Source organism: Phoxinus phoxinus, assembly GCF_949152265.1.
Source record: "Phoxinus phoxinus genome assembly, chromosome: 10".
Lineage (NCBI taxonomy): Eukaryota > Metazoa > Chordata > Actinopteri > Cypriniformes > Leuciscidae > Phoxinus > Phoxinus phoxinus.
Window position 1 is genome coordinate 10238993 of NC_136885.1, and position 72089 is coordinate 10311081.

At 41.0% G+C, this 72089-nt stretch overlaps 2 protein-coding genes across 2 annotated transcripts in view; both read right to left on the bottom strand.

Moving 5' to 3' along the window:
• The window catches only part of LOC307005802 (tumor necrosis factor receptor superfamily member 11B-like), a 13109-nt gene extending 11236 nt beyond the window's left edge, over positions 1-1873 (bottom strand). The window contains exon 1 of the mRNA XM_079626271.1: positions 1803-1873. Within this exon, the coding sequence (XP_079482397.1) occupies positions 1803-1838 (36 nt within the window). The 5' untranslated portion in view covers positions 1839-1873. The remainder of the gene's footprint in view (positions 1-1802) is intronic.
• Positions 1874-15466: 13593 nt separating this feature from the next.
• Positions 15467-58681, bottom strand: LOC307005992 (tumor necrosis factor receptor superfamily member 11B-like). Its single transcript, XM_079626578.1, has 5 exons — positions 58623-58681; positions 38221-38584; positions 33960-34175; positions 25380-25604; positions 15467-17553 (listed from the first exon to the last, which is right to left on the bottom strand). The coding sequence occupies exons 1-5, from the start codon at positions 58668-58670 to the stop codon at positions 17162-17164; spliced, it is 1245 nt and encodes a 414-aa protein (XP_079482704.1). The 5' UTR covers positions 58671-58681; the 3' UTR covers positions 15467-17161.
• Positions 58682-72089: the final 13408 nt, after the last annotated feature.

Here is a 72089-nt window from a genome sequence, read left to right on the forward strand (position 1 = left end):
AAAATCAGACACTTTAGGGAAACCATCAACCACAGGGTTTAAAACAGTCGATGGTGGAAAATAAAATTATTGGTCTATGATGATTTTTTTGAGACAATTTCTGTAAGATATTTTGATTTGGCAGATTTAACAGCTTTCTGGAAAACGTGAAGAGATTTGAGTTTAAAATTTTAGTTTTTAAATCATTACACGGCCTAGCACCAGGGTACTTATCTGACTTAAAGGGATAGTTCACTTTAAAATTAAAATTCTGTCATCATTTACTCACCCTCAAGTTGTTTCAAACCTGTATTAATTTATTTCTTCTGCTGAACACAAATAAAGATATTTTGAAGAATGTCAGTAACCAAACAGTAGTCTGTACCCATTGACTTCCATAGTAGGAAAAAAAAATACTATGGAAGTCAATGTGTACAGACTACTGTTTGGTTACTGACATTCTTCAAAATATCTTTCTTTGTGTTCAGCAGAAGAAATAAATTAATACAGGTTTGAAACAACTTGAGGGTGAGTAAATGATGACAGAATTTACATTTTAAAGTGAACTATTCCTTTAATACAGTACCACGACCCATCCAGGTTGCTTAGGTCTAGTAACCTTGGATTGCTCTCTGTGCGCAGATCGAGACTGAAACATCGAGGTGACCGAGCTTTTGCAGTAGCAGGCCCCAAACTATGGAATAGCCTACCGCTATCAATCAGAACAGTTTCGTGATTTGCCACTTTCAAATTAAAGCTTAAAAAACACTTTCTTAATGTGGATCCTTAAAGCACTCTCTTAACCTTTAATTGTATTCTATTTAATGTATTATTTATTCTATTGCTTGTAATCGGATCGATTGCTCTAGCATTTTTATATCATATTATCCTTGTACTGATTACTCTGTCCTGTTCAGCACTTTGGTCAACCATGGGTTGTTTTTAAATGTGCTTTACAAATAAATGAAATGAAATGAAATATTGTTATTTTGTGGTTGATGCAACAGTATCGTTTTGTAGATTAACTGTAAACTGTATGTTAACATACCAAGAAAATATATTTTTGTTATACTGTAAAATTAACCAATTGTAAAAATGGTGTTACAATAGAATGCCACAGAATGACTAACAAATTAATCAAAATCAATATTTGCAGCAAATTTGGTCATTGACTTAAAGATACACTGCACAGTGTTACCCACACAAATAACCATAAGGTTAACAAACACACAGCACTAAAATTATGCTTTAAACTTATACTAAACAAAATGCTACATAAAACCAACTTTACAATTTTAATTTTAACAATATTATTTGTAAATGTATGTTCAATATTACTTAAATACTATTTGTCCGTTATAAATTACAAGGTAATTCATAAACCGTTATTTTAGTATATTTTACAGTATAATTACATGAATAATTATATAACAAGGTAATTAATATTTAACCAAGTTTTTACTGTATCATTTTGTTATTTTTCTATCATAATGTATCATTTTTGAAAGCACTTTATTTTACAGTCTGTTCTAAATATATGTACTGCGTTGTAGAGTTATAAATAACTCTAACTAGATACTAACGTAACCCTAAACTTAACCCCATCCCATATTAAGTCCAAATAGTTACCATATTACTCAGTACTTTCTTTGTACGTAAAGTGTAAGTACACTGTAAAATGCACATACTGTAAAAAGTGCAATCAAATATTTTATAAACGTTCACTACTATAATTAATAACAATAGTTAATGTGGAATTACATTTATAACACAAAATAATTACAAATTAAATTTCTTCATTAGAATTGCCGTACTGTACTTACATAATTATGACCCATTTTATTGTCTCGTCCTGGCATGATAGGAAGAACAGAGGGCTTTAATCACTTTAAATGTATCTTTACCCACCCACACAGAGGCAGGACTGCTGACAAGTTTGGGTTAGTTCATTACACCCCCACCCCCTAATACGTTATGAAAATGTAGACAACCATATAACAATTTTACATTAATCAATGCAATTAAAATTAAAATGACAATGTTGGCATCAGTAACACATTAGCTTATCCATTAATTAATATTTCTTTATGAATCATTGAATGTTTGGCAGGTTTATTAAAGTGAAAAAGATGCCTATTTTTTGCCTCCTTGACAGAGCTATTACAGGAAAAAAGAATAGGTTACTTCATTGCCTACAGTCGTGATATATGATCAGGTTTCACATGTTCTATTTTACACGGTCTATTCTATTATCTGATGTACTGTAGATGCAAATACGTGCAGAGCTCTTTGAAAAGTTAAAGGTCATTTCCCTTCTCAATGGTGAAGGGAAACTATCAGTGAAACTGGAAGTAATGTCAGTCATAACATGTGATTACCATATGAGAATAATAAAAAAACGTCTGAATCTCTAATCTTCTGTGACATCCACAGTAAACATTAACGTTCATGAATTGACTAAACCTTTGTTCAACTTCAACTTCTGAAATGTACAAAAAGTCTTACAAAAAGAGAAACAGCAGTTAACCTAAAAACATAAAAGTGGCTCATACAGGTAATCTGTGCCCGTTTCTGTTTCATTGATTTGATAATGATTTGCACCTGATGTTAATTTTGTTAATTAGTTCAGGGTTCCCACTCGTCATGGAAACATTGAAAACCTGGAACATTGATGATGAAAAACTTTCCAGTCATAGAAAACACATAGAAAATGAGAATATGTAAAATGTCCTGGAAAATCTTGTTGTTGTGCTGAATTTTTTTTTTTTTTTTAAAGTTCTTTGGTTTTTCTTTAGCCGAGAACATAGAGTTTATCACTGGCCAAAAACAATTACCGTTAGTTGCAGAAAGCACAATGTTCTGGAATGCTGAGTTGACATGTGAGAGTAGTATTTGAAATGATAAAGTTTTGTTCCCTTTCAGTCGCTCACGTTCGACGTAGTCAACGTGTCGACTGATTGGGATCATGCCAGGGAGCCAGTTATCTTCGAGTACTATTGAAAACGAGGGTTCCCTTTCAGTCGTTCACGTTCGACGTTGTCGACGTGTCGACTGATTGGGATCATGCCAGGGAGCCAGTCATCTTCGAGTACTATTGAAAACGAGCCAATGGAATTGGCATGCGTGATTTGCATCACACACTCCGCCCCTGCGGCGTGGGTGTAAATACGAAACTGGATGCACGCACTAGTAGCCTTTCGCTTCGGAGCCGATCGTTTGATGTCTCTGAAGAGTACTGTTGTTTACAATGAGTGAGTGTGTCGGTGTTCTTCTGGAAGACTCTCCCAGTGCTGGTGGTTTCTACAGCGTGAGTGCAGCGGTGATTGCGAGCTTTGAGTTCTTAACTGCTGTTTTAACAGCAACAATTTTCTAAATCTTTGTGCTTGTTGACAGCTGGTTAGAGGGCGGAAAGGTGTGTGTTTAACTGTTTCAGTTAACTGTTCAGTGTTGCTACGGTCATTCCCCTGTTTGCTCCGGCACTGGTGATGGGTCCTATTTCCTGAAAGAGCAACACGGGTGCGTTTGTGTCTTTTTCAAGATGTCATTCCACCCGTTCGTTTCTGGATGCGGTCGTTCTCTGTTCCTCTCTGACGGTAACAATTGTTGCACCTTTGTCCGTGAAGCTGGAGTCCCCCTTACCATGCCCCACCCCTGGGTGCCATGTGGGATGGGTGATCAGAGGATAGTGATGGATGTCTCACCCGGTAACCAATCCCTGTGGGCTTCTCCATCACACTGCAGCCGATGGAATTTCCTGTTGAACGTGCTGGTCCCTCTGTAATGGACCGATCAGTCATTTCAATTTGGGTTCCCCCAGAGAATAGGATGTAGATAGCAGCATCGGAGGGTGAGCTGGCCTCTGGAGATGACGACTTGGCTGCGTTATCTCCCTCTGGGAGTGTAACGTTGCCTGAGCTGGATCCAGAATTGTCAGCTATGCTGAAACGGGCCGCCAAGGCTGCGGGGCTTGAGTGGAATCATCCACCGTGTCCCGCTCAGTCTCGGTTGGAGGATTGGTATCTCGAGACGGGCCGCACTGGTTCTCAGCTCGCCGCCCCAGTGCCTTTCTTTCCCAAAGTGCATTGAGAAGCTTACCAGGTTGTGGATGGCACCTTTCTCTGACAGAAACTGCCTGAATAGCTTTTCCCCCCTCACTACTCTTGACGGAGGAACGGTGAAGGATTGCGAGGCCCCTCCAGTGGAGCGGTCTGTCGTGACACGGGGGCAACTGTGTCCCGCGGCCACTGCCTTTTGGACCTAAGGTCTGTGAGTTCTTGTCCGCTCCGACGGGCAGAGCTTACAAAGCCTGTGGGCAAGCCGCCTCCTCTTTCCGTGCCATGGTGCTGCTACAGGTCTATCAGGCCAGGGCACTCATGGACATGCACGAGGGTAGCCCAGACCATGCGCTCATAGGTGTGCACTGCACTGCATCCAACCTCGCCCTCCGGGTGTCCACCTTACTGGTTCAGGAGCGCCATCATTGGCTCAGCCTGGTTAATATGGCGGGTGCGGACAAGGTTCGGTTCCTGGTCTCCCCAATTTCCCAGTTCTCTGCCGCCCAAGCGCATCCTGCCCCGGCGGCCCGCTGCTGCCTCCACCCCGCCGCCAGTGGCAGTTCCTCCGCCTGCTCGTCGCAGCATCCAGCCAGGCCTCAGTAGGGACACCCAGTAGGGGCACTGCCAGGCGGCAAGCGACAGAGAAAGCATTCCTGAGCGGGCCGCTCAGGGATGGAGGAGGATGCTCTTGGAGTTGGTCACCGATTCACTCCCTCCCCCGGTTGAGGGCCGGGTGGAGTGTTCATTTGTGTGTGTCTGTTCCACCGCTGGCCCCAAAAAAGCGGAGCAAGTGGTACCCACACTTCAAAGAAAGAGCAAATTACTCTGTTCCTAAATGAGGCACGCTCCCCCTTAGAAGTGGAACCTATTTGTTAAATTGAGTCTTCTCTCCGTGAGGAGATCCCGAAGGTGTATCACTTCAGTGCTTCTTTCCTGCTAATGGGTTGGAGTGAGGGCTGTCTCCTCCACCTCAAAATGTTGTTGCCTCTGTATTGACGCACATCATGATGCAGTGGATACAAATCCGTGGGAAGCACGACTTGATCATCAGGTTCCTGAGGGGAGCATGGAGACCGAATCCGCTCTTTACCCTCTTGGGACTTATCTCTGGTGCTACTGCACTGCAGAGACCTCCCTTGAGGCCTGCAGGCAGTGAGTTAAAAATTCAGTTTTTAAAGAAACAGTTCTCCTGCTTGCTTAGTCTCTATCTAGAGGGTAGGGACTTGCACGCATTTTCGGTCAACGAATCGTGCCTGGAATTCGGGCCGGCTAACTCTCATGAAATCTGAGACCCCGGCCTGGATATGTGCCCAAGGTTCCTACCACTCTTACGGGACCAGCCCTGGCTTTTCTCTGTCCGTCCGCTCTATTGCGGTTATACATGCTCAGTTTGCAAAGCCTGGACATCAGACCAGCTCTTGTCTGTTATGGAGACCAGCAGAAGGGAAGGCTGTTTACAAGCAGAGGTTGGCCCACTATTGATTGGCTTCATCTTGGTGAGAAAGTTTTCCCAAGATGCACGTGCCCACCTTGGTGGTGAGCTCCTCCTAAGTGAGAGTATTGCTCCCTACTAGGCGTTGGCACAGAGTGCCTCGCTGATCAGATGTTAAATAGAGTTGGGGGCTGGGCGACACCTATCATGTTCGCTAGAGAACTAGCCTATGTGTCAAACCGCTGCTTCCCAGCAGCCATATCACCCTGTAGCACCAATGCCAGATTGTGATAGATAAAGCATACATTTTCTATTTGTTGACTCGTTACATGGCTAAAAGCATTCTTGACATGTTTCTAAACTAAGACAAAACACAGACTTTGTGATTTAATGCATTCCAAATTGTCTTCTTCCCTTTTGGCCAGAGACATTAACGCGTGCTGAAAGCTTTTAGTTGATTCTCTGCCTAAGATAAGGTGAGGTATCCTGGGGTTTTAATTTAATTTATCGTCCCGTAACGATGCCCACAGCGTCTGGGTTCTGTCAAAGCACGGACGCCCCGCCGTGAAAGTTCCATTTATGTATTGTTCTAAAGCCAACGCACACACACACAGACGTATGTTTACACCCCTTTAGGTCAACAAGTCAACTGCGCGCCCCCTTTTGCTCACACACACACACACACACACAGGGGGGTGAGAAACAGAAACACACGCACAAGAATTCTAAAAGTAAGAAAGACGCTTTTTGTGAGAATGCAACATTCTGTTTGAAACGGCGATTAACAAGCATGCAGAATCTGACGTAGAATGCGCGTTTTCCGGATTAAAACAACCAAGTGCATAATGCCCAAAAATCAATATAGCTCTCTTTAACCTAATCTAAACTCTATCAAATTTGGTATGATTGTAAACCAGAAAATTAGACGAATCCGAATCTGTTTTGAGAAACAACCTATTATGCATTATTCAACATTTACTGATGTGCAGAATAATGTTAGAATAAAACTCTGACCTCTCCCCACGCGCTGAATAGGCGTGCCGTCAGACAAAGGAATCTTGGCGCCACAAAAATTCCCACTCGTGATTGGCTCCCAGGCTCAGAATGGGCGTGCTCCGGTTTCATTCATATTTTGGAGACGAGCCAAGAAGTTCAGTTCGTGTTTACTCGCTTTCTTCACTTCTGCGCTACAATTCTAGCATTCCCACTCTAATCTCTAGTCTCTAGTTCTAGTCTAAACGGCTAGTCTCTCTAACTCATAGCTTTAACTTCGCTTCAGAGAGCCTTGCTCTCCGTTTACTTTCCGTTTCTAAGACTAAGTCTTTATTTTTATACAAGTTTTAAAGCTACTTCCTTGATCCAGCGTTTTAACGAGCGAAAGCTTAGCGTCTCCACTCTGCGTAAAACCAACCACGTGACGCAACCCGGAAACCCTCGTGGCTCCAAAAGAAACAGCGCTAACACCAGACGACTTTCCAACGACAAACACAGTAGGCTAATTCCAAATCTGATCTTTGAAACAAAGCTAGTTAAGGTTGTCTGAGAAATCCTCCGGTCTCTTGATTATTGAAAGTATTCCTTAAACTGTGTAATCTCTCTCTCTCATCTCTCTCATATCTCACTCTCTCTCTCTCTCTCTCTCTCTCTCTCTCCATCCCTTGGTTGATATCATGTTACTATATATACGCTACGTAATCGTTTTATAATCATTTGTTTTGTTTATGCATATTGTTATACTCTTGATCGTGTAACCTACGTACTTTTAAAGTGTCTTTTATTAAATTTCATTTAATCCTTGTCTGAATTTGTGTCTTATGAATCCATAAATCTGAAATCCCTGAAAATCAGATCTTCTATGCTACCTTTTAAAAACGCTCTACCACACTTTTAAACATTGCATAGTTTATATATTCCCGATCTGATCTCTTGGAGGGTAAGTTATCTCCATTAATGGCCATATGGATGTAATTTTGCTTGCCAAGAACTAGACGGATCGAAGTGTTGAGGTAAATATTATATGTTATACGCATTGATGGTTAAAAGTTGTATTTCCAAGTACGACTGATTAAGATCATTCCTTTTCTCTGTATGTATATTGTCCGGAGTGATCCTGATACATATTCATATGGTCAAAACGGTATAAGCCCATATTTGGAACCATTTTAGAGCGTATGCAAATAATATTCATCAAAACCATGAATATTTAATTTCCCATTTGAGTGCTAATTTCCCCAATTTATACTCAAAGTCAGTATTGCTACAACCCTGTAGCCCAAGACTGGTTGCACACTGAAGCTAAGCAGGGCCGAGCCTGGTTAGTACCTGGATGGGAGACCTCCTGGGAAAACCAGGTCGCTGCTGGAAGAGGTGTTAGTGAGGCCAGCAGGGGGCGCTCACCCTGTGGTCTGTGTGGGTCCAAATGCCCCAGTATAGTGATAGAGACACTATACTGCTAAAAGAGCACCGTCTTTCGGATGAGACGTTAAACCGAGGTCCTGACTCTCTGTGGTCATTAAAAATCCCAGGATGTCCTTCGAAAAAGAGTAGGGGTATAACCCCGGCATCCTGGCCAAATTTTCCCCTTGGCTAGGGGTGCACGATATATCGAATCAATATCGTTATCGCGATATCACGTTGTCTGATATCATATCGAAAGTCTCGCGATAATTTTGAGATATTTTGTTCATTATGCGTCCAACATGCACCTCTCGAAAAATACATGTCGCTTGGTAGCGTTGTATTTCCCCAGACTCATTTCCTGGTTCTCCTTCTCCATAAACAACATGCAATCAAGGAGAGGGTTAACTTTTCATGCTACAGATTTCCCACAGTGGTCAGAAAAAAGACAGAAGACTTTGTTTCTCTCAATATGACTCTAGTCGCCGTCATGCATTTGCGCCCTTTTGTGCACCCATGAGCTGCTGGTCTGAGAACGAGTGTGTTCAGGCGCATTATTGGCGTGTTGCTATTTTGAGAAACTGAGTCATTTTGAGTCATTGACCAACATCGTCATGAATAAATAAAAGTCAGAATAGCGAAATAAGTCGTAATTCTTTTTTATTTTTTATTCAGTGGCATGAACAAGCTTCCATAGTCATAATGTATGATTGATTAAGAGCTCATATTAAAAACTGATTTAATAGGCAAGTAAGGGCAATAAACTGTATGCCTTTTTAAGACTTGGGGCCCTATTTTAACGATCTGAAACGCTAGTGTCAAAGCGCAAAGCGCAAGTAACTTTGTGGGCGGATCCCGGCGCTGTTGCTATTTTCCCGGCGGGAAATTTTTTTTTTGCCTGGCGCAAATCTAAAAGGGGTTGGTCTGAAGTAGCTTAATTATTCATAGGTGTGGTTTGGGCGTAACGTGAAATAAACCAATCAGAGCGTCCTCTCACATTCCCTTTAAGAGCAGGCGCGCTTGTTCCATGGCGGATCGCTATTATAACGGCGGATTTGCCAGCGCACGCCAGGAGCAGTTCACAGCCGAGGAGACCAACGTTCTCGTCAGGGCCGTAAAACACAGAGAAGTGACATTGGGGATGATGGGAGAAACCCATCCAAATTAGCTTCCGTTAAACAGGCGTATAATTTGGGTAAATGTGTAGCCTAATCTAGATTAAAAAAAAAATTATCTAGATAGATCTTTTTCACATCTTCACGGACACAACAATCATTTCCCTCGTGTGTTAAAGCAGCACTAGGTTACTTTTCTTTTTTTTGCTCTCGGGGTCCCCCTACAGTTGGGAAACAGTATTGTCCTCTACTACTGTCGTAAACTCTGTCATACATGCACGTGCATTTGTTGACAACCATGATAGCCCTGAACACTGTAGGAGTTCACATGCAGGTGTTCTGCTTGCATCGCGTGTGAAATGTCTTCATCCAGGTTCAGTGGCATATATTTCAGCATGTCATGATATGAATATAATTTCATGGGTTTTATTTTTTTTTTCAAACGACAAATGATCGCGATGCTCACGTTTACAAGCCAGCGTCATTATAGTAGCCTAGTCTATTCGTTACCGTTTTACTGAATCTATATGATACTTCAATGCAATGTTTGAGTGGTAGATAATAACCATATAGCCTATCGTCAATATTATAATATCAAGCTACCATAGATGAATCTGCAAATTTTACAAATCGATTTGCATTATAGCTTGTTTATTTGTTTACAAATAAACATATCACTGACATGTTAGGTATCCTAAAATATTATTTTGTACATCTTATATATTTACTTGCAAGAATGTAGCCCCTATCAAACTTGTACACGCCGTTTAGACATAGCCTAGGCTTTCATTTGATATTTGAAAGTCCGCATCGGTTGAGCATAGGGTTGCCACCTTTGATTTGTGAAAAACCGGGACATTCAGATTATTATTATTTTTTGGGGTCTGAGTCTGAGTTGTAGGTTGTAAATAGTATTTTCTTTGACACTGGTGGCTCATCCGACTTTGTTGTGTTATTCTCATAGACAGTGGTTATCCTCCTCGTCCGTCTCTCTCCCCATTTCACACAATAGATGTAAATAGACAGTTTTTAAAAAGCTAGCTAGCAACTAAACTCACACTGTATCATCTTGGATGTGTGTTAATGCGCGCGCGCGACCGACCGACAGCACAGGCAGTTGCTAGGCAGGCGATAAGTTGAGCTTCTAATCAAATAAAAGTAAATGCCTGGCATTGGCCAATCCACTGTTTTACCCGTTTTTACCATGGTTTTTACCCGTTTACGGACACAGGATTGGATGTACTGTACACAACTATGAAGAAAACACAGTAGCGGTAGACGGAAACGGTTTAATTTGAAACCAGAAAATTCTACTTTAGAAGTATATTTTCACAAAAAAACGGGACAATTCGTGTCCCGGGAAAGAATATGAATTTTCTGGGACTGTCGCTAAAAAAAAAAAAAATCCCTGGAAAACATCGGGCACCCCTCCTCCTCCTTCAGCTCACGCCAGCGAGGAAACGCTGGCCCAATGTTGATCCTCGTTCTGCCTTTAATACGATCACTTTCTCGTTTCCTCTTGTTGCTTTCCTCCGACAAAACCTTTGCTTTCTTGCTTTTCTGTCTGCTTCGGCTATGACTATAAAATTTGGCAAACAAACGCTAGTTTGGCTCGCACGTCCGATTTTAAGGAAGTGGGGGTGGTGGTGGAAGTGACGTATATGCCGTAAAGCAGTCGAATTTTGTAGTTCTCTTTGTTCGCCGGTTACTACCCGAAACCCGAAGTTTAAAAGTACGATTAAAAACGCTACAGACCCCGTCAGGCTATGGCAGACGTGTCATTCAACCTATTGTAAGTCGATGTACCGTCACAAGAGACTTGGAAATATATTATTAAGGTTGAAAAGTAACCTAGTGCTGCTTTAATATTTTTCCTTGTAATAATGTATGATTTGCAAAAATGAAAACTGCTGCGTCTGTTTATAATTATTAGAGAATCAAAGTGGATGCGCGTTAACACGCTACATTATGGCCAAGCACGCGCACTTAAAATACCATATCACTAACGCGCAACGCGCCACTGTCTTTAGACTGTTTTTTTCCTGGTCAGTGGCGCAATTGCTTTCTAAAACTGGAAAATAGCACCAAGGAAGATTTGCGCCGGAACACGCCTCCTCTTTGCGCTGACCGCAAAGTTCCGCGAGCGCAAGTTCATTCCCTAATTTACCAACGTGCGTCTGTGGAGGGAAAAGTCTGCTGTGCGTGGGTGCAAAAAAGGAATGATACATGCATCGGTGTTCAAAGTTGTAGTGGCAATTTTAATCTTTTATTCTTATTTTGTTTTCTCAAAGATAAAATTGAGAATGTCACTGTGTGTGTGACACTGAGACAGAGGTGAGGAGACCCCAGGCTAGGGAGGGGTTGAGGCAACCATGGAGGTTCCTCAGTTCCTGCCCTCTGGGGTGGGTGTTTAGAGAATGCTTTGATGAGAACAATAATAAAACTACCAGTAAAGCACCTATCTGTGTCTCACTCTGCCCTGCAAACTGGTCTGTAAAGGCTGGGGGTTTCACTCCAGCCTGCAGCTAGCATGTGTGGCTAGAATGGGAACTATTCTTGCAAGAATAAATATATATTTTTCTTTTAAATACAATTTGGATCTTGACGTCTCTTTTGCCTGGGAATGCTGTGTTTGTTAAATATTGTTTTTGCCACAACAATGTCAATTGCGCTGGGTGCAAGATAGGGCCCATAGAGAGCAATATTTTACTTTAGGGCGTAATCCTTGTGTTTTATTCCCGCTGTATGTCCTAGAAAATTATCGCTGAAAAAGAGTGGGAACCCTGTAGTTTCTTTGTGTATTTAAGCCCTGTTTTGTTCAGTTCATTGTCCTTTCTCATGATGTTGGTTGTGTTTATTTTAAGTTGTTACGGTTTAGAGTTTTGGAAAATAAATGAACTTTGTTTGACAGGGCTGACAGGAGGCAGAGGAGATGAGGAAGACAGACGAGAGGAAGCGGGAGAGGGAGGCTGGGTGGGACTTCAAAGACAGACTGGGGAACAGAATTTTCAGGCTCGACGGACCAGGCAGGAGGCGCTGGCTCAGGGCTGGACAGGACCAGCGGGTATCGCTCAGGGCTGGACCAGCGGTGCAGGTTCGGGGCTGGACGAGACCAGCGGGTATCACTCGTGGCTGGACGGGACCAGCAGTGCAGGTTCGGGGCTGGACGGGACCAGCGGTGCAGGTTCGGGGCTGGACGAGACCAGCGGGTATCGTTCGTGGCTGGACGGGACCAGCGGTGCAGGTTCGGGGCTGGACGAGACCAGCGGGTATCGCTCGTGGCTGGACGGGACCAGCGGTGCAGGTTCGATGCAGGACGGGAGGCATGACGTGAATCGTCTCAGGCTGGGCAGGCATGACGTGAATCGTCTCAGGCTGGGCAGGCATGACGTGAATCCTCTCAGGCTGGGCAGGCATGACGTGAATCCTCTCAGGCTGGGCAGGCATGACGTGAATCGTCTCAGGCTGGGCAGGCATGATGTAAATCGTCTAAGGCTGGGCAGGCATGATGTGAATCGTCTCAGGCTGGGCAGGCATGACGTGAATTGTCTCAGGCTGGGCAGGCATGACGTGAATTGTCTCAGGCTGGGCAGGCATGACGTGAATCGTCTCAGGCTGGGCAGGCATGACGTGAATCGTCTCAGGCTGGGCAGGCATGACGTGAATCGTCTCAGGCTGGGCAGGCATGACGTGAATCGTCTCAGGCTGGGCAGGCATGACGTGAATCGTCTCAGGCTGGGCAGGCATGACGTGAATCGTCTCAGGCTGGGCAGGCATGACGTGAATCGTCTCAGGCTGGGCGATCTCGACGGGACGAGATCCTGGAAGGTTGTGAAGATCAGGCTGTGAGATGGCATATGGATGTATAAAGGACTTTATACATCCATATAAGCATCGATAGATCGCATCTTTCCAGTCCAGACCGGTCAGATCTGGAATCTCCCTCGGATCGACGCGTCTAGCCCCCATCCGGTAACACGCCTTGAATACTTCACTGTCTAGGGTGCTGGTGGCGACAAGAAGAACAAACTTTTCTATGTATTCAAACAGATTTAAGCTCTGCTGAGCCGCCGCCGTGATCTGACCAGCTAGTTCCCAACTAATTTCCAGGTCTCCATGGGGGTCTGTGAATGGTATGATCTTCTGTCACGCAAGGGACTGATCTACAGAGAGGTAGAGGTTCAGGGCTACTGAGTAGTAGAGAGAGGCAAACAGGTAAGTAGTGAACAAAGGGGTTTATTATACAGAGGTACGGGGATAACCAATAGATGAGTCTGGAGGGTGATGAAGAAGGTCCAGGACAGGATATGGAACTTAGCTGGTGGTTCAGATGGATCAGGTTATGGCAGGTAGAAGATGGCTGAATCACTGGATATGGCAGGTTGAAGACTGATGAAGGTAGACTCGGGTTCAGGTTTGGGTTCAGGAGTCTGTACATCTGGTAAGGACGAGATCAGACCCTGAAGTGAGGGGAAAGAGACACTTTATGGGCCTGATGATGGGAGACAGGTGAAGGTGATCAGTGATTGAAGAGTGCCTGCAGGTGAGGGCCAGGGAGGATGATGGGACTTGGAGTGGAGCTTAGGTGGTGACTGTGACAAAACTAGGGCTGTAAACGATTAATCGTGATTAATCGAATTCAAAATAAAAGTTTGTGTTTACACAATATATGTGTGTGAATTGTGTATAATTATTTTGTATATATAAATACACACACATGCATGTATATATTTGAGAAATATTAGCATTTATATACTGCATATATATTTTTATATAATATATATTATATATAAATAGAACAATTTTATATATATATTAAAAAATATATATACATGCATGTGTGTGTATTTATATATACAAAATAATTATACACAATACACACACATATATTGTGTAAACACAAACTTTTATTTTGAATTCGATTAATCACGATTAATCGTTTACAGCCCTAGGTGAAACTATATATTATATAGACTCAGTATGTGCAAATTGAGATATTTCAAGCATTGATATTTCATCATTTTGATGATTATGGCTTACAGCTTATGAAAACCTTTTCACAATATTTTGAATTTGGGAATCGGGAACAAAGAGAATTGCACTGGTGACAAAACTTTTTTTAAAATAAAAGTTGCTGATAACTTCTGAATTTGAAATACAAATAGTGAGTAAATGTGTTTGTGGTACAGCCGCGGATCAGTTGTGCACTGCAAACGCACACATCATATATGAAAGCACTATAGCGCGTGCTGCTCCTGTACCGCATTCGCACCGCAACATGCATACGCACTGCACACGGAGTATGTGATAGTATTTTTTCGAGATGAATCCTCCAGTTACTTGCAGTGCTCCGGTCTGCAACGCTCTGAAAGCTGCCACAGTTCACACCAATGCAACGAGAGCTGGATATGTATAATTTGTTGCGTCTAAATATGAATGAGGGTACGGTTATTGATAAATCGAATTGTTATTGTTGTTCTTATTATCATTTACTGGGGCTTAGGAACGTTTTGGGGTAGCTTCAGCCAGGCCTCACTACGTCCCTGCAGCACACAGCTTGTGTTTTACATTAGCGGTGTGCTTTCATGTTGTCATGTTTTGTGTGAACACGTGGCTTATAAGTTTTCATTAGCTGCGTTATGTCTCGTTTTGTGTAAGCACATGGCTTGTCATGTATGTTTCCTTGTGCCATGTGCTCTCCTGTCAATTGTCTAGCCCCTTGCACCTTGTTACATGATTATTGATTCATTTGCCTCACCTGTCCTCCCTCGTTACCTGCTTTGTTTGCTCTCCCCATTTATTTTCCCTGTGTTTTCAGGCCACATTTACACATAGCCGGGTATTTAGAGAAACAAATATTTCCCCCCCTCCGTTTTCAATAATAACATCGTGCACACAACCCGCATAAATACGCCGTCAAGCGCCATCATAACTATGCCAAACCTATTGGCGGCAGTGTAGGGAGAAGGATAAAGCCATGCAAGCCAATCAGAATCATCAGAATCGACAAGAGAGAACCTAAAACCCCGTTTCTCCCAGTTGACACGACAACATATAACCGGCATTTTCAGAAATCTCCACTTTGGCCGGAGTTTTTAGAAATAATCGTTTTCTGGGATAAAAACGGCGTTTTCGTGTAAATGACAGGCCAAAACGCAGAGAAATAGCTGCGTTTTCCCATCGTGTAAACGGGGCCTCAGTCCTGTTCTGGTTCGTTTGCACGTCATTTGTACACCGTGTGTTTCCCTGCTGTCAATAGTGGTGGGCAGATCGAGGCTTCGTGAAACAATGAAACAGATGAAGCAAATGTGTCGCTCCTTTCACCACCCCCACACCTGACAATATGTCTGTTGGATTCCTCTTGTTCCAGTGGTCACTCTAACTTCCACCATATTTAGATATTTTCTGTATATTTGCATAAATGAATACCATATGAGTAGAACCAACGTGAGTGAATACTTAGTCAAACAACATACAATACAAATAGTGATTAATACAAAAAATTAATTTAATAGAAAAAACAATAAAACAATAAACAATTACACTGATAGTAAAACAGACGTTATGTATTATCATGTTTTAGTGAGAAATGGCCATCAAACAGTACATCCTAGGGTGTTGGAGAGTTTAAATTATAACTAAGAATACATTAATAGCTTCCTTGACTACTGGATTCAGCACAAATAGTAGCAAAAAAATAAATAAAAATAGCACAAAATTGTCATGATTACAAGATTTCAGTGTCAGGACATGGTCTTGCAAGGCCCCTGGTCACTTGTCTCTGGAGACCCCCACGTCCCCAAGTGATAAAGTCTTATACTACATTAAATGACAGGCAATTTACAAGTTTCGGTAGGCTAACAATAGATGACTAAATAGTAATTAGGGGACTTAGGCCCTAGTGGTCTCTGTGAGGGCTAAGGGTCTTCGGCATCCACAAGGCCTCTGACAATCTGAGGCCTGGGTCATTGGCCCTACTTGCCTGTTCCATAACCCAGCCATGTAAGATCTACAACAGCCACTGAAAAACAGGACTAGTCAACGCTATCTCATGACCAATTCATATGAATTCGTACGAGTGAGTACGAGGTGGATAATTCGTACAAATTCTTTCAGCCTCACTCGTACAAATTCATACAATTTGTCTAAAGCCCAATGAAGGGTAGGTTTAGGGGCGGGTCAGGGTAGGTCATTCGTAAGAATACATACGAATTGGGCAACTTATACATTTTTTTATGATTTAGCAAAAATCTTACGAATTCGTACGAGTGAGATCGTATAAATTCGTACAAATAAGCCACCTCGTAAGATACGTATGAAATTGCCATGAGATTGGGTTGAGTCAGTAAATAGAAGTATTTTATTTAATCCTGGCAGACCTGATACTTCTGTTAACACTTGTATTACAATTGGGGCCATTTAAACAATTTTAGTGTGAGCTGACTTATCTTATTAGAAGAAAAAAAAAATCTGATAATTAAAAAACCTTGAGATTTTTAAAGGGAAATAAATAATAGGCTAATTTCCTATTGTTCTAAATTCAATTTACCCTTATTATCTTTACATGTAGATCACAATCAGTAAAGACAGGGTTTAAGGAGGCCATATACATATATAATATTTAGGAGCCTAAAAACTTATTTTTTATCAGATCACTGTGATTATGAGAATATGGTGTGGTAAACATCAATATCAAAACAGTCACACTTATCCATAAATTAAAAACAAATTATGTATATAATTCTTAGAGTCCCGTTTTCTGACATTGATAAATATGTTTTTTTATTTTTTAAATGTTATAAACAAATTAAAACCTGACAATACGCAATCGCAGTTAAATAAAACATAACTGCTCTCTATTTTATTATACATTCATAACCAATTTCCATAATTTACAACTTTAATAAAAGCATTCCGTTTCAGAGGCCTAGCAGGTCAAGCAATGACCTTGGGGATTTTCCTCCAGCACTTGGCTTATATTTCCATTTTGCATTAAAACTCAAAGTTTCAGTCCAATATAAAAAAAGAATAACAGGCCACAAGAAAAATAAAAGCAGCAAACATCTTAACAGCAAATCAGTACCCCAACTCTGTCCCCTTTTAGCCCACACCTGTCCAAATTTATGTACAATTTATTTTCATTTAAATAACTCTATTTCTATTGTCCTTCGATACAGTATTAATTAGTCATTGTACAGTTTAGTTTTGAAACATGTGTTGTCCTGGATCATGTTGACAATCATCTTTTCATACATACGGTGTATGGATGACACGCTAATAATCCGACTGATCCTCTTTAGAATTTTTAGAAGGGGGCGGCGGGCACCTTTCGAACGTAGTTTGCGAAGACTGTGAGATAAAGCCTTGGCCAGGTCCTGACCTCCATTCTGAATCTTCCACAAGTGGAGGAGTTGTATAATGTAACGTTGTGAGGGACAGGCGTTGACCAGAGCCTGTATATCCTCGTCGCTCACTTTCTCACCAGGTAAACTTTCCATCAAGAGCAAAAGGTCTTCCAGAGTGAGGTTTTTTACACTGGCACAGCGAGATACCTTCCTCTCGCAGTGGTTTACATCTAGAAGAAAGTGAGTGGATTATGTTAGTACTATGAACCTAAAGTACCTTGCACTGAAGTTCAAAAAATACATTAGAGAGGTATGTAACTGATATAATGCTGGTAGATAAAGTCAAAACTTGAACACATTGTTCACCTTGAAAATGTATGTGATACCACATTTCAACAAAGTTTAAATGTTGTATCAGCGATTTCAGGCCCAAAAATAAATGATCATCTTTCCTAACGATCCGCTAGCTGCCCGCCCCATAAGCAGGCCGCCAAAAAAAAAAACGCATCTCTGTAGGCAGCCTAGGCTCTGAGATCTGCACACAAAAACAATTGGTTTCACCAACCACTCAAAACCAAAATAGTGTTTATTTTGCTCCGACTTCGCGTGCAGCCGTGCACGAGTGCAAAACTTCACAACACCCAGCCCCCGTCAGTGATTGTTTGGGAACACTATTTATTTAGGTTTTGAGTGGTTGGTGAAACCAATTGTTTTTGTGTGCAGATCTCAGAGCCTAGGCTGCCTACAGTGACGCGTTTTTTTGACGATCTGCTTATGGGGCGGGCAGCTAGCGGATCGTTAGGAAAGATTAGATGAATGTGGTCATTTATTTTTGGGCCTGAAATCGCTGATACAACCTTTACGGCATAGCAACTAGACAAACTACATGAAGTTCTCATCTACTGTACATACATCAAAAGACTCTAGTAGAAATGTATCAAGCCTTTTTTGCAGAAGAACTTGAATAATACTTATCTTTCTTTCTATTAAACTAGGCCTATATTTTATTTCCCATACGTCTGTATATACAATCCCATTAAAAAAAATTCCAAATGCAAATGTGTGTCGAAAAAAGTTGTTGGAGGTGCAATAAAAGCTCTTCATCTAGACAAAAATCGTCTCAGGTTACAACTGTAACCTATGTTCCCTGAGAACAGGGAACGAGACAATACGTCATCGACGCTTTGGGGAACGCCTCAGGCGTGACAGGTGTCTGAAATCACAATCAAATCACGGCAATCACATTGACCGGCGACAGCCCGTGAATCATTAATGTGAATGATTAACGTGCGACCTGGAAGTATATAAGGGCGCCTTGCAAACATGACAAATCATCCTTCGTCTGAAGGGACTGTTTGGTAGGCAGGCCCCGAGGCATGGCAGGGAGACGTATTGTCTCGTTCCCTGTTCTCAGGGAACATAGGTTACAGTTGTAACCTGAGACGTTCCCTTTCGAAGGGAACTCGACAATACGTCATCGACGCTTTGGGGAACGAAATACCCACTCCGCCATGCTGAGGGGAGTGCATGCCAGGAGGCAGTGACAACTGTCAGAACCAGCAAATTCAAATGAAATGCAAGAACCACTCACCCTCAGGTCACACTGGGCTGTCAGTGACAGCATTCCCTACGGTCATAGCCCAAGCTATAAGCCTAACAGGAGGCCCTCCAAAACGATGTTTTACCAGAGGCCTAGGACCACAACTTCAATTTTAGAAGGGGTCCCTTCTAGGGAATGTGGCTAGGGAACCCGAGGGAACCCCAGCCAGTCACTATTCGGGGAAACTACCACCCGAAATGCCACCAGGACGGCCCGACCTGGTGTCACTAAGTCGGACACTTCAGTCTGGCCAACTTCCTGTCTGTCCGGAGACAGAGCCTCTGGACATTTGCCTTAGGTAAGGCATCCAAACCGAGGGACTGCGAAGCTGGCAGTGAACCACTCGGCCCGGATCTCAGAGACGGGATATCCCGGAGAGTATGACTCAGCATAGTGCTTTACAACCCTTGCCAGCGAGGGGAGTTTCTCTTACTCGATCCACGGATCCACCCAGTGTTTGTGTTTCATAACACTGAGGAGGCCTGTGAAGGCCTAGGTGCTGATCTAACTGGGAGGCCTAACGAGTGGCCTACGACCGTCTGACCAGACTCAGGGGTCCAAACACTCATAGCGACCCTCAGTGAGGGGAGCAATGGTCCGCCTGGTAGGCAAACCAGGCTGTAGGCAGAGTAAGAAGTTCCGGGAGGGAACCAGTAGCAGAGGGCGAACACTTTAGTTGAGCCAGGGCACAAGCTTGCTTTCAGCAGCTGCCAAATAAGGCCAGCTGAACTGATAGCAAGCGGCCACTAGCTTCCAGAACCCAGCATCGTTGGGGAACCACTCACAGGGAGGCCTGGCGGGGCCTACTACCTGATAACCACAGTTTGTGGGAGCTCACCTTCAGGGAGGCCTGGTGAGACCTACTACCTGATAACCACAGAATGTGGGAGCTCACCTTCAGGGAGGCCTGGTGAGGCCTACTACCTGATAACCACAGAGTGTGGGAACTCACCTTCAGGGAGGCCTGGTGAGGCCTATCACCTGATAACCACAGTATGTGGAAACTCACCTTCAGGGAGGCCTGGTGAGGCCTACTACCTGATAACTGGCCCCAAAATGCCACCAGGAAGGCCTGACCTGGTGTCATTTACGTCGGACAGTTCAGTCTGGCAAACTTCCTGTCTGTCTGGAGACAGAGCCTCTGGACATTTGCCTTGGGTAAGGCATCCAAACCGAGGGACTGCGAATCTGGCAGTAAACCACTCGGCCCGGATCTCAGAGACGGGATATCCCAGAGAGTAGGACTCAGCATAGTGCTTTACAACCCTTGCCAGCGAGGGGAGTTTCTCTACTCGATCCACGGATCTACCCAGTGTTTGTGTTTCAAAACAATGAGGAGGCCTGTGAAGGCCTAGGTTGACGATTCCAAGGCGGCCTTCAAGGCCAGCCAGCTAGGGACTCGCCTATCAGGGAGGCCTGGTCGGGCCTACTAGCTGATAGCGAGTCAATTCTGCTACAAAAGTACACTGTTGGGAATCATACTATACCAACATAACTATTGGGTCCACCCACAGGAGGCCTAATATGGCTAGCTACCTGGTCGCGGCTTTAAAGTATGTCCCACAATGTTGGGACTCACCTCCGAGGAGGCCTGTTTAGGGCCTACTACCCATCAGTAAGTCAACTGCCCGAACCACCAAGGCCAGCCACATGAGGTGAGCTGGCCTACAGCGCCCTCTTGGGGGCTGCCCATTCAGGAGGCCTGCTGAGGCCTACTACCTAACGGCGCAGCCTACGTTGGCAGATAAGGTGTTTACACAGCGCCTACAGCATTCTGGTACCTAATCACATTGCCCATGGCAGTATACTCAGCAAGAGCGCTAGCACCCTTTAAGCAAGGGGAGTACAACATACGCCACTCTGCCTTAACGGAGGCCCCAGAGTCAGGGGCCTACCATCTGTACGCATGGGCGTCAGCACATGGCAATGCTCTGGCTTCAAGGGAGCGTACTTCGTTACCAAAAAAGAAGTGAAGGCTAGAACTTTCCACTCAACCCGAGCCATAGTGGTGCGAGGTAGGATAATCAGGCATGTGATTGGCTAAGGACAAAAAAGCAGGAAAATATACTGAGACCATTTAAAATGTAGGCAATGGCTTATAAAGAACCTTTCTTCCATATCCACTTAGGTTTCTCAGCTTGCACTCTAGCATTTGTGTGGGCCAGGTAACGTTAGCTTTGCATAAAAAAATGGTTATTCGCATGGCTACTTTTACTTTTATACTTTAAGTACATTTCCAAGCCTGTACTTTGGTACTTTAACTTGAGTAAAGAAGTTAAATCAGTACTTCTACTTTTACCAGAGCATTTTTTAACACAAGTATCTGTACTTCTACTTAAGTACGAAAAGTGAGACAGACTATTTTCTTTAAAGGAAGCAATTTAATTTTTTATATATATATATATATATATATATTTTTTTTTTATAAAAATGTTTTTAAATAAATAAACTCCTTTTAAAATCAATATTTTGTGTCAAATTATTGATTTATTTGGTAGGTAGCCATGTACTAGGCGGGATAATGTAGAGTTTGTCTTACATGTGCTTCATGACAATCATGAGGCACATGCGCGCAGTCTTTTGCTCTCTCTCTCTCTCCCTCAGTCAAGCACGCGCTAAGCGGTTTGGAGCAAAAGCTCTGCGCGCTCACTCGCACTAGATTCCGGGAGAAACTATTTGCGGCCATCAGTGAGCTATATATTTAAAATAATTATTAAAATATAATTATTGATTTTTCATTAGGCTATTTTTTGATGCCCCCTCAGCACTCGGTACCCTATGCACAGTGCGTGATGCGCATGGTGGGAGTGGCAGTGCTGAATGAACCTTATTGAAAAGTGTTACCATCTTAAACGGTTAATGTGAGGTAGCCATGTAATAAGCGGGATAATGTAGAGTTTGTCTTACATGTACTTCATGAGGCATACGCGCACAGTCTCTTGCTCTCTCTCTCCCTCTGTCATGCACGCGCTACGCGGTTTGGACTTTGGAGCACAGTCTCTGTCTCGCGGGCGCTCCCCCCCCCCCCCCCTTTTTTTGTGTGTGGTTTTTCACATCGGAAAAATCACATCGCTGGATAATGCAGAACTGAAAGTGAAGGACTCAGACCTACCCTGTATCACAGGGGAATACTCTCCACCTCACCCTGAGGTTTACCAAGGTGCGGGGTGACAGAAAATGTATCTGTGCCCAACCTAGGGGAGTGGGGCTTGTTTGTGAGCCAACCACCTACAACCCGACGCTCGAGCAGTAGCGAGGTGAGTGAAGCCTATACTGGCGGCCCAGATCCGATTGCTAGTTCTGCACGGCAGGGTCGGGCAGACAGATCCAGTCTCTTCATGAGGTGAAAGACGGCCTAACCCTGCTCAATAAAGACACATTGTACCGGAGAGGCCTATTTGAGGCCTAACTCAGGATCTTTATAAACCATGCCTCTGCACCACGCTGCATTACTCTTGTCACCCCAGAATGCAGAGAAGGGGGCGGGCCTTGGCCTAACGACTCCCATTGGAGGAGGCTGTCATACAGGGATGCTAGGAACCTATATTCACAAAGTGAAGGTTCAGAGGCAGAAATGCTTAAGCAGAGCACCTCCACTATCCCTGGAACAGCCTAGGCCAGCCAAAGAGGGCCCTGGTGAGGGCCAGCCTGCAAGCATAGATCTACCTGAGGGCTCGGAGGAGCCACAGCCTTACTAGAAAAATAGTTATTATTTCATTCAACTGGCTGCAGAATCGCTCAGCCCACTGAAAACCCAAACAGAGCTCAAGGGGGCGATGTACTCAGGAAGTCAGTCAGACGGTCCCATGGACCGGACATAAGATCTATCTGAAGCACTAGCGTCAGTCTATACTCCAAGATAAAAATCCTGTGGGAGAGAGACCAACTACCCTACCCTGAGGTGGCTAACAGCCCGAGGGCTAAAATAGTCGTTCTAGCCACCTAAAGGGGGACTTCAGGGCCCTAATAATCCAAAAATGTACCTTACATGACCCCATAGCTCTATACAGGGAACGAGGTCTGTAGAGAGATACATTTTAGTGTTAGTTGCACACAAAATTACTCTTAAAGAAGACCACTCAGCTCACCTGCGGCTTGCGAAGTGAAGACTTACCAGACAGTTCTTTATGAACATGGGGTCTACCACCTTTACATGCCTGAAAGAGGCACTCTCACTAACCAAGCAGAGGCGGGCCATCAGAACGTTGTTCTAACCATGAGCCCAGCCTCAGGCCTAATGTAGGAAGCGTCTGGAGAGTCGGGAGAGAGGAGAGGGCTAAGATATAATCACACCCTCAGGGGGAGGTGATCCATGCCGATGCTGTGTGCAATCGTGCTGGATCACCTCCCTCAGATCCCTCTTCTTGCGGGAGTTGCACCTCTTCTGTGATCTACTCCTCCACGGAGGAGGCGCACGAGAGGCAACACTGGCTCTCTGGCCCTGTCTAAGGTCCCCGGATGGGCCAGGCCCTCCCGTCTGTCTGGGTGTGGATACGGATCTCAGCGGTATGTAGGTCCTAATACAGCTGGGCGCGCCCTCGCCTCTCTGAACTTTCCAGCCACCGCCTACACGGAGGTGCCGAAAAGCTCAGAGGGCGAAACCAGTGAATCGAGGAGAAAGCCTTTCTCTCTTCTCCCCAATGTCGGCCAGGTTCACTCCGTGGCGCAGCTCAGTAACCGCCTCAGGGGCCCCACCCCCTGGTCGAGATCCCCCAGCAGATTGGCCTGGTGTACCTGCAATACCGCCATGGTGTGCAGGGTAGCACCGGCCTGACCCGCTGGCGTGTATGCTCTGCCATTAAACTGGCAGGGTTGGAGCTCTCAGTGTCGACGTCTGCCAGACACGAGATAGTTTTCTTTTTGCAAACATCTCGTCAATGGGCGGCATCGACACATACCCATGCTCTCCTATCACCCCAACATCAGTGAGACTAGTCCGCTGATGTCGGTGGACATGGGCAGAGTATGGGTTCTTCCATGTCCTCTCGATCTCAGTATGAGATCGGGAAGAAATGAAAGGCTCACCTGAGCTGGTGGTTTTATGACCGGGGAAAAACCACTCTCATAGTGAGCGATTTTTCCCCCAACGTGCAGCCACGGCAGCTGTTATTTTTATTTTATTTTTATTTTTTTGAGCCTGCTCGCGGAGCATTTCCATAACACCAACCAGTTCAGCATACACGGGGCAGGGTGGCTGAGAAGATTCAGGATCTATTTTTCCGATTACCTCATCAGCCATCTCCTGTTTGTCCGGAAAAGCACTCACTGCTTACTCTCGTCAGCCGCCATATTGTCTGAGAGGATTATACCCCTCTCAAGGCGATCGGCGGGCTTCATCTGGGATCTTTCACCCAGACGCTGAGCCCTCTTCTCTCAAGGAGAGGGCCAGACGAGATCGGAGCGTTCTCAAAGAAAAAACGCTCGCAATTGTACAGGCAGTTCCCTCAGGAACTGCCTGTGCGCGCTCTTCCTTCCCAGACAGAAAACGCACAGCTGAAAACACTCAGCCTTCTCAGTGCATTTCATAATTACCTTTTGATTTTCAAAAGCGGTTACAGACAAAACAGTCCCTGAAGACGAAAATATGGTTTGTCATTGTCACGTTAATCATTCACATTAATGATTCACGGGCTGTCGCCGGTCAATGTGATTGCCGTGATTTGATTGTGATTTCAGACACCTGTCACACCTGAGGCGTTCCCCAAAGCGTCGATGACGTATTGTCGAGTTCCCTTCGAAAGGGAACCAATGTTTTAATGTAGAATCTTTTTTGTTTAGGTAACAAAACAATTATTATTGTAACATTACATTAGACAACATTTTAAATAAACCTATATATAACTAACCTACACCTTCCCCTAAACATGTAATTAAATTTTTGTAGTTTTCCCTAAATATGTTAAAGTGTGAAATAATTAATTGTACTCAATAACTGGGCAATCTCCCTTTGTAATTACACTGCTAGACTGAAATATCAAAGCATTTACAGATTCAAAGATCTAATATTTATAGTAAAAATCTGGTGTTTTTTTCCTTTTTATTAAGAATCCAAAACTTTTCGAAAGACATTCTATTTTATATTCAAGCTGATACCTCAATGCTAGGATTTGAACTCAAAACTTGTTGATTACGGTAGTAGTTTGAAGGAGATTTACATTTACAGTAATTGTTTGACCTTTTATCGACGGGTTTTATCGAGTGTCATGGGTTTCAATTACTTCAATTAGTTTCAATCTCTTGAACTAGGATTACCTGTAAACCACATTACCACAACACAAGACAAAAAAAAAAAAGCCTTTAGGATTGCCAATGCTTGTACTTTCCCACTTGTATCCATGCTAGTGATGGTGGTGACCACTTATGGTCTAACATGGAAAGGCTCTAAAATTGCTAAATTCAGTTCTGTTTTTTTCTCTCTCTCCAAGTGTCTGTTGAATCTATATAAGACAAACTGACCTTGGATGATGCTGAGGAGTTTATCTTGGTCCTTATTTTGGTCTCTCCAGAGACGGAGCAGATGTAATGCCTGCTGCTGAGGACTGCAGCTTTTCTTCAGCCTTTCAACACTCTTCCAGTCCACTTTGCGTCCTGGAAGGCTCTCAGAAAGACGCTCCACGGGTAAAGAGGCCAAAGGAGGTGATGCAAGGAACTGAAATATTGCTTCCTCACATAGAGTAATTTCTGGAAGACCATGAAAGAGAGGTGTGGGAATGTTATGGACATGGAAGCCTGATCCGAGCACAAAAGAAATCACAAGGTTTTCCAGAAACAAAATAAAAACAGATACCAGAGTCAATAAACCATATCAGTATTGCAGTTACTCTATACTCTTTTAGCCCATAGATTCTCATGTTTTAATAAATAACATGTTCCCACATGTTGTAGGCAGCTTTGACTTTTCACATCTTTAAACTGTACTCCACCCATGTCTTATGCTTTAGCTAACATGTGTAGGTTAGTAATATTCAGGGGAATACCTTATTTAAAAGGTAAAGTTAATATTACATACAAGTACAAGTTACAATAATAATTGTTTTGTTACCTAAACAAAAAAGTTTGGAATTATGTATGTACCATTACGTTTATGTTTAAAGAGTCTATAAATAAAAGACATTCACTAACTATTTACAAGATTTAAATACTGCCTAGACTGCATAAAAGAAACAACAGCAAATGTTGTTTTTTTCAATGTATCTCCAAGCATTTTCTTGAAAAACACGGGGGATATTCTTTTAACTTAATATCCTTTTTTGAAAAAATATCCTTAAGAATTCAGAATAGTCCTAATTTTGACTGAGCTTCTCCAATGTATATGACAACACCATCAGTCCCAATTCTGAGTCAAATCAGTCCCAATTCTGAGATACAAATTAACCATAATAATAAGCATAATAAGCAGACCACGCAACATGCACAGAGATATGGAGGGAAAGAGTAGTTACTTATCTTAGATGTTGATTTCAGATGCTTTCTGAGGCCCCGTTTACACGTACATGTTTATTTTGAAAAACGGAGACATTTCCCTTCGGTTGTGCCCCTCGTTTACACGCAAACGGAGAATTCTCCTCTGAAAACGATTATTTCTAAAAACTCCGGCCAGAGTGGAGATTTTGGAAAACTCCGTTTGCACGTTTGCATGTAAACTGAGAAAAACTGAGTTTTAGGCAGTCGACGTCACAGTATGCGACATAACTTGCACTGTGTCAAAAGTGCGACCTATATTTTCGGGATTCTGATTGGCTAACGTGGGCTTGAGCTTCTCGTTACACTGCCACCTATAGGTTTGGCATGCTCTTGACGGCATATACACGGGTTCGTGCAAACGAACACTTTTCTGAAAACGGAGAGGGTGAAATGTCCGTTTGTGAAAATAACCGGCCTCGTGTAAACGTAGCCTGAAAGCGTTCTGCAGACTGCTAACAGCAAATACTGCCAAGCATTTTAATGTTGAGCAGCAAGCTCATTGGCTGCTGATGCAAAAGCAACCAATCAGATGCGCTATGTAGACAACGATGTGATTGCTAGCAGACTGAGTTATCAGAACCTGATCAGCCTGCGCCATCTAGAGTTTCATAACAGAACTTTGTATTAAAAAAAAAGAGGTTGTCTTATATTCAGGGTCTAGACTTTTACATTAAAATAATACACCTGCAACAAAAGGGGGAGCCAAATACATGTAAAACGAGTGTGCCCCCCAGGACTGATAAACCCATCATCAAACAACTCTCATTAAGCAGCCAAGAAATTTGGTGTGTCAGAGTGTAATGTTAGAAGATGGCGAGCCCCATAATAAAACAGTCCTAAAAATGCTAACAGTCTAAGAAAAATGGCCGCTTCGAAGAAATTGACAGGCAAGTTTGTCAGTACATAGCCCAAAAAAGAAATGAGGGGCTGCCCATAACCAGAGCCGTCATCCGGCTGAAGGCACTGGATATATCGCCAAAGAGCTTGAACATATCTACCTGCGATGCCCCTTAACGGACACACTTGCCTGTCAATTTCTTTGAAGCAGTTTTCTGACATGCTGCCAACACTGTACATAAAAAAGGTGAGAAATCGGTCATTGTGAAATCTTCTGGAAATGAGAAATACCAATGCTATCTCACGACCAATTCGTATGAATTCGTAGTGATTAAAAGGTGGCTAATTCGTACAAATTTGTACTATCTCGCACGTACGAATTCGTACGATTTGTCTAAACCCACGTGACGGGTAGGTTTAGGGGTTTTGTCAGGCAGTACGAATTTATATGAATTTGGCAACTATGGCAACTAAAATATGTACGATTTAGCAAAAATCTTACAAATTATTACGAGTGAGGTCGTATGAATTGGTACGAATTAGTTGCCATGAGATCGGGTTAGAAGGGTTAGTGTTAGGCTACATTTTGGCTGCATTTACACTGCAAGTCTTAATACACAGATCCGACCTTTTGACCATATCCAATTTTTTGGCCCGTCGGTATACATTCACTTTAGACAGGACTGGTATCCGATATCTGTGTTTACTTCAATTCCCGCCCAAAATGATTTTCGGTGAATTCTGAGGTGAAATAAAGTAGCTCTGTATATTTTTAGAATGAATTAACGAGAGAGAGAGAGAGAGAGAGAGAGAGAGACAGACAGAGAGACAGAGAGAGAGAGATTAATAGTGAAGCTTGTTGGTTTACAGCGAGGTTATCACCTCATTGCTGAGATATATAATGTAGCTTTCAATAGTGAAGCTGTTTTGTTTATAAAAGTCACGGGCAGAGGTTGAAAACCAGCTTCTGAATGTTTCTGTGTTCGCACAAATTCTTTTCTTTACCAAGATAAATATAAAGTTCCCACCTCAATAAAAAGCTGTGAGCGAGCGCATACAGGCACGTCTGCCTCATAATACAACATTAAAAATCTATCTTTGTGAATAAACGTGTCGTCCTCGCCTTGTGGTGGCTTGGAATTCAAAGGGGAATTGGATATGCATGTTTAGCATAGGGAATTGGATATGCATGAACATGTGGCTTAGATAGGTTCGCGTTTAAAGTCTGTGTAGAGAAAACGGTGTCGTTTTAGCGGCCCCTAATTTAATAACAAATTATCCTTTCGACGGAAGTGAATCAATCAAAACTAACTTTCGCTGGAAAGTAACATTATTTAAGAACCGCTATAAAGCCAAAACAATCTGTTACCTTAAATTATACGTTTATCTCTGTAAAGCAGCTTTGAAACAATCTACATTGTTAAAAGCGCTATATAAATGAAGATGACTTGACTTGACTTTAGACGTAGGTCGGATGTCCAGATATCGGATATGTATCTGATTTAAAACCACATTTGGAAGTGGCTTAGATCGGATGCGGAAAATCGGATCTCGTGCGGATTTTTGTGTTTACATGTTATAACATATTCCGATCTGTGTCAGATGTGAGTAAAAGATAGGATTTTCTGTGCCAGTGTAAACGCAGGCTTTTTTGGTGTGCCATGAAAGTTTTATTTTTAAACATGATTGTTGGTACATTTAACCAGTATTAACTAGCCTGGGTTTCCCCATGCTGCCTTGTTTTATTTTATTCACGCTGCTAGGCAGCCTGGATTCCATGGACCAGATTTTCGCCTCAGCGAGGGGACCAATCACAGAACGGGGAGGGAGCAGCAAGATGATGACGACGTCTATGCGACACACCGAATCAGTTTATTTATATCTATGGATCCAACATTCTAGCAGACGCGAAGTTACCTTTCGATGCAGCCTTAGATAGTGTTCTAAGTAGTTTAGAACGCAATTTTATTTTGAAAAAAGAGCAACTTTTGGCGGTAAACCATTTCATAACCAAGAAGGATGTTTTCGCCCTGCTACCAACCTACTGTTGGCTCGCGTTGCCTTTTGGCTATGTTGCTGTCTGTGTTTCGGAACTCTTCTTCCCCATTGCCTGAATGTAGGAAAGTATCTTTCCAGCCTGGTAATTTGGGAGAAGCAACGCTGGCAGGATCTTCTTGATTGCCTTGACTCCTGTGCGACTGTCACCCCTAATAACACTAACCTCTCGGAATAGTCGCTGAACGCCATCGTGTCTTCCTTGTCGAATTTCTGTCGCTCTACATATGTCATCTGGTATATTTGAAATGATTGTCTATGAGCTACGTACAGGTGCATTTGATAGACATTCGTAGCGCCCAATAAACGGCTCGGGCATTCGTAAACCACGCCTCAAATACGAGAAAATGAACATGTGGTTCCCAGACCACGTCTCAATGAGACGAGGTCTGACGTTAGCCAGCTAAGTATTTACAGTACTTTTAATATAAAAATTAAAATATGAAAAATATGCAATATGAAAATTATTTTAAAATAAAATATATTTTTAAATTATTATTAAAGACAAGATTTGGTCCTCGAAAAGCCCTTTTCAAAAAGGTACATCTTGGGAAAAAGGGGGGGGGGGGGGTCTTATATTCGGAACAATACGGTATATAAAAATCTATAATTTCATTATCAATATTACATTTTTAATTTGCCCTGAACACAATCTACTGCTCTCTAGAGTATGGTACCACCATAACCAACAGGGTGGGAAATTAGCACCGTGCAAACTTCTAGCGATCGTCACTTCAGTCAATAAAAACCTGAATCCATGGCAATTCGAGTCTTTTATAGGCGGATTCCCCGGGGATTCCCCTCAGTTCAGGGCTTCGCATTGGTTCGCGCAGTTACGCCGCTCTGTCATTGGTTCGTGCAGTTCCCACTAACCTGCCAATAGTGTGCGAGTAACGTAACATTCTAATTTTCCACTACCGGTACATCTCATCGCCAATTTCGATTTTGGCACGCTCTGCAGCAGCTGCCCACTAAGGAGCGAATATACAGTGACATGACATAACTGCCAGATTCAAACTGAGCTTCTGCGCTATGGCTGGCGCTGAGCCAAAGACGGACACGCTCAGTGCTTGTCATATACCACATAATGTTTATTTTAGGTTTCAGATATTTAAATACATATAATTTATAGCAAAACAAAAGATTTATAGTTTGTAAAATACACAATGGTGTTTATGGAAGCAGCAATAACAATCCATTCAAATATATTTGCCGATGTGTTTTATTCATATCAGATACACAGTCGGCGCTATTGGCCCAACCCTATTACTGAGACATGAGTCAATATTTTTTTTTCATTAAACATGTATGCCTACAATTACTGTAGAATATGCCTATTAATTATTTGCCTATATTAATAAAATATGTATTAATAATAATAATAAAAATGTGTATTGAAGCAATTCAAAATATGCTAGCGCACTTTCTTTTATAAATTTGAATTCCAGAAAAAGTGGCTGGTAAAAAATATAAGTGGCTGGTAAAATTGGGCAAGTTAATTTCCCACCCTGATAACCAATTACACAATTTTAAATGAAGCCCCTTTTTGACAATTTGGTTATAGTTGTTACTGATTTTAATCATTTTGAAATGTTGGTAAGTTGGTAACACTTTACCATATACTTTACCATATTTCATAATAATAATATTAATTAATTTATTATTCATTGGGTATCATGAAGTAACAAAATGAACAACTTGTTTACAGTATTTATTAATTTAGGGTATTTTATAAATATATTTTTGGCCATTGAAAATTCATATTAATTAATACATGAACGTCTTGGGTTACGACTGTAACCCTTGTTCCCTGAGAACAGGGAACTCGCACAGCGTCCTGAGACACTACTGGGTAACAAAATACCCACGCTGCCATGCTGAGGGGAGTGCATGCCAAGACTGGGGAACGATGTCCGCCAAGTTCACCCACAGGTGTCTCTCCGCTGCCACCACGCTCTACCAACTGCGGCGGTGGTCTGCTCAGTGGCGAGGAGAGCCAGGTGAGAAGTACCTCGTGAGAGATAGCCAGATGAAAGGGACTGCAAAAAAGGCAGTAACCATCTCACACCGGACAAAGAGACGGGCATCCTGCGAGCAGGACTCCTAACTAAGGAGAGTTACTCTGCTCGACCCTGGACCTACAGAGCACATTATTTTTCAAAGCACTGTGGAGGCTGTGTACTCTAAATAGGGTCAGAAATCCATTCACACTGAAAACAGACACCAGAAAATAGACACTCAAGCTCATCAGTAATAATACTTGTTCCAAACTGCCCACCCCTTCGAATAGAATGTCACAGGCATACCATTCTGCTGAACGATTGATGCATTAACAATAAAAGAGCTCAGCATTGTGGGAACAATACATGGACAGCCGCTCTGCATCTTTCTAAGGGAATATCATGCAACACCACATCCCCATATACCGGTACACTGATTTGTCTTCATCCTTCTGTCTCCTCTCCAACAAATAACATGGAACACCTCTCCACCACATGTGTGGTGGGCATTTTGTCTCTTCTAATCAGAATGATGTACCATGTGAGCATGGTAACAATCTCTCACATGTAGTGACATTAACAAGAAGCCTGATTTGGAGAAACTGACACCCTTTGTCATATCTTTCTGACTACCATCAGGAGTGATATTTTCTCCAAGCATGTGTTTCGGATGTTTTCAAAAGCCTGGACTCAATAGTTGAAGCTGAATATCGAGTTATTCACCCAACATTATATATCAGTCTCTAAAAAACAATTAAATCATGTTGCTGTTTATTTTGTATTTGCTGGTTTTTTTCCTCTTTTTTTTAAAGTTAGGGTAAGCAATGTTATCATTACCTTGATAAAAGATTTTCATAAATTGTTTTTTTAATTTATTATAGAGGTTTAAAGTCTCTTTACATCCAAATAGCAATCAATAATTAAAAAGTGTAATTGTATGTATATATATATATATATATGTATATATATATATATATATATATATATATATATATATATATATATATATATATATATATATATATATATATATATATATATATATCTTCTATGGAAGTCTCAGGACCAAAACATGTTTGTCCAATCATTGCATTTGGTCCAAAATGCTATGATAGGATGTCCTACCTGCCTGACAGCCTATGAGTTTCTTCTTCTTAACCTTTATTTAACTAGGAAAGTCACATTGAGGTTACAAACCTCTTTTACAAGTGAGACCTAGTCAAGACAGGGTCAGATAGCCGAACTAGACAAAAAATAAAAATAAAAACACTGCTAACAACCAATAACAGCATCATTAATAAATACAACTAAAACACCACAAAGCAAGTCTCAGTAGCGAGATATTAAGCAGCATGTAAAGTTCAGCACAGCAGCACAAACATATAAGTATTACCCAACACCCTACATGGTATTATTCACAGAAACAACATTTATATATCATGTTTAAAAATAATTAGGTGACAGTATTATTTGCAAAGCAACTGCACTTAGTAGTAATTAAATTCCTAATTTTCCATTTAAAAACATTTAAAGAGATGAGGGTTTGTAGTTGGAGTTTAGTCTGTACATCATTCCAGGACCAGGGGCCATAATAGAACAGGCTTAACTTACCAGCTTCTGTTCTAATAGACGGCACTTTAAACTGTAACCAATTAGACCTGAGATTGTGAACATGTTGCAAAGATACAAATTTCCTATTTAAATAAATGGGAAGTTTTCCTAAAATAATCTTATAAATTAAAATAAACCAATGTTCAAGCCTACGCAAATGCAAAGATGACCATCCTTTTGGAGTTTGCATACCTCCGCTCACCCTGCTTGCACAGACATCACACATTGCTAGAGTCACCGAACACTGCACACAAACAGCAGCCTCCTTAACCAAAGCTTATTATCATAATTACGAGATGAGAACTTGTGACGTTCTATGGAGCTGTTTGCATCCTCAGACTCGGAATTATGCATTTCTATGGCAACCCTATCAACGCAGTTTGATATGTAATGGCGATTTTAATCTTTTATTTCTTATTCTGTTCCTAATGATTTAACAGATTAATGCTGTATGTTCTCTGTCTGTATTCTGAGTTTCCTGATGTAACGTTGGTTCAGCTGGAGGGAGGTGTGAGCCCGAGAATGATCTGTATCTTAAGTTTCCATGCTGGGGGAAGATGTTCCTTCTTGTGTAAACGGTGGGGGTTGATAGATTCCCTTGCATTATAAAGTAGCAGGGCAGGAGGGCAGGAGTGCCTGTATCTGTCTGTCTCTGACTCTGGCCTGCAGCCTGGCTGCAAGGCTGGAGTCAGGGAACCATTTCTTGCATGAATAAATTACTTTTCTTTTTAAATACAATTTGGATCTTGACGTCTCTTTGCCTGGGAATGCTGAGTTTAGTAATTGTTTTTTGCCACAACAGATATAACAGTCAGCCCCAACCCCCTGGACTGACAGCGATTGTACACCCCTTCCCCTGATCTAACGGAAATCAGTAAGCAGTACATAGACATGGCAATACACTGCCACTGGGCCCAGCTAGGGCAATTCCTAGGGATGCACCAGGAATCAGCACAGCTATTTAATCAAAAATGTGTCCATTATTTACCAAAATTGGCACAAATTATCTTCAAAGCAAACAATATTTTCAATGCTAAAACAAGGGCTGGAATTGTTTAATGAAGCTTACCAGTGTGACATTCTGTGTGCTGATGGGAGCAGTCAAAGGTGAACTCTTTATTCTCAGATTCACACAGTGTGTCCTGGGTGGTTGTGCCAAGTCTGACAGTCTTCAGGCCCAGTTGAGTGCAATCCCTGTGGGGCATACACGGCTCAGTGGACGAAGATGTGCTTGAGAAATAACCCTGGGGACACTTCTCACACACTGTGTTCCTCTCTGGTGTGCCTGCAGGACATGTACATACACTCTCAATGCACAATTGCAATATGTAATTTTAGAATACAGAATACTTTGAATAGCAAAAACTAGGTCTACTTCAATGCAAAGCAGGCACATTCATCATGGCATTCATCTGAATATTTATTCTTACTTTATATTTATATATACAGCATACTGTGTAAATAATTCTGCCCAACATTGTTTAAATTCTATTTTGTGCTACTTTGCTATTATATTATATTATATTAAAAGTGAATATGTATTATAGTATGGGATAAGGGAATGTTACCATTTTAAACATGACTAAAGCTCTTTCAATGCTAAAACTCCCACGTTTTCTCCAACATTCTTTATATTAAGAATGTATAATCATATGGATGTACCCACTGTGAAAAGATATATGAGAAAATAATAGCATTTTATTCAACCTAAACACCCATGTCTGGTGTATGAAACATAGCAAGAAAAATTCCTTATGTGTGCAAGCACACTTGGCAATAAAGCTCTTTCTGATTCTGATTCTGATTCAGGAAGTGAGAGTTTTATGAAGAATTGTTTAGGATTCATCACTTGGACAAATGTCATTCACGTCACACATGACTAAAAGAAACCAGCTACTCACATGTTTAGGTAAAAAATGAGTCAGATCTATAAATGACTAAGATGAAAAAAAAAAAAAAAAAAAACCCTGAAACTATTAGTGGAGTTTAATTATGTGAATAAGGAACTAAGGAATTTTGAGGAACTAGATCTTTACTTTTGGGTCTCATTCTTTAACTGTGCATAGAACTTTAAAACATACAACATTAATTTCACATTTTTTTTAGAAATTAAAAACGTGACAATAAGCCAAACTTACATTAATTTGTACTTTTTTCAGAGTAGCAATAATGTGTGATATTGCTCAACAGCAGGTTTAACATGAAACGTGTAGTCTAGGGCAAAAAAAAAGTGTCTATTATGTTTCAACTGCTTTTGAGAATGGCCCCCAAAGTGTTTCTTGATGAACTGCCCTGTACTGGACAGGTTCTGTGGTAAGCACAGTTTGGGCATCTAACTGGCATGTGCCTATTCATTTAGAATCCATCTACATTAAAACTATAGAGTAAGATCACTTTTTGTTTTACGTTTACGCACCTATTGCAAATATGGTGAAAATATTGCATGATAACCTTTTCTGCACACACAAGTTAGAAAAATTGACTAAGTGACCCTATTTTGTTTTTTGCACTAGGAATTTTTGTCACCACACTGCTCAGTGGTCGGTAGAGTGTTGGTGTGTAGTGGCTAAGGTGTTATTTTTTTCTTTTAGCATTTTGTGTTGTTGCTAGGGTGTTACTAGGGCGTTGTGGGAGGTTGCTTAGGGATAAGTCAAAACAATCCAAGTCTCTATAATATTATAGATTCTGGATAAGTCTTGATTATGTCATTTCATTGTCTTATCCACCAGGCAAAAATTCCAATATGTTTGATCGGTTAGACAAATAATAAAACACATCTCTCCATTAAGCTGCATAATTTGGGATTGTATTGTTGTTCATAGCACAAATTGATTTATGTACTGAAGTGTAACACTTGGTGAAAAGGATATGCTCATCAAGAAAAACTCATATAGCCTATGAGCCAGAAGAGGACATCACAAATGTTCAAGGACCTCTGTCACCATCTTATGGTGAATATAGAACTGCTCGACTATTTTTATTATTATTTAAAAATATAGAATTCAATACTTTTAATTTAAAAGACATTGAAAACAAAAATATTTGAATTCATACATTTGTAACAAACTATGAGAAAATCTCAAGGAAAATTATTTTATATTATATTTATATTATATTTTCATGAAAAAGACTAATGATGGAATCACCCATACTGCTTATGGAGATAAATCAGAGCCAAAATCTTGCCATCTTCACTGGTTACAGAAACCAAGTATTCATAATATATTCTTCAATTTAAGGTTTTAGCCAGTAAATTCATTTTTAAAATGTGATGCATGTGGGCTGGGAATTCAATAATTCACAACGGAACACAGAGGGTTAATATTTGACCTAATTAAAAAGAGACACAAATAAATGACAAAATGAAAACATCTTGTATTGAACACAAATTCTGAGAATGAACAGATCATCCCCATTAGACTCAGCAGTGTTATTCTATTTAATGTACACCATTGTCACTCACACTCTACATTGCTAACAAGGAAGTGATTACTCTGCTGGAATTCAGCCACTGTGAATTTCTCACTGATACAACAAACAGCATGATTAAATAGCAGCCTGACAGCAAATACAGGTGCTGGTCATTTAATTAGAATATCATGAAAAAGTTGATTTAATTCAGTAATTTCATTCAAAAAGTGAAACTTGTATATTATATTCATTCATTACACACAGACTGATATATTTCAAATGTTTATTTATTTAAATTTTTATTATTATAACTGACAACTAATGAAAATCCCAAATTCAGTATCTCATAAAATTAGAATATTACTTAAGACCAATACAAAAAAAAGGATTTTTAGAAATGCTGGCCAACTGAAAAGTATGAACATGAAATGTATGAGCATGTACAGCACGCAATACTTAGTTGGGGCTCCTTTTGCCTGAATTACTGCAGCAATGCGGCGTGGCATGGAGTCGGTCAGTCTGTGGCACTGCTCAGGTGTTATGAGAGCCCAGGTTTCTCTGATAGTGGCCTTCAGCTCTTCTGGATTGTTGGGTCTGGCGTGTCACATCTTCCTCTTCACAATACCCCATAGATTTTCTATAGGGTTAAGGTCAGGCGAGTTTGCTGGGCAATTAAGAACAGGGATACCATGGTCCTTAAACCAGGTACTGGTAGCTTTGGCACTGTGTGCAGGTGCCGAGTCCTGTTGGAAAATTAAATCTGCATCTCCATAAAGTTGGTCAGCAGCAGGAAGCATGAAGTGCTCTAAAACTTCCTGGTAGATGGCTGCGTTGACCTTGGACCTCAGAAAACACAGTGGACCAACACCAGCAGATGACATGGCACCCCAAACCTCAAATCATGGCACCTCAAATCACTGACTGTGGAAACTTTACACTGGACTTCAAGCAACGTGGATTCTGTGCCTCTCCTCTCTTCCTCCAGACTCTGGGACCTTGATTTCCAAATGAGATGCAAAATTTGCTCTCATCAGAAAAGAGGACTTTGGTCCACTGTGCTTTATTAAATCCAGAGTCAACGCAGCTGTCTACCAGGAAATTTTCAGAGCACTTCATGCTTCCTTCATTTTCCAGCAGGATTTGCACCTGCCCACACTGCCAAAAGAACCAAAGCCTGGTTCAATGACCATGGTATTACTGTGTAATTACTGTGTGATTTCATGTCATTCAAATTTTCTGGGATTTTGATTTCGTGGGTTTCATAAGCTGTAAGCCATAATCATCAAAATTATAACAAAAAAAAGGCTTGAAATATCTCACTTTGCATGTAATGAGTCTATATAATATATTAGTTTCACCTGTTAAGTTGAATTCTTTAATCCTACATGCTGCCAAATGTTCCACCAGCTGTCAAGAAAGCTTAAGTGAGGTACTGGCCGACTGCTAATACTTCTTTCTAACGAATGTGCTTTCTTAACCTTGAAACCGGTTTGACACAAAGAATACTGAATACTGGATTAAAAATGGTAAAACAAGGAATATATGGGTGCATTAAGGGTTTAATTCAGGGTCAGTTGACTGGCTGAGTGTGGAAAACCACTGAAGCTCCCCAATAATTATTTTTAAAATGGCATTTTAAAGCAATGACACACCAGAAAAATGTAAAATAAAAGTGGCTCCTTGCTGAACAAGCTTTTCAAGAGGCCAGAAATTTTGGAGTCCTTGCAATTTACATTGTGTAGCTTTTCTTCATAATATTTTGGTGAATGAGATGTTTTGAAACTGGATACATAACTTGCATCTGGCAAGTCTGTAAAATTGCTAAATTACGCGTTTAGACACACTGGTTTAAACATCGATGGTCTTGAATTCATAAATATTGTTCTAGCACAATGTTGACAAAGAATGAATGTACGTACCCTGTATAGCGACTCCAGAGCCAGGTAAGCAAGCTGTGTGATGGACACAAAATTCTACGACCAGGTGATACCCAGGTATACACTCACAGAGCCTGTCATGAGTGCTGTTACATTCCCTTCGTACAATCTGCCTTTCTTTGCAAACAGATGTACAATGTTGACAGCTGTCTCCCCAATGCCACTGTTCCGCAAAGCGTTTTTCTGGGCAGGGGACACAAATGGTGGGTTCCTCCGTCCTGCAGTGGCGTTTCACGGCCGTGCCAGGTGGACACTGCTCACAAAGCAGCACCTTAGAGGTCAGAGGGTCTCTGTGCTGGTACTTGGGTATTTCTTGGTAGGCCCATGCAAAAGACATGGCAAACAGCTAAGGAAACAAATAGGAAATATAGTTTAGAAATTGCATTTTGGTATGTATGTGAAGTGTTTTCTAGGTCATTTTGGGGATTTCCCCTTCACACTGCTGCCATGACAAACAATATGGTCTGGATATCCAGTGGCCGTGGTGTGACTGCTCAATTGGCTCGAGTTGAGAGAGAGAGAGAGAGAGAGAGAGAGAGAGAGAGAGAGAGAGAGAGAGAGAGAGAGAGAGAGAGAGAGAGAGAGAGAGAGAGAGAGAGAGAGAGAGAGAGAGAGAGACCGACCAACCATATAACCTACTGGAAACTGGAACGATTCCATATTGACATAAACATATATATTTATATGGGATATATTATGTATAATCCATATTTTGACATACAGTATGTCTCATATATATTATATTGTTTACATACATGTGACGTATATGTCACTGATATAGATGCCATAGAGTCTTTAAATATAAAATTACATGTATTTTTTATAAATACAGGTGAAACTGTACAAGCCATAATCAATCAATCAATAAAATAAAGGCTTGAAATATCTCACTTTGCATGTAATGAGTCTATAATATATTAGTTTCACCTTTTAAGGTGAATTACTGAAATAAATGAACTTTTGCACGATATATATATATTTTTTTTTGCGTTTTACCTGTATATGGGACATATAAATGTAATTTATGAAAAACATGGTGTGCACATGTATTTTGAGTATACTGTGAGTTACTTATTGTGAGGTAAGGGATGTAAGGAGGACTCAACTATGCATGGTTTAATGAGCTTTTTACTAGACTTCAAAAAGAAACAAAATAAAACAAAAACTACCCCCAAGGGGAAACAGTCACAGTATAGGAAGGCTAGTGATGACATTTTCCAAAATAAAAGTGAAATTATGTCATAACTGTTTGAAAACACTTTGAAATTTCAATGGTTGGGGGAGATGATATCTGTCAACCCATTAACATGAGGATTGTCAAGTCAAGTCACCTTCATTTATATAGCGCTTTTAACAATATGGATTGTTTCAAAGCAGCTTTGATAATAGGAAATCAAAGTAACAGATTGTTTTGGCTTTACAGCGGCTCTAGAATAAAGTTATTGTCCAGCTAAAGTTAGAACCAATGAACAAGTGTCTGTGGTGGGTTATACCTGATCTCTGATCAGCTTTATACATTTGTATAAGTTTTAGACATTTAATTAAAATGAATAATGGTTAATTGTCTCGTATTGGCCTGTTTAGCTGAGCCATTCATAGAACAAACAAAACAAACTCTGACAATTGATAAAAGAACACAGGACACTTGATAATCTTAGTAGATGGTTAGATAATTGCATTTGAAATAATTTACTTAATATTTTTTAGCAAAATACGTTTTTATGCATGTTTAGCCTGGGTTTTTGTTGCATTTACTGTTCTGACCACTAGGGGTCACCGTGGAGACAGGTGTCAGATTATTTCGAAACCTCAACACAATAAGAAGACTTGTGCGTTCTCTCATTAACAGTGGAATACTATTCCAGAAGCTCACTCGCTGATATGACAGGACGTTCTGTGCAAAGGCGGTCCGCCTAATTGCCAAGTCACAATCACCTCTCATAGTGGCTCTAGTCACTCGAGACCCGGCAACACTGCTAGACTTTTGTTTAATAAAATCACTCAATGGTGGAGGCGCCAGACCATGTAAAACCTTGTAGATTAGACAGGCTGATTTAAATAATTTGAAATTAGCAAAATTTAAAAGCTTATATTTATCTAAAATTTGACAATGGTGATATGACGAAGGTTTCTTGTCTAATATTTTCAATGCTCTTTTGTAGCATACTTCAATTGGCCCAAAAGCAGCATGACTCGTATAGGACCAGCTTATGATACAGTACTCAATATAAGCCAGTATCATAGAGTGCAGGAATGTAATCGCTGCCGTATCCGTTAATGATGTACGAATATGTCTAAAGTTCCGTATATTAACATTTACAGTACAGTTTTCACAACTTTTTTTAAAAGATAATTTCGAATCGTTAGCACTCCCAAATACTTAAATTCCTCAACATTAATTAATTGTCCACCCAAGCGAACTTTTACTGCGGCCACGGTTGTTTTAGGTTTACTACAAAACATTGATACGGTTTTTAACATTAAGGCACAGGCATGAATCATTCAGCCATTTTTGTAAGTCATTTAAGGCTAATGTAAGCTGATGGGCTGCATCAGCAGCACTTTTGGCTTGTGTAAAAATTACCATATCCTCTGCATACATAATCGTGTCCACATTTTTGCACACATTGGGCAAGTTATTTACATGAAGTGAAAATAGCAGGGGACCTAAAATTGATCCCTGAGGGACACCCTGCGTATAGAGAAGATAGGGTAACTTACTATTCTTTATTTGCACGCATTGATTTCTATCTAATAGATAAGACTGTATCCATTTAACAGTTTGATTGCTAAAGTTAAATGTTGACAGTCTTGACAAGAGTTTAAGGTGATTCAAAGATTCTTGTAGACAATTGAACTACTTATTGTAGATAGTTTGAGCTACAGAACTTAAAGATATCCCTCTTTTCGGTTCTTTTTTTTTTTGCTGCAGTGAAATGGTTAAACTTCACGAATATTCACGAGGAGCGACTAAAATTTAAAACATCCCAGAAATACATCAGACCATCTGATTGCCGGTCGGGGGAGGTTAATCGCCTCCCGTTTCTCCCTGTACACTGCAGAACAAACGATGCATGACAAAGCTGAAAATATTGTGTATGCCCAAGCAAGTTACAGCATGACAGTACAGAACAGTACACAGTTATATATGTAACAGTATAATAATATAATATAAATATATAATATACATATGACACCACTGCTCGGATATAGGGACATATGTACATATATTACATTTCCGTATGGGAGGTGGGAAGGAGATAAAGGATGCCAAGCTACCCATAAATTGTGTTCTACACAGCAGGTGGTGGATCTCAGTGAGGAAATCATTAAGTCCTTAAACTATTTTTTTAGCATAGTGAATGCCGCAGATATAGACTGAACCTGTGTAAACGTTGTGAACTTTTAGCCTTTTGGCGCTCTAAGCAAGGTTGCCATTTGACGAAGATGTGTACAGTACTCTAACCCAAATTACAATGTAGTCTTCGAGAGTTTTAATTACACCGTTCAAATGATCTAAAGGAAACTCACAAAGAAACCAGTGACCTTCAGTCAGTGCTGAATTCAAATGCTTAATTTCAAGGTAAGCTACATTTATCTCAGGCAGACATAAGGCTCTCAGAGAAATATCATTGTTTTAAGAGTGGAAGCCTAAAACAGGACACTGGAATTAAGATTTGAATCCAAAAAGATGTGATACACACGAGAGAACGAGAGAGCATACGGAAATGTAATATATGCACAAATATGAAATATCATTATGTAATATATGCTCATATGAAGTAAAAACATAACCTACTGGAAACTAGAACGATTCCATATATTGACAAACAAATATATGGGATATATTATGTATAACCCATATTTTGACATACAGTAGGACTCATATATAATTATATTGTTATATAGATCTAATATTGTTTACATACATGTGACGTATATGTCACTGATATTGATGTCATGTTATATATATATATAATATAAATATATAATTAGGGCCGGGACTTAAGATAATTAAGTTAATAAAGTTTTATCATCTTCGTTAATTAAGATAATAAAAACGCATAAGATTAAAAAATAACGCGTTAAACATTTTTAACGCATTTTAATCGCACTTATTTTTGCACCGCGGAACGTTTCTCACTGGATGTGTTTAGGCGGACCGATTAAACTGGAGCACCAACTAGCGTTCACAACTTCCATAGACAGTATTTAAACGATAACTTCTAGCGTTGCCACCCGTCCCGATTTTCCAGGGATTGTTCTCTTTTTTGAGCGACAGTCACGGAAAATGTATATTCTTTCCCGGGTCACGAATTGTCCCGTTTTTTTTGTGAAAATGTACTTCTAAAGTAGAATTTCCTGCTTTCAAATTAAACCGTTTCCGTCTACTGTTACTTTGTTTTCTTCATGGTTGTGTACATCCAATCCTGTGTCCGTAAACGGGTAAAACAGTGGATTGGCCAATGCCAGGCGTTTACTTTTATTTGATTGGAAGCTCAACTTATCGCCTAGCAACGGCCTGCGCTGTCGGTCGGTCGGTCGCGCTCGCGCATCAACACACATCCAGGACTAAACAGCGTGAGCAGTTGCAAGCTAGCTTTAAAAAACTTTCTATTTACATCTATTGTGTGAAATTGGGGGAGAGACGGACGAGGAGGATAACACAACAAAATCGGATGAGCCACCAGTGTCAAAGAAAAAACTATTTACAACCTATAAGAGCATGGTTGTGTGCAAGCTGTGCAACAAGGAATTCGGAACGGCTATTGCTAACGTTACACTTAATGGCAAAAATAGCACTGGTCTGCTGGACTTGGTTAAACAAAAATAAACAATATTTTGTTGCTTAAGCTTATGTATTCAGTCATTATTCAATGGTATACTAAAAATCCATGTGAAAAAAATTACTTCTCACTGTTCTCAGGTCAAATATTTATATGCGATTAAAATGCGATTAATTTCGATTAATTAATTACAAAGCCTCTAATTAATTAGATTATTTTTTTTTAATCGAGTCCCGGCCCTATATATATATAATATAATATACATATATGACAACACTGCTCGGATATACACTGTAAACCCAGATTTTGTTTCTAATTAAACTTACGAGTGATCATTACTTATTCTTTTATGTTTAGTAAAAACCTGCTATCGTTACTAAACAACATTAGTTGATTGTACTATTTAGCTGAAAGATTCATTGCACTAATCAGGTTTAGCAGAGATAACTTAGTATGTTTAGTTTCATAAGGAAGGGGAGGGGGTTAAAACCTGCCTGGTCACTTGAAAAGACCCACGTCTAACGTGCGTCCAAGGTGGTACAAGCACAGGCCTTGGCAGCAGACGGTATTGAGAATTAACAGAGGTTTAGATGAATTATTGTTTAATTTGTAGTCACCATAATGGTGACAAGTGTTGGCTTTAGTTGGGCCCTTGACATTTGAACATAAGTTTTTTTCTGGCTGCTTTACCTGTGTGTTTAAAAGGCACAATTGGTATAGCAAAAAAGCCAGGAGTAAGTGATCCAGTGACTATGATCAGTGATCCAGTATTGATGTTATCATCAATAAAGGTCATCAACAAAGATTATAATTCAGTAGCACCTCATTTCATCTAGAGTTTAATCTATTATTTTCTGGATCTTTCCATATGATTGATATAAAAGACCTGTGATTTTTTCACCAGGAAATCCAACAGAATTGTTATAATTTGAACAGTTGTAAAATACATTATGTAGATTTTTTTTTTAAATGCCATGTTATTTTGTCACACATAGACATCAACAATGAGCATATGAATCTCAACAATGGTGACACTCAAATGAAAAGTTTAGTTTCAGCTTGTGTAAAAACTAAAGTGGTATAGGGCAACGGGTTTCCACGCGATTTGCGAGTAAAGTCAAATAATTCGGGCTAAGAGTGGAAATTAACACTAAGTTAAGTGAACTTTATTGTCTAAGTACATTAAATAATCGTCAAGTTTGGTGAACTAAACAATTTAAGTCAAGTCTACATAAGCACCAAGTTAAGTAAACTTAAATATGCACGTTTTGGGAGAACCCATTACTCAATTAAATTGAGGGAACGAGTTTACTCAAATCAATTGAGTTCAATCAACTTATTAGGGTTTTCAGTGTAGGGAGGGACATATGTACATATATTACATTTCTGTATGGGAGGTGGGAAGGAGATAAAGGATGCCAAGCTACCCATAAATTGTGTTCTACACAGCAGGTGGTGATCTCAGTAAGGAAATATTAAGTCCTTAAACTATTTTTTTTAGCATAGTGAATGCCACGGTAACAACCTGTGTAAACGTTGTGAAATTTTAGCCTTTTGGAAAAGGAAACTCACAAAGAAACCAGTGACCTTCAGACCTTAATTTCAAGGTAAGCTACATTTATATCAGGCAGACATAAGGCTCTCAGAGAAATATCATTGTTCTAAGAGTGGAAGCCAAAAATAGGACACTGGAATTAAGATTTGAATCCAAAAAGATGTGATACAAAAATCCAAATGTGATACAAGACTGTAAATGACCACTAGCAGTGTTTTATTATGATTATCCTGTTTCTTACTTTTATTTTATGAGACTTTTATTTTGACATCATGGGTGGTTAATCTCTCCACGCTCACGCACGCACTCGTGCAAATAATAAAAAACACAAGAAGTCACGAGAAGTCACGGTACAAGACGATGCATGTTTAGAGCCAGAGATTGGAGAATATTACTGTAACTTTCAACTAAAGTGTTGTTTGAATTGTCATACCACTCAGTGCTTGATTTGTTTTAGCAGTTATAATTTCATTTATGAAGTTACTAGCTATCTAGCCAACTTTCAAGTTCAGTTAATGGCGGCTGCCTTCCCTGGATCACCACTCTTTAGCACCCTTTGATATGCGGAGCGAGTTTTCACGGTGTTGGTGCAATGCACGCTCATCTGAATTAAAGTACACCCGTATGGAAACACTCCCAAGCCTGTTTATCCCAAGTTGAAGGGCTGCTACAGTGAAAACTCGACGCTTGATGTGGAGTGAAACTCAACTCGACGTTAGAAGGACTGCCATCCGCCATTCTGTGTACAAGACTGCCACCTTCTGTTCAAACCCCTCACTTCAACCGGCACCCAGGCAAGATCGGTCTATTTTGTTGATGCTGATTGCTGCATAAAATCACAGGGACTCTTTGATTGCAAACAGTGATATTTATGTAATGGACTGAAGTCACCTTTATAAACAATATACTGTACATGTTTGATGCTCCGATTTAATCATACATTTGAAAGGTGAATTTAAAGATACAGAAGGGTAATTAAAAAAAAAAAAAAAATTGATCTAATTGAACCTGTTAAATGTAAATTTGTTCATGGGTAAATCCGTATGATAGCATTCATTGCTAAGCTGTTTGTGTGTTAGCCTACATTCTTTTTGTTGATGATAATCGCCCAGTGCATGTTTGATATTAAGTATTTGTTGAGTTATTAAGCTATATTTCAGTAATTAAACTATAGTTCAGTAGTTCAATATAACCAAACAGCAACACAACTTCAACAAAATGTCACTTAATGGAGAAGAAGCAGCTAGCACACATGACCCACCCATGAAAACAGATAATCCACAGCCAGTCAGGTCTAGTTCACGTGAAAGAACATTTACAGAAAAGGGATTAGAGATGCACGAACAGGAAGCCATTAAACACAAGAAAGAATTCATGAGAGCTTATGGATCCTGGAAAGAGGTGGCAGGAAAGGTTAGGGCCGCACTAAAATCTTTCTGTTCTCAAGATGAACTAAATAAAATCAAAGAAGAAATCCAAAATCGACACAGTGCAGTAAGTGAATGTTATGAGCCCATTCAACGCAATCACAATGCCACCCCAGACATTGTACCGAAAATGGATGCTTGTATAGCACTCACTGCAGAGATCAGCGAAATAATAGAGATGCGGCTAGAAACTGTAGATGAAGTCTTCAATCCAGAACTTGAGAAACTACGAGTGAGGATGGCACTTAAGAAGGATGAGTATGGATCTATCTTCGGACACACAAAGACAGATACTGTTCTCTCTCTAGCAGAAAATTCAGTCCACTCACAGGGCTCAAGCAAACATGTAGATGCGGGAGTAGAACTCGCAGCTCAACAAGAAAAGGTTAAGGCAGTATATCAAATACAAGCTCAAGAAGAAGTTCTAAGCAAGTTAGAAGAAGAGAAGCAGCTAGTTATGAAAAGGTTGGAAGAAGAAAAGCAAGTAGCTCTTAAAAGGATAGAGACAAACATGCGTCAGGAAAAGAAAAGACTACAGCAAATTCAAGCAGAGTCAGAAGTAAGAATAGCAGAGGCAAGAGTAAACGCATACGAGAGCCTTGAACATGACTCCAGAGACTGGCTAAAAGAGACTGATCTCACGGTTGAATTCAAAGGCCAGCTCAACCCAAAGGCCAACGCATACCAGCCTCCACAAGCACACGCCAATGCGCTAGCATCTCCTGAGAAAGATGGCCTTACCCAAGCACTCATTAACTCACTCAATATGAATCGCCTGCCTGCTCCTGAGCCACCAAAGTTCTCTGGCGAAGCCCTAAAGTATGTAGACTGGAAGATGTCCTTCATGGCCCTCATAGACCACCAGCCTCTCCCAGCTCATGAAAAAATGTTCTATTTAAAAAACTATCTGAGTGGAGAAGCACGTAAAGCTGTAGAGGGATTCTTCTATAGAAACTCAGAAGAAGCATATCAGGGGGCATTAAAGGTCCTGGAAGAAAGGTACGGAAACCACTTCATTGTGCAAAAGGCCTTTAGAGACAAGCTCATGAAATGGCCCAAGGTTGGTACCAGTGATCCTGCTGCACTTCGAGAGTTTGCTGACTTCCTGCAAGGATGCGTTGAAGCGATGCCTCATGTGAAAGGATTGGCCATTTTGGACGACTGTGAAGAGAACCACAAGTTGCTGAAGAAATTACCAGACTGGATCACACGAAGATGGTGCAGAGTCGTCACGGAAAGGTTGGACGAATCCGGGGATTACCCGAGCTTTTCCTGTTTCACAAGGTTCATCCAGAAGGAGGCTCGGATAGCCTGTAACCCTGTCGCCTCTCCACTTCTGATCAAGGCCACAGATGACAGGCAGCCAAAGAGAGCTAGAGCACTTCACACAAACGCTAAAAGGAACAATCCCACAGAAAGGGTTGAGAAAGTGTTCAGCACCAAGTCAAAGCCACCTTGTCCTATCTGCAAAGATGAGATGCACGGCGTGGTAAAGTGCCCTACCTTTGCAGCAAAATCTCTGGAAGATAAGAAGGCCTTCATACGGGAAAACAACTTGTGCTATGGATGTTTGAGAAAGGGACATAATAGTAAGGATTGCAAAACACGACACTCTTGTGGCATATGCAGCAGACGTCACCCCACCTGTCTACATGAAGAGAGAGAGAACCGATCTGTTGAAGCAAAAGAGAAACCGTCCACTTCCACAGACAAAGCCACTAGTCAGGAGGAGATCAAAGTGACGTCCCATGCAGTGACGCAGCGTGTCTTTGCCACGTCAAGCATCGTCCCTGTTTTCATGTCATCTGCAAATGAACCACATAAAGAAGTTATAACATATGCTCTTCTGGATACGCAGAGTGATTCGACATTCGTCTTGGAAGACCTACTCGAAGAGCTGAACGTGGAGACTAAACCAGTACAGCTCAAACTGAGCACCATGACAGCTGTTGACACACCCATAGCAAGCAGAAGTGTCTACGGTCTACAAGTTCGAGGACTACAGTCTGAAAAACAGATTCAGCTACGCCAAGCCTACACTCGTGGCTTCATCCCGGTCGATAAGTCCTACATCCCGACTTCCAAAACAGCGCTGCTCTGGCCTCATCTAAAGCATCTAGCAAACAAACTTCCGCTGCTGAAGGACTGTGAGGTGGGACTGCTAATTGGAAGTGATTGCCCGTTGGCATTAGCCCCCCAGGAAGTCGTCACAGGAGGTGAAAATGATCCATTCGCCCAGAGAACGGAACTTGGCTGGAGCATCGTAGGCTCATCCAATCCACATCTGGATCGCCAGGGTAACCAGAGGTTCGTCCATCGAGTAACAGTGAAGGAAATACCAGCGCCATCAACCATTGACGTGCTGAAGGTCTTGGAATCAGACTTCAATGAAAGGAAGTATGCAGACAAAGACAAGTATGTGTCACAAGACGACGTTCGCTTCATTCAGCTCCTGAGTGACAACATAACTCAAAGGAAAGATGGACACTATGAAATGCCCCTCCCTTTCAAGAGCACAGAGCCTCCTCTGCTACCAGACAACAAGAAGTTGGCAACAGTTCGACTGCAGCACCTAAAGAAAAGATTGAAAAATAACGAGCAGTATAAAGAACAGTACAAGGCCTATATGAAAGATATGATAAAGAAAGGCAACGCAGAGCCAGCCTCTCCTGCGACAGGACAGCAGACTACGTGGTACATACCACACCATGGGGTGTTCCACCCCAAGAAGCCAGAGAAGCTAAGGGTCGTCTTTGACTGTTCAGCGAAGTTCCGTGGTGTCTCACTAAATGATACACTGCTAACAGGTCCTGACCTGATCAACTCTCTCCTTGGAGTGCTCTGTCGTTTCAGGAAAGAGACTGTAGCCATCATATGCGACATCGAGAAAATGTTCCATCAGTTTTACGTTTCTCCTGAACTACGGAACTACTTACGGTTTCTCTGGTGGGAGGATGGAGACCTCGAAGCCGAGCCTCAAGAGTATCAAATGGCTGTCCACCTATTCGGCGCTGCTTCGTCACCTGGATGTGCCAACTTTGGTCTGAAGTACTTGGCACGTCAACACAAGGAAGAGTATCCATCAGCGTCAGCCTTCGTTGAAAAGAACTTCTACGTCGATGATGGGCTTATCAGTGTCCCCTCCGTAGAAGCAGCAAAGGAGTTGATCGCTGAAGCACGAGAGTTGTGCAAGAGAGGAGGTTTGCGTCTACACAAGTTCAACTCAAACGAAAGGTCAGTTCTGGACTCTGTAGACCCAACTGAGAGAGCAGTCACATCTGAACCCCTCAATCTGGACCTAAATGCAGCTCCAGCCGAACGTGCTCTCGGTATCCAGTGGTCCCTTGAACATGACACCTTCAGCTTCAATGTAAACCCACAGACCAGGCCCTCCACACGTCGCGGCATCCTATCCGTCATTGCTTCTTTGTACGATCCAGTCGGATTCGTGGCTCCGTTTGTCTTAACCGGAAAGTGCATCCTCCAGGAGCTGTGCCGTCGAGGCATTGGATGGGATGACCCACTTCCCGAAGACTTAAGTCCACGGTGGGAGAGATGGAAGAGCGACCTACAAAGGCTGAAGGAAGTCTCAATACCGAGATGCTACCAACCACAAGGCTTCTGCAAAACAGTCACGAGGGAACTACACCACTTCTCGGATGCCAGCAATATAGGGTATGGCTCGTGTTCCTATCTGAGAAGCAAAAATCAAAATGGTGAAGTTCACTGCAGCCTCGTGATGGCAAAGGCTAGAGTTGCGCCTACAAAACTCACAAGCATTCCAAGATTGGAACTTTCAGCAGCAGTGGTCGCTGCAAGATCAAGTGTCATGCTGAGAAACGAGCTTGAAATGCCGATTCATGCTGAATTTTTCTGGACTGACTCCCAAGTTGTCCTGGCTTATATCAACAATGAAGCAAGAAGGTTTCATGTCTTCGTTGCCAACCGTGTGCAAATGATCAGAGAACACACTAGCCCCAGCCAGTGGCACTACATAGACACAACAGAAAACCCTGCTGACCATGCGTCGAGAGGTCTCAATGCAGTAGACATCTCCTCAACAAACTGGCTACCAGGACCCAAGTTCCTGTGGGAACAAGAAATACATCCAGAGTCTCACCTTACTCCTGAGTTGCTTGTCGGTGATCCTGAGGTCAGGTCAATGCAGGCGTTTACAACTAAAGTTGAACCTTCCAAGTCAGACATTCTTACCCGTCTAAATCGATTCTCCTCCTGGTCAAAACTCCTGAAAGTCATTGCAAGAATCAAGAGGTTGAATTCAAAGCAAACCCATCGTGGCAAACCTGTGAGTGTGGAATGGAAGAACGCGAGAGAGCTGCCGAATCAGTAATGAGGCTTGCACAAGAAGAAGCATTCTCCCAAGAGATGAAGATACTTCAAAAGGGAAAAAGTCTTCAAAACTCCAGCCCTCTGTTTCGCTTGGATCCCATCTTAGAAGGAGGAGCACTTCGTGTCGGTGGGAGACTAGATCAGTCATCCCTAAGCCTAGAAGTCAAACACCCTTTGATCCTACCCAAAGGAGGACATATTACCAAGCTGATCTTGACCCACTGCCACGAGAGGATCTGTCACCAAGGACGGAATCAAACTCTAACAGAACTTCGAGCCAATGGGTTTTGGGTCATCGGTGGAAGTCAGTCAGTTGCTAAGCTGATACACAGATGTGTGAAGTGCAGAAGACTCAGACGGCCTGCAGAAGAACAACGCATGGCAGAGCTCCCTAAGGAGCGTGTAGAAGTTTCTGCTCCCTTCACATACTGCGGCATCGATTGCTTCGGCCCATTCATCACTAAGAAAGCCCGCAAAGAGCAAAAGCGCTATGGCTTAATCTTCACTTGCCTTGCCTCTCGATCTGTTCACATTGAGATGCTTGAGGACTTATCCACAGATGCATTTATCAACGCCTTAAGATGCTTCATCAGTCTCAGAGGAGCCGTTCGTCAACTCCATTGCGATCAAGGAACCAATTTTGTGGGAGCTAAAAATGAGTTCAAAGAAGCATTGAAGCAATGTGACACCAAAACAATTGAGAGCTTCCTCGCAGAAAGGCAATGTGAGTTCATCTTCAATGCTCCCTCAGCAAGTCACGCTGGCGGCGTCTGGGAGCGCCAGATTCGGACTGTCCGTAATGTCCTAAATGCCACACTCTGTCAATACTCAGGCAGACTCGACGACTCTTCCCTTCGAACTCTGTTCTATGAAGCAATGGCCATTGTGAACAGCCGTCCATTAACCGTAAACGGGGTAAATGATCCTACCTCGCTTGAGCCATTAACTCCAAACCATCGCATACTGATGAAGTCCAAGATTGCCCTTCCACCGCCTGGCAAATTTGAGAAGGAGGATGTCTATGCAACTAAAAGGTGGCGAAGAGTCCAGTACTTAGTCGAACAGTTCTGGAGCCGGTGGAAGAGAGAATATCTCATGAACATCTCCACACGTCAAAAGTGGCACACGACTCGACGCAACCTTAAGGTAGATGACTTAGTCATTATAAAGGAAGACACCCCTAGAAATCAGTGGCACCTGGGACGAGTGGTTGAAACCACAAAAGAGAGCGATGGACTAGTGCGTCGCGTCAAGGTGTTAGTAGGAGAAAGGACGTCAGTGAAACGAGATCGCCCTACCAAACCTTTGATTATAGAAAGGCCCATTCAGAAACTAGTTCTCCTCCTCGAAAGTGAGTGATCAGTCTAGTTGTCTACACCTTTATTCCCTTATGACATAGGCTACACTCTCTTAGTTATTAAGTAGTACTCACCTACACACATCTAGCAACACTGATACAAACAGGACTCAAGTATGAGCTCAAGTATTCAGCCAGGTTGATCCTTGTCTTCACTCTTCATAACATGAGTGGTGGGAGTGTAAATGACCACTAGCAGTGTTTTATTATGATTATCCTGTTTCTTACTTTTATTTTATGAGACTTTTATTTTGACATCATGGGTGGTTAATCTCTCCACGCTCACGCACGCACTCGTGCAAATAATAAAAAACACAAGAAGTCACGAGAAGTCACGGTACAAGACGATGCATGTTTAGAGCCAGAGATTGGAGAATATTACTGTAACTTTCAACTAAAGTGTTGTTTGAATTGTCATACCACTCAGTGCTTGATTTGTTTTAGCAGTTATAATTTCATTTATGAAGTTACTAGCTATCTAGCCAACTTTCAAGTTCAGTTAATGGCGGCTGCCTTCCCTGGATCACCACTCTTTAGCACCCTTTGATATGCGGAGCGAGTTTTCACGGTGTTGGTGCAATGCACGCTCATCTGAATTAAAGTACACCCGTATGGAAACACTCCCAAGCCTGTTTATCCCAAGTTGAAGGGCTGCTACAAAGACTGACTATCAAAGATGGAAGACCATTCAATTTACACTTACATAGCTAATAGATTACAAAGCCACACAATGACTAATTCTTCAATTAGCCTCTGCTTAATTATTTTTATCCTCGGTGGGGATAAATTTATCCTCCCCTCAAATTGATCATAGTGCTACTACATAGTGGCGAGACGGATCACAAAACTTATCACGGATCCGTGGTTTGATTAAAGTCAATTTTATTTTAAAATGATTACTCACTCGCGCCAGACGCTCAAGAGTGAGTGAGTAATCATTTTAAAATAAAATTGACTTTCAATGTAAAGACGCGTTTATGCGCGTCTAGAGGTCCTGCGGTTTTTAGCGCGACGCGGTAGACTCCAGTAGAGCCTCATTCTACTCCAGTTTGCGCGATATTTTTGTTTCATATCGCCTACCGATAGTAGCACTATGATCAAATGCAATGCGCATTTGAAAAAGCGAGGCGCTGGAGAGCAAAATTTGTTTGAATGCAAAATACAAATTCACCACTAGATGGGAGTAATTCCTACATAATGTCCCTTTAAATATGCACTAATTTGCATCTATTTAAAAAAAAACAAATCTGAGTATTGGATAAAACCAGGATACATATTTTTTTTTCATTGTGTTCACATATTAGATTGGAAAAAAATTACAGAGGGATTTATGGATATCTACTTTTGTTATCCTGTAAATCAGAATATAATGTCAATAGCCTTAAAAAAAGATTTTCGCCATGTTTTTTGGAATGTTATATAAATCAGGCTAGGAATAATATATTTACAAATCCCTCTGTAAATGTCTTCATAATATAACTAGGTACAAGACTGGAAAAATTGGTGTATAGGTGCTGATACTGAAGTGGAGATTTCGGACTTGGAGAATGAGAGAAAGGTCGTTTTGAGAAAACGGACTTTACAGATTTATCATCAGCGAATGAGATTCAGCCCTTTTACTTTCACGATTGGTTGCTGATAAAAAGGATATGAGCATATTTGGATACGACAGCATTGTACAGGAGAGAGAGAGCTTTCCAGCGGTGCATGTGATGACAGGGAGCAGACAGCGATCGCAGGGCAGCATATTGATTAAGAACGCCAACTTTTGTTGAATTTATGAGAAATCTACAGACGCAAACAGACAAAGTGTAGTAAAATAAAGACCTAATTGTGTATTTCTGACTTTTTTCACCACAAGTCTGAAAGAAGACAAATATCCAAAAATCTTCAAATTAACCAGTAAAAAAAAAAAACGATGTTTTTGCCTGCCGTGTCTCGCCTTAATTTGTCTTTGTCTCTAGGATACGTAAAACCTTTAAGCTGGCTTAGATTAAACCGCTTGTTAAAAAAACGCAACTTGACCCTACAGAATTAGTCAATTACAGGCCGATCTCGAATTGCCTTTTCTGTCAAAGATAATAGAAAAAGCAGTATCCTCACAACTGTGTTCCTTTCTAGAAAGAAATTATATCTGCAAGGATTTTCAGTCCGGATTTAGACCGTACCATAGTACAGAGACCGCTCTCGTTAGAGTCACAAATGATTTGCTCTTATCATCCGATCGTGGTTGTATCTCTCTATTAGTGTTACTTGATCTTAGTGCTGCATTTGACACTATTGACCACAACATTCTTTTAAATAGACTCGAACATTATGTTGGCATTCGTGGAATTGCACTAGCATGGTTTAAATCATACTTATCTGACCGTTATGCCATACCACAAGGCTCAGTACTAGGACCGCTGCTGTTCACTCTGTACATGCTACCATTAGGAGATATCATAAGGAAACATGGAATTAGCTTTCACTGTTATGCCGATGATACTCAGCTGTATATTTATTCAAAACCTAACGAAACCTACCAATTCACAAAAATAACGGAATGCATAGCTGATATAAAAAATTGGATGGATAGTAATTTCCTACTACTAAATTCTGAAAAAAAACCCAGAGATTCTAATTATTGGACAAAAAACTTTCACATGTAATAACAACCTAGAATACTGTCTAACACTTGATGGCTGCTCTGTTAAGTCTTTGTCGTCGGTTTGCAACCTGGGTGTGCTCTTTGATACCAATCTTTAATTTAAATGTCACGTGTCTGGTATCTGTAAAACCGCATTTTTCCATCTTAAAAATGTATCTTCATTACGCCATATGCTCTCATTGACAAATGCGGAACAATTAGTTCATGCGTTCATGACCTCAAGGCTAGATTATTGTAATGCTCTACTGGGTGGTTGCCCTGCACGCTTAATAAACAAACTACAGCTAGTTCAAAACGCAGCAGCTCGAGTTCTTACCAGAACCAGGAAGTATGACCATATTAGCCCCATTCTGTCAACACTGCATTGGCTCCCTATTAAACATCGTATACATTTTAAAATATTGCTGATTACTTACAAAGCAATAAATGGTTTAGCTCCGCAGTACTTGAGCGAGCTCTTAATGCATTATAGTCCTTCACGTCTATTGCGATCTCAAAATTCCGGCCAGTTAATAATACCTAGAATATCAAAATCACTGCTGGCGGTAGATCCTTTTCTTATTTAGCACCAAAACTTTGGAACAGTCTTCCTACCATTGTCCGGGAAGCAGACACACTCTGTCAGTTCAAAGCTAGATTAAAGACACATCTCTTTGACCTAGCAATCACATAATACATTATAGACTTCTATAATTCCATGTTAGGCTGCATTGATTAGGTCAGCCGGAACTGGGAACACCTTCCATAAATCCTGATGTACTCGTTACATCATAAGAAGAATGGCATCTACGCTAATTTTACTGTGAAGGATCCCTTTACCACTCTACAGATAAAGCGTTGTCTGGATAATTTCGGTCTTTGCGTATCTACCACGAAGTGATACAATTCTGTATACACATTTTAAGGCCAGACAAGTAGTTTGTTAAGGCTTGGTTTGTAGGGAATTACAAACCTGCGCACATACAGTATATGTGACCCGCCACGGAAAGTAAGGACACAAGTCGGCAGCACAACTTTTGAGCAAAATGAGAAAGAAGCGTTTTTTTTCAAAACTGGTGATTTTCGCTTTTTTGCAGAATCTGTTAGTTGAGATCACGAAGAAGCCTCTCCATGTTTTAGATATCAATATTGGTATATTTAAAATCGTACATTTTTAGGTTGAAATCGGCTTGTTTTGTGAGATTCTAGCTCGCAGTAGGGGCGTGTCATTGTCTGTGTGTATTTCCATACTGGATAAGCCGGCTTTTGTTTCTTTTGTTATTGCCCCCGCCCTCCAAGGGAACAGCGTGGTAGGACTGGGCGATATAATATCGATATAAAAAATATATTTATATATTTTTTAAATGGTATATGAAATTAGACCATATTGCATCGATATATTTCAAAGTTGCGCAGTGATCCTTGCTGCAAGCAAGCTGTTGCGTGCTTTTGTAGCAGTCTGCGTCTCAACAGCCCAGTGTACAACGCGACAAATACTCACATTAAATGTTTACGCAGAGGAACAGGACACTGCAGTTCTCAAAAGTTCATTATTTGCATGTGCTTTAAAGCCTTGCCGGTTAAACATGTCATTCGCTGCTGAAGCGCTGATCTAATGCGCTTTTCTGCGCGCAAACAGCCGACGCGCGCATGCACTAAAAGCCTGTCTAACAGCGCCTGGATACTGGACTAAGTTATCTTTCGAGTCTTTTTGAGCTAATACTGTCAAATACACTCAAGGTTTACGTAAAGAAAGTTGGTTATGTCTAAATTGAGAGAAATCTGCATGTCATATTATGCGTACATATTAGACGCGTTGCTTTCAGGTCTTAAAGAGACAGTAGCCCTAATAGTAAACATGCAGCCGCTTGTCCTTAAAGGGATTGTTCACCCAAAAATAAACATTTTGTCATTCTTTACTCACTCTAATGTTGTTCCAAACCTGTATTTATTTATTTCTTGTGCTGAACACAAAAGAAGATATTTGGAAGAATGTGGGTAACCAGACAGTTGCTGGTCCCCATTGACTTCCATAGGAAATAAATATAGAAGTCTGTGGAACATCAACTGTTTGGTTACCCACATTCTTCCAAATAACTTCAACAGAATAAAGAAACATATTCAGGTTTAAAACAACTTGAGAGAGTAAATGATGACAATTAACTAAACATTTGGGGAGAACTATCCATTTAATGTTAATAAAACAACATGTGCTTTACAGCTTTACAGGGGGTATGGCTTATCTAAATGAGATGTAAATGAGCCCTATTGTCACTCCCAGCAGCAGAGAGGTGAGAACTGCTCAATCTTTAGAGGCAGATTTCTCCACTTTGAATTTTTTTGAGTGCCTACCTTCAAATGGCCACAACTTCTCCAAATATAATCAGATTACCATGTGTTACACATCGTTGGAAAGCTTGGAGACTACACTTTCAAAATCTGTGCATAACTCAAAATGCTCCAGAACCGACTTGTGTCCCTACTTTCCGTGACCGGTCACATATTCAAATGCGCATAACTATAGAATTAATTCTTGATGCGCACGTGAGAGCCATCAGTGCTTCTCACAGGTTTGCGTTTAAAGTCTGTGTAGAGAGAACGATGTCATCTTAGCGGCCTCTAATTTAATAATCAATGATTGTTGCGACGGAAGTGAATCAATCACGATCTTCAGGTTACAAATCCGACTCTAACCAGTAGGCCACAACTTCCCCCCATGTTGAAATCATGTTGATTTCATTCCAATTTAAAATTTTTGTTTTTAATGTAAATGTCTGCATGGAGCATATTAAACTGTGAATTAATTTCAGACAGTGTGGGGGAACAAAATACAAATTAAGAGGTATTTCAATACAGTGCTGTCTAGCAAGCATTAAAAATGGCCTTCAGCTTGATTATAACTACTAGCTATGAATAAGCTACACTATTATCTGTTATCTTATTAATAACTTATTTAATGTATCATGGTATACATTACATCCTATTGTACAGGTGAACTGTGAAAACAAGTTTTATACCTCCTCAAGCAACAGCCGAACAGAGAGACACCATTTAGGGAAGTTCAAACTCTTTCACCCTTTTATGATAACTGATAACCTCTCTTTGACAACAACTTCACAGTTTCCATACTAAAGCACAGCTCAACCACCATTATTCTAGTACATCATTATTTGACATGGCCTCATAAAAAAAAAAAAAACGTCTTCCTAAAAAAAGGCACATGGAAAGTCCAATGATGTTTGATAATCTCCAAAACATGGATTCATGCAAATAATGTTTCAGAACCACAAAGAGCTACTCATGCAAAGCACTCCTCTACAACTGAACGAAAAGTACACAGGTACAACGTGAAGGACAGTGAAACCATACAGATCAAACATTGTATCAGGTGCACCAACATTACAATGGAAAGCATATGATCAATGTACTCATTTTGGACAAACCTGATGATTTGCAAATATATCAGGGGATTTATATTTGTGCCTATAATGATTATTGTTTGCATTAATTGCATTATGACATGAGTAGGATTTAGGTTTAGGGCTAGGGTAATGTTCACTCATAACCACAGTCTCCATCGTTTCCTGTCTCCACTAACATTTCATGAATAAAAATTCCAAAAAAACAGTATTATAACATTACAGTATAAAATACTGTATATCCACATTATTATAACATACTGTTAATTATTATTACACCCCATTATAATAATACTCTTATAATAATTATGTATCTATTTACACTCCAAATTACAGTATGATGCATATTATCAGGAATATTTTCAACTCTTTAGGAACCTTTAGGAAAAAAATACTAAAAGAATAAATATGATGCCCCATTACAGGTATCTTCATGCAAATACTTTAGGGACACTCTATACACACAATGTACTGGGCACACGAGAAGCCAAGGTTATTTATGCGTAAATAAAGCAAGACAAATATAACAAAACCAAATAGGTAGCCAAAAATAGACAGCAGTCTGGGGCATCTATAAAAAAGATTCGACTCCAAACAAGCCAATATAATTCACCAAATGCGAACGTTTTTGTAGATTTCGCGCGAAAAGACCAATTATTGGCAGGTTCATTCATCTGCGCTGCTCGACAGAACAGAACATGTCCCTGTAAGTTAAAGCATCAACCACAACGCGATTTAAATAGCTTTCAACATAATTTATAATAATTTCATATGATGTAAAACATTGTATTGAGCGAAAAACACACAAACTAAGCAGAAGGATTACTGAAGTGTCGCAGGCACTGTATCATCATACTCACCATCTGTAATTTCACTGCTGTCAGTGGAGGCATATTCAGCACACTCATAAGTCTCGCAGAAGTCCGCACGGACAAGATCGTTTCCACACTTATAGTTTAAGGGATAAGGTCAGAATGTATCCACCCACTTTGTGGCACTGCAGTCCGTCCTCTGGCTTTTTCTCTGGCTTGAATCATTTTTACCTGCCGAAAGTACACTTTTGATGAAGCCAGTATGAAATAAATGCGTATTTTTAGATTATTCGGGAAAATGTGGTTGAAGGGCATGGATCAAACTACGATGGGATATTTCAGGCTATTTATGCCAGGAACTCATTTCATCACATGTTCCTGGAAAGATACAACCAGAAGTAAAATTGCTATTTGGATCTGGATTTTCTCTTACTCTAACGTTATTTATTAATAAGGAGTCCCAGGCAGTGGCGGCTGGTTCGCCTGAATCACACTAGTAATGCAAGACTGAATTTAATTGATAAATAACCAAAGTGATATAATAATATATCATTACTGCTTAGCTAAAAAAATGGAAGTGGAAAATTAAACTGTTAAAGCATGATATATGTAGGCTACCACAAATCAGTGAATTTGAGTTTAATGTGGGTATATTATCAGTAATAAAGTAATCATTAAAAAATGTGTAATCTTTAAAAAATGTATCAGTCATTTTTGTATCAATGTTGATTCAGAGATGAAGGTTAAAATACTAATGTTATCCACTAGAGGGAGCCACATGATAGCAAATCCTTTGAAGATCTCAGTTTAAAGACTGTGAAAATTGTTCAATAAATTTACTTTTAGTAAAAAGATAAAGAAAAAAGAAGCATATTAATTTATTGTAGTTTCATAAAGTTTAATAAAGCCCAATATAATAAGTTTGCAAAAACTGTGATCTCCAAAATACTTATACATAGACCATTCATTTTTATTTTATTTAAAATTAGATTCTAATGATATTGACTACATATTTGTCAAGTTGCAGACATGACTGAATGTTTGTCCAATTGCAGAAGAGACACTATATTATTTGTCTATTTTAATATAGTAGCATACATATAATAATACTTCCATAAAGAAACATTTAAAGACAAATATATTTTATTTGGAAAGAGACATGCCCATTGTACCGTTGTATCGTCCAATCGTTGTTCACAAAACTTCGGTAACAGGACTTTGAAATAGCAAACAGGAAAAACGTCTCGGGATACTTGACTGTAACCCTGTTCCCTGAAAAAGCGGAAACGAGATGCTGCACTTGCTTTAAGTGCTATTTTGTGCGTGACCAGCTGTGAATATATGTGTGCAACACATCAATGGAATTGACTTGAGCTTTTATAGCCTCAGACAGTGACGTCATTGGAATGTGCGCACGTCAGAGGCTATAATTAGATGTGCCACAGGTGCATCGGCAGGTATAATTTTGTCTGAAGAGCAGGGCTCTAAATTAACACCCGCCAACCCACCAAATGCGGGTTAAAGTTAATTTGGGGTGTTAATAAAAACTTACTGGCCAGTTTGGCCGGTGATGTATGACTTATGACTATGAGGCATTACATGCATGATACATAAGGCTCTGTTCTCGTTCATTTATCCCCCTGGCAGTACTTCCTACATTTCCCAAGAACACTGTGCCGTAATGCTACGTGATGACGTTTCATACGCCCATTGGCTGCACACCGTTTGCAGTGAAACCAGCGCGAGAAACCATGGAAACGAATGGACCGTCCACCAGAAAACACAAGAAATAAGAAGAACGAACGGAGCCAGAGCAGGGACCATAGACTGAAAGAGGAGGGAGTTAGCTAGTAAAGTAAAAATGTAAGATTAAACTAAATGCGGCGGTGGTTGGGACAGACTTCTGGGGGCGAGAAGAGGAACGAGGCAAGGGATGAGGATATCGACAAAGAAACAAAGAAAAGAAAATGTAATGCCAAATGGCTGACGGGTCGTGAATGGCTTGTGTTTGATCACGAAAATGCCGTCATGTTTTGTCAGGATTGCCGCATGAACGCGAAAGAAAAAACAAAACTAACAATTTCGTGGTGGGAACTAATCATTTCAAAGTTGAGGCAGTAAAGGACCATGAGAGTGCCCAAAGTCATCAGGAGAGCCTAAGGATTAAAATTGCCAAGACAGGTCGTATTGAAGAGAGCCTTGCTGGGAGAAGCCTCGCTTTATTGAAGACGTCTGAGTTGGAGAAGATGCAGCTACTTTTTCGAAATGCTCATGCCATCGGAAAGAAGGCCAGGCCTTTCACCGACTTCAGTGGATGTGTGAGTAAGTGAATTAACGTTACTAGTTACATGTTTCAGAAACAGTGCATATAATACGATTCAGAGTGTTTCCATAGAGACAGATGAAACTTTACGTTTGGGGGTTTCAAAAAGAAAAAAAATCTCACTGAAATGTACTGTAGGCTACTGTATTGTAGGCACTAACAGTGGCTTCATTTACACGAAAATAAATTTCAGGGTGAAATTTAGGAGATAGGAGAGACACAAATGACTACCAGGCTCTAAAAAAGCTGGGTTGTTTCAACCCAATTTTGGGTAAAATATGGAGAAACCCAAACGTTGGGTTAAAAATGTAATTGAAAAATTTAACCCAATGGCTGGGTTTGTCCATATTTTACCCAAAATTGGGTTGAAACAACCCAGCATTTTTTAGAGTGGCAAGATTATCAGATAGCAAGTTCATCTCAGTCATGTCAGATGGATCCCTAGACAGTGCAGTGATGGAAGAAGAAATGGTCTATGTCAGGAGTGCCAGTGAGGGGAAGGTCAAAGTTGATTTTGTCGGGGTAAAAGCTGTCTCAAAGCCAGATGTTACAAATATAGCTGAAGCTAGGGGTGGGCGATGTCCTGTGTTTTTGAAGCTTTGATTGTGTTTACAGTGTGCAATATAACATGTTCATGTTTCGCGTGTAAAAAAATCTTCTTCAGAAATACGTAACGAGTTCTGATTTTGCCAGCGGTTCCTGTGTTGTGATTCGACAGCAGCTTAGTGCACGTTGCCCGGAAAGGTCACGCCTCTAACCATAGTGGAGATGCATGCGCTCCGTGTTATTGTTAACATGGTCAAACAAAGGTGATTTGCCTCAGGGATTAAAATAACAGCGTCTCCACGACATGGCGACAAACACTCTACAAACGCAACTCTTCCTCTTCGCTGTAGGAGACCACGCCCCTTTTTTTGTGTATTCCTGTGTGCGGAGGTTAGTCAAAAAAACTGTTTTAGTGACGTCACTAAAGCAGGAAGTAGAGGGATGTAGTCCAAACCGGCCGTTCGCTGTAGGCTTTGAAAGGGGACTTCTGTTAAATAAAATATCTCGCTTTGGCATTGAACTTTATAATTTTACAGGTATTATTTATGCTCTAACAGCAACATTACACACTAGCTAAAGTTAAAATGGGATCACGAAGAACAGGACCTTTAAGGTTAAAAATCACTCAAATTAAATATAATGCGTTTATTATAACAACTTTATTTAATGAAGTAAAACAAATATATATATATATGTAATATAGTGCACATATTTAGCAATATACTCTATATAGCTCTTTTTTTCTAGCCAACTAACGTTCTATATATGGTCATTAAATGGCTTTCCTGAGGTAAATGTCATGTGACATAATTTTTCTCCAGCTGTTTTATTGACCTCTTTTCGCAGTTGAAAAACACTGATTGATCGATATTATGTATGAGTATGAGGAATATACATTTCGGTAAGTTGTACTGTATCTCTCAACATTGTTCATTCTTGTTTATTTACTAGTAGAGATGATCGGTTCACACGCCGCTTGAACTGATGAAAAATTCGTAAAGTTTGAATTTCGTAATACAATTGACAGAATCTGAGAGCTGAGACTTTTTATATACTTTTTTTGTAACCTGCTCTGTCTTGTCTGTTGGTCTCCGTGTCCTCTTTGCTTCGCAATTTTTCTGTGCGTGAGAAAATGGATGTGTGGCGTGTGAAAGTGTCATGCTGAATGCGTTGGCAGCTCTGTTAAATCTCACACGTTCGCAAACTGCTAGGGTTGCCACCTTCAGTGTGGCAAAATAAGGGACACCCATTCACCCCCCACCCCTCTCCCCCTGCCTTCCCCCGCCTACCCCCCACCATAGAGCTTTTCGACTTTTTCCAATTTCAAACATCTGTTTTTTAATATCATCTGTAGTTTGCCACTTTGCCACTGTTTATGTGTGTTTTGCGTTGTTTCTGATTTTGAGGATGAATTTTGTCAATCTTCTAAACAGGGTCCGACCTTGATGTAATTTTCTAATCATAATGTAACATTATTGAAAAACAGATTTTTGTCAGTACAAAAAATGTTTTTTATTGTTATAATTGTGATTTCATAATATGTAGATATGAATCCAACTAAAAACTAGGGAAAATATATATTTTAGTCAAATAGCAAATGGCGTAGCTCTGCAGCCATCTATTAAAGTGATAATTTATTTACTTTTAAAACGGCATTTTCCAAAAGATAGGCTAAAATCTTACACTAAACCATGTCAAATTATCTATATCCATGAACGTTAGAAATGTGGGTCTTTTATAAAGTGAATTTTACTTCTTTTTTTTTACTGTTTTTGTATATAATAAATATTTATTTATTTATATAGCCTAGATTAAAAAATATATAATAAATCCTCCTAAAACTATAAATCCTAAAATTACAAAATTACATTTTGTTGAAACAACACAAGTGTGACTTCCCATCCCCCTGCCCCCCCCCCCCCCCCCCCCCCACACACACACACACACACACACTAACATAAAACATAAAAAACAGATATTATTCAAATTTGTTTAATTTTTTTTGTAGATCTAGAAAGTGTTGTCAACCGTGCAAAGTCTCACGCCATTTGGACAAAGATAATTTTTTATTTATTTCAGCAAACGTCATTTGGGGTCAAAGACCCGAACAGCGCGCTACAAGAGGTTAAAAAACGTGCAGGTTTACAGCGCATGTTCACGAGACTCAGTCGCTATAGAAACAAAGACGCTAAAATGCAATCACGCAATGAGCTTCTCTACTACGAAATTGATTTCTTTATATTTAATATTAGTATTATTATCCATACTGCAAAATCCTTATGTTTTTATTCAACTATATGTGGGCCTAATGTAAAATACGGGACAAATCGCGTCCCTTATTGATTTGATACGGGACGCATCATCTTACTTGTAAATACGGGATGATTCCGTATTTTAAGGGACGGGTGGCAACCCTACAAACTGCAGTTGCATATGCGCGCTTTCTTGCTGTGTTGTTTAAGGAGGCGGGTTTGTGCTCCATTAACTTGGACTGTTATCATGCTCTCTGTGTTTGATTATTAATGCCTGTGCATCCCGCGAGTTGGACACAGTAGAGGAGAAGGTTAAACGTTCCGTTCAGCCTCGATTCTGTATCGTCATTAGTAGTGTTAAAAGTTGTAAAAGAGCACCAAATTGAACAAAACAATATAACTACAAATTTTGAATTTATGAATATCAAACGGTATCGTAAAATCCATATCATGGCACAACATAATACCGGTTGTCACGTTCATACCGATTTAGCGCCAACCCCTAGCTGAAGCAGTGTGCAGTATAATGGAAAGTGGAGTCAGCACTGATTGGAAGAACAAGCTAGTGGCAATCACCACAGATGAAGCATCTGTAATGACAAGAGTAAACAATGGTGTAGTTACAAAACTGCGTGCAGACAGACCAAATGTGCTGGGGATCCACTGCATGGCCCATAAGCTAGAGCTTGCCTTTTCAGATGGAATAAGGAAAAATGTGATGGCCAGGAAATTTGAGGACCTGTTGAGTGGATTCTACACCTTATATCATAAGAGTGGAGTGAACAGGGCCAGCCTAAAGCAACACTTCAGGGAGCTCCACATGAAGGCTTTGATGCCAACCAGAGTAGGTGGAACCCGGTGGCTACCACATCTCTTCAAAGCACTTGACCATTTTCTCAGGGGATATGCTGGAGTTGTACGTCACTTAAACGAGAAGGTATGTTACAATTGTTTCCAATTGCTTACAGACGTTTTCAAAACAATGTCGCTTTTTTTCAAAACTCTACACACAATTCCCAAAACTGCACACCAAAATGCCATAAACACACGTCAGAATGAAGCATTCGCATCAAATGGCAAACACTTCTTTCATAATAGTACATTTTTGGATATACCATGTAAACACTGTTGTTCTAAATCTAAAGCTCTTTGGTCTTTCATAGGCTTATATCTACATTTCAATACGTTTTACAGTGAAAGTAAATCTACTGAGAGGGGTCCAAGTACACTGTAATCAATGCAATGTAGAAACATAAAATATTTATCAGGCCAAACATTACTGTTGTATACAGTAGCATACAACAAAACCATATTATGTAAACCAAAAGTATATTCTTTACAGTAAAGAACACAATTATGTGTGTGGGGTCTCTGTCCATTGTTGGCATACAAAACAGGCAATCTGACCGTTGACCTATTTATAGTCCTATACTACAGTAAAGCAGTGATTGGTCAGTGATCAGCAATTACTGTAGTGTTTGCACATGTGAGGTGTGTGTGTGTGGCCTGGTGAATAAGTGTAGCATTTTGATTGGTTGTGTTTAGAAAAGGAAAGCAAGTCACTTCATGTTAGATTTTTGTGTATTAGTTAGAGAATTGTGTGTAGTGTTTTGAAAAAAGTGTTTTATGCAATTGAAAACTGAGTCAAAGTCTGAGAAATAGCTTATGGTTTTGGAGATTTGGTGTGTAGTTTTGCATTTTGAGTGAGAGGTTTAAAAAATCGTCCATCCATCCATCCATCTTCTTCCGCTTATCCGGGGCCGGGTCGCGGGGGCAGCAGTCTAAGCGGAGATGCCCAGACTTCCCTTTCCCTAGCCACTTCCTCTAGCTCTTCCGGGGGGACACCGAGGCGTTCCCAGGCCAGCCGAGAGACATAGTCTCTCCAGCGTGTCCTAGGTCTTCCCCGGGGTCTCCTACCGGTGGGACGTGCCCGGAACACCTTCCCGGGAAGGCGTCCAGGAGGCATCCGGAACAGATGCCCGAGCCACCTCAGCTGACCCCTCTCGATGTGGAGGAGCAGCGGCTCTACTCTGAGCTCCTCCCAAGTGACCAAGCTCCTCACCCTATCTCTAAGGGATCGCCCAGCCACCCTGCAGAGAAAGCTCACTTCGGCCGCCTGTATCCGGGATCTTGTCCTTTCGGTCATGACCCAAAGCTCATGACCATAGGTGAGAGTAGGAACGTAGATTGACCGGTAAATCGAGAGCTTCGCCTTTCGGCTCAGCTCTTTCTTCACCACGACAGACCGGTACATCGACCGCATTACTGCGGAAGCTGCACCGATCCGTCTGTCAATCTCCCGTTCCATCCTTCCCTCACTCGTGAACAAGACCCCAAGATACTTGAACTCCTCCACTTGAGGCAGGAACTCTTCACCAACCTGAAGTAGGCAAGCCACCTTTTTCCGACTGAGGACCATGGCCTCGGATTTGGAGGTGCTGATTCTCATCCCAGCCGCTTCACACTCGGCTGCAAACCGTCCCAGTGCATGCTGAAGGTCCTGGTCTGATGGGGCCAACATGACAACATCATCTGCAAAGAGCAGAGACGAAATCGTGTTGTTCCCAAACCAGACACCCTCCGGCCCCTGGCTGCGCCTAGAAATTCTGTCCATAAAAATTATGAACAGAACCGGCAACAAAGGGCAGCCCTGCCGGAGTCCAACATGCACCGGGAAGAAGTCTGACTTACTGCCGGCAATGCGAACCAAGCTCCTGCTTCGATCGTACAGGGACCGGACAGCCCTTAGCAAAGGACCCCGGACCCCATTCTCCCGGAGCACCCTCCACAGGCCGCCACGAGGGACACAGTCGAATGCCTTCTCCAAATCCACAAAGCACATGTGGATTGGTTGGGCAAACTCCCATGAACCCTCCAGCACCCTGTAGAGGGTATAGAGCTGGTCCAGTGTTCCACGGCCCGGACGAAAACCGCACTGTTCCTCCTGAATCCGAGGTTCAACTATTGGCCGTATTCTCCTCTCCAGTACCCTGGCATAGACTTTCCCAGGGAGGCTGAGAAGTGTGATCCCCCTGTAGTTGGAACACACCCTCCGGTCCCCCTTCTTAAAAAGAGGGACCACCACCCCGGTCTGCCATCCCAGAGGCACTGTCCCCGACTGCTACTCGATGCTGCAGAGGCGTGTCAGCCAAGACAGCCCCGCAACATTCAGGCCCTGTCCCAAATGGCGCACTTGATGTGGACTTTCGGTCTCGTGGACTTAAATTGCGCGTGCTCGCTGAGTCTACGAGTCCGTAGGCCGTCCCATTCATCACTTTAACGCTCTGAAGTGTGCTCAGCAGCGCCCCCTTTGTACCCTTGAAGCGGTCTTCCGCGAAGCCCGCATAGATGCAGGCTTCACGCACTTTAACTACCCAGGAATCCTTGCGAATTTACGAAAGGCCAATCAGACAACGAATGGGAGGAGCATTCGCTCACGTTAACATGGATGAGAAAAAAATATTTAAGTGTAAATATCATTATGGTTTTTATGACCTATGTGTACATTTTACTTGTTATTACCTACAGTTTATACAAACATTATGGTCATCAACCAGTGGTTGATATCTCAAACATAAATATAAATATATATTTATATTTTATAAACATAAATAGCTTGCTGAATAATAGGCTACGATCGCATTATGATTCATTAAATAAATAGAACCGAATAGCAGGGCTTTACTGAGTCATATATAAATGTAGAAATATAATATTTAAACAACAACCGGACCGTCTTCCTATTTCCGGCGTGACGATGTAGCCTGTCCCAAAAATACCTCTCAATGCGCCCTCGTGGACTCGCGCCAAGGGCCCTTTAGGTCTGCACTACATGACGTCAGCAAAGTGTGGACTCAGAGGAAGTCCACAAGTCCGGAGTGTGCCATTTGGGACAGGGCCTCAGAGACTTGAGGTACTCAGGGCGGATCTCATCCACCCCCGGTGCCTTGCCACCGAGGAGTTTTTTGACTACCCCGGTGACTTCAGCTTGGGTGATGGACGAGTCCACCTCTGAGACCTCAGCCTCTGCTTCCTCCATGTAAGACGTGACGGCGGGATTGAGGAGATCCACGAAGTATTCCTTCCACCGTCCGACAACATCCCCAGTTGAGGTCAACAGCTGCCCACCTCCACTGTAAACAGCGTTGGTATGGCACTGCTTCCCTCTCCTGAGTCGCCGGACGGTTTGCCAGAATCTCTTCGAGGCCAGCCGATCGTTTCAAAAATCGTGTGACATGAAAAGATTTTGTGTGTAAGCAGTTGGTAAAAACTGTAATGTATAGCTTACTAAAACCAGCAGTGTAGATGGATTATTTAATGTTTGCTTTATTTTTCTCTTCATCAGTTTTAAATGCTGTCTGATATAATGCAGTTGTTTTGTTTGTAGTCCCAGGAGGCCACGAACATCAATGCTGTTCTGAGGGCCAAAGTCAAGGGGTTCCTCAACATAGGCAAGGATGGTGGAGTGCTCAGGTTTTGGTGCCTTCTCCATGACACCATCTATCAACTGAGCAACCTCTCCAAGTCACTGCAGAGGTCAGTGTCAACCCTGGCTGAAGCTCAGAGCTGCCTTACCTCCACTCAGGCTGTCATAGAAAAGTATGTATTATATTATTATATATTATTAATATATATTTTATATTATTAATATATATTTTATATTATATGTATATATATTATATTATATATCCTACAATGTATGATTTGATTTTAGGTTGTGTTGGTGTGTTTTCACTTCAGTATAAATAAAAAATAAATAAAAAGATGCTCATCCATCTATCTCTGCACAACTGTAGACCTGGGCCTAAGGGACTGTTCGTTATTTATTTAAGGGGCCACCGGAGGAGTTTTGAGATCTATAGTCAAAATAGACTTGACCCTCCCTTTCGCCAGCAATACATTTTTTTTATGACCCTCCAAAATGATTGTGAAAAAAGGCATGACCCTCCCCGATCATTTATTGATACTTCTGTACTGGTTTGCGCTTGGCAAAGATGTTCAGATATCTCTATGCCTAGACATACACCAAACGTTCATTAAAGGCTCCTGCACACCCGCCTTTTTCAAACTGGCGCAGCGCTGACTCGCGGTAGAAACTGCATGATTTGATTTGTTAAACATGAGGATTATCCGTCTGGCATGGCCGCTCACTCTAACATTAACCTAGATAATTGTTCGCTGTTCTTAGACGCATAACCAAGTGTGTGTGCGGAGTGTGTAGCGCACACTGCATGACATGGAGGCGCCGATGCGATTTTCATTTTCCTATCAACAGTGGAAACAACTTAAATTTCTGGCCATACAGGAAATAATAATGCATCAGTCGCAATACTTTTATTTGTGTAAACTCACAATAACAAGAAAACGTTTTGCTTTCGTAAAATAAAATAAAACAATCAGGGCGCGCTTTCATACACGGGTTTCTGTGCAACGTCATCACGTAGATGCGCGCGCATCTAAGAGGCAGAAAGCAACAGTCTTTACGGCTATATCTAGCAGAAGCAGAGATGACGCGGAGCTGTTGTGCTGTAAACTAGCCTAAATGCATAGGGTATGTCAGGTTTTTATGATTCGCAAACTTAGTTGGACAATTTCATACTAGTCAACTAACTAACTTTTTACATAATGTTATATTAATATGCAAATGAAACAAGCAAACAGATTCAACTCTGAAATTGCAGTTTATTATTGAGTCAACAAGAATTTACAAACAATGCGAAATCTACGTTAATTACAATGTTCTTTTACAGAACTCGGCATAACATATAGCGGTCTTGCCTCTTGGATGCGCGCGCATCCGGTATTGTTTGTATACAAGAAACCTGTGTATTGTCTCCGTGAACTGTAGCGCGTCAAAAAAAAAAAAAAAAAAAAAAAGCAGAAACATATCGTAGGCTATATAGCATACTAGCCTCAAATATATGAAAAAATATCTATATAAAGCTTGATATGTCCACTTTTAAACGAAAAAAATCAAATCGAAAGCAGATATCATCTGATTATGTAATCCGTATGAAAGATGCATTTCTCTTAAAGGCGCACTTTACAGCGGAGATGTATGGAGACATGTTTGCAGCGGACACTGATTTAGAAAAAAGGAGTTTATTAATAAACAATTAAAATGCATCGTTATTTTTAAATACATATTTATTATCATTAGCCTGCTTTTGCGGCAAGATTACATGCGCTTGAGCGCAGAATGGGCTATATCCCTCCGTATTTAAGCAGAAATTAACGTGCGACTAGTCAAATATTTTAAAATACATTTACTATATTTGACATTATTTAATTAGTAAGTATCCAGCTCTTTACACTACATTTTTTGAGTTAACAATTAGTTAATGAACTAATAAAATAATAGCTATAATTCTATTTAACAAGACTTGTTCCACCACGCAAATGACTGTTTTTAAGGTGACAATCTGTTTTTACATCTTCACATTTGAAGATTTACTGTATCTTGAAGATTGTTGTATTGTGTTATAAAGATTGACATTTCGTTAATTAAAAAAATAAGCACATAAGGTTGTTAAAATGTTCTGTTGGATGTTCTGTGTTTACTACTTTTTGAATTTTGTATAATAATAATATATAATGAAGATATATTAACAAAAAAATCGTATTGTAAAACATATAAAATAAAAAAAGGTCCTCATTGGTTAATTTTGCCTGGGGCCCCCACTCGGTGTTGGTTCGCCTCTGTCTTGATGAATAGGGGCTGTTTACACCTGGCCACTTCATGCGTGTTCTGTGATAGGATAGCTATCCGATCGTGAAAAGGCCAGGTATAAATGCCCTCCGAAACGCATTCGAGACGGATTTGAATCCGATTGCTCAAACCACTTCAGGGAAGGTCTGGGCCACATTCCAGAAAAAACTGGACAAGTGTAAATGCATCTGGTTGTTGAAACCACATATGTAAATTGTACTCCTCCCAAAAAATGCAATAAAATAAAAATAAACGTGAGAGCGTGTTATAGGCTATATATCATGTTAGCCTATAGCCAGACATGACGACGCTACTGCAACACGCATCACTGCAGATGAGCCAACAAGCAAACTATTTGAAGAATTGAAGATAGGATTTAAACATTTATGCGACCACACCAGGTGTAAACGGAATCGTTTTGATAAATCAGATAGCTATCCGATCTGAGAAAACGCATGAAGTGGCCAGGTGTAAACAGCCCCAATGTAGCATGCATTATTTGTGTTTGTTTTCAGACATCAGTCGTTTAATACTTGTGCTTATGCGATATCACAATTTTTGATCGTGGATGATTTAATATCTCCACGATCTGCTTTTGAAGAAATATGGTAGTATCGTGTTACTTACACTGCATGACATGGAGTTATGGCGCCTCAGTCCCTGTAAACTCGACGTAGGCTACATATCACATGCAGCGGTAGAGTTACTCACAGGACACTGCTTGTGATTCGCAATCACAAAAGTTTATTATTTGCTCGTGCTTTAAAGCTTTGCCGAGTAAACATTTCATTGGCGTTCTGTTCTGACATGATGCACTTTTTCTGAGCGCGCGCGCACTGTCAAACAGCGCCAAACTGGACTTGATCTTTCGCGTCTGATTTTTGTTGGGTCAGACCCATCTGCTAGCTATGGGGGGACCGAGACTGAGAGAGCTACATGGAAAAATATGCACAAAACAAGCCACTTTGAAAGTTTGTTGTTTTCATGAATACAAAAGTTGGGTGACCCTCCCCCTAGACTAAAAAAAGTTGGATGACCCTCCCCTCAACAAAGAATAAAAAGGCATGACCCTCCCCTATTTTCCTCCGGTGGCCCATTCCATAAATACCGAACGGTCCCTAAGCTGAGAGCAGTGCTGGACACAGACACCTATGAGGGAGTCCTCCTGAAGCCTACTGATGCCGACCAGCATGACAAGGCAAAGAATGAGCTAATCGATTCTCTGTGCCGGTGCATCACTGCTAGATTTAGTGATGTGAACAGTGGTGTCCTGCAGGCTATGCGGCTGACCAGTTTCCAGTGCTGGCCAAAGGCAGACACGAGTTCAGGTTAGCAATTCAAATGTAATGAACAATTTTTTACGGATTTTATGTTTTAAGACAACTGCTTAACTTTATATTAATGTTTTCCCTTTTGTTCTCAGATTTTGGTGATGAAGAGGTAAACAAACTCATCACTTCTGACCTCTTTTACTGTCTGCTGGAGTGGATGTGGAGTTGATCCCTGATCAATGGACAATTCTCAAGACTGAACTGTACACAGGAGAATGATGTTTGAGAAAAAAAAATCATACTGATCAGTAGCATTTTTAAACAAGTGCTTAAAAAGTTCCCAAGCTCTATAGAAATATATAATATTGTAAGACCGTTTTTTGTTTATCAGGAATAAGAGTAAATGTAATTTGT

Excerpts from the sequence above, each read along its gene's own strand:
- LOC307005992 (XM_079626578.1), bottom strand. The coding sequence starts at position 58,670 with ATGAGTGTGCTGAATATGCCTCCACTGACAGCAGTGAAATTACAGATG. Across the intron at positions 34,176-38,220 it reads CTCTGGAGTCGCTATACAGG|GCACACCAGAGAGGAACACA; the intron begins GTACGTACATTC and ends CATGTCCTGCAG. Across the intron at positions 17,554-25,379 it reads ACTCCTCAGCATCATCCAAG|ATGTAAACCACTGCGAGAGG; the intron begins GTCAGTTTGTCT and ends ACTTTCTTCTAG.